The sequence below is a fragment of the Cryptomeria japonica genome, chromosome 2 (genome assembly GCF_030272615.1).
Source record: "Cryptomeria japonica chromosome 2, Sugi_1.0, whole genome shotgun sequence".
Classification (NCBI taxonomy): Eukaryota; Viridiplantae; Streptophyta; class Pinopsida; order Cupressales; family Cupressaceae; genus Cryptomeria; species Cryptomeria japonica.
In genome coordinates, this window is record NC_081406.1 from 372,421,941 (window position 1) to 372,494,029 (window position 72,089).

Consider the following 72,089-nt stretch of genomic DNA (forward strand, 5'->3'; position numbering starts at 1 on the left):
CATAGGAGCCTAAATATCTTTGCAAGATGCATAATCTGTTACAAGGAGAAGCAAGGAAGCAAATAACAAAAAAACAAAACACAAAAAATATGTTCAAAAGAGTGAGAGCTCAATATTCACAAAATGTGTAATGTGATAATAATTCAAGGAAAAGAAAATTAACCTCTAATAGGTCAAGAAACCCTAAAAGGGAAAACCTAGGCTTGCACATAATAATTAATAAAAAAATTAATTATTATGCACCTAATGTTAGCTTAAGTGTAAAAAGAGATAATAGGGAACTTAAAGAATTAAACAAATATTGTTTAATTAATCAAGTAAAGACCCAATTACTCTAACATTTTTCACATCTTCTCTGCTCATTAAAAACACATTTGAGAAGAATAATGATGTAGGTTTCCTTGTTTGTTACGGTAATGCACCCGTGGTTTAATTTCAAACCCTATTCCTCCTATTCAATACACATACACACATCCATTAGTCAATTTTCTTAGGAGAGCACACATGATAAAAATCAAAGAGGAAGTTGTAGATAAGAAATTAAATTCACTTACATCTATAGAAGTGTAGACACAGTTGCAGTGAGGTATGGAGGGAGGGAGGGAGAGAAGAAGAGTAAGAGGGATGGGGTATGGAGGAAGGGAGAAGGGGAGAGAGTGAGAGAGAGAGGGATGGGGTATGGAGGAAGGGAGAAGGGGAGAGAGGGAGGGAGAGAGAGAGGGATGGGGTATGGAGGAAGGGAGAAGAGGGGGGAGAGAGAGAGAGAGGTACCTTGTATGCATTTGAGAGGGCGAGATAATACACTTATATGTGTATATATACTTAATATATATATATATATACACACACACATATTATACACATATTATATATTACTATATTATATGTATATACACATATTATATATGCAATATCATATTATACAATAGCGTGTATGCACTGTTTATAGTAAAAAGAGCATGTACGCGCTTCTTACACCATAAGTACCTCGTACGTGCTTTTTATACCATAAGTACCCTGTACACTCTTTTGACTGTTTAGGCTTTGAAATAGGCCTGGATGACAAAGCTACGGTTTGGAAGTTTGATTTCCCTCCATTTCTCTCATTTTTGACGTGTTTTATTTTATCAACTTGGTTTATCGACTTTGTCATCATCAGGTTTACACTTAATCAAGTGGGTATTTCTAAAATTGCCACCATATTTTCACCCATCTTCTGAGCTTTCTAACCATATAATTTTTTCAAAATTTGAACAACAATAACATATTATTATTGAATTTCTTTTACCAGTGTCTCCATGGTTCTCACAGACATAGGTGCACCATTTTTTTAATAACTTTTGATATACTTATCCAAATTTAAAAAACTTTATATATTATTGTAGTGCACTTGATTCTTTACAATTTAAAGAAAAATAAAATTTATTTTCAATTTGTTTAATGCAACTTATGCTTCACGAACGAATAGGTACCTAATTTTTAGGATGTGCTCGATTGGAAAAATCATAAAAAAAATATACTCAACAAAAACTTACAAAAAATACACATCTTCTAGTTCTCACAATTAACTATCTTTCTGCCAAAGGATTTGTCAAAATACTAAATCTAACTATGACTTTTTTGATGCGCACGTTAGACACTATGTTATGTTTTTTTAGAAAAAATCAGGGTCTTTTTTTTTGTGTGTGAAGGATTTGACCCCCTTAATCTTATCCAATTTTGAAAAAGTTTAGTAGTTTAGAAACTAGATTCAGAGTACTACAATATTTGTTCTTTGATTATCTTCATATCTTGAGTGGATGACTTTCAAATTTTGCCTCCAAGTTCAGGTTCACCTGATTTCAGAAAAAAGTGTCCACTTATACCCCCCTTTTTTACCACCATCTTTGTGCACTTACCCATAGGGAAGAATAGGAAACTATTTCACAACAAATCAAGGAAAAAATGAGGAGAAGGGAGTGCGTGGGAAGAAAAATAATAGTCCAACACAATGATTTGCTTTGGAAGGAATAATATAAAGTGCAACAAGAGCATATTCGACATATGGGAAGCAATAATGCAGAGCAAAGGTTGGTGATAGAGGTGAAGGAATTTAATTTGTGTAATGTGGAACATAGTGTGTAGTTTTTCATGATTTAGGTTCCATGTTCCAATCTTGAAATTTGATGCTAAGATAAAGGATTTACATCAGACTTTGTATTCAATTTTACATATAAATTAATATCAAGAACCTCATTTTGTCCATGGAGTTAAGAAATTTAATTCAAATTATTTTCGTTGAGAGTTGTAATCTCATCCAGGCTGATAAGGGTCAGTGATTTGAACTGCATAAATTTGTAGTCCTAGTAGAGACTAGGTGTGAATCAACCAATTGGACTGATTCTTTTCTTTTATTTTCATCTGTCTTTATTTTCATATTTTAAGTATTTCTAGGTTAATGACCATTGTGAAAATAGATTGGTGAATTATGAAGATTTTCTCTTGATGCCTTAAACATGATTACTTAGTGAAGTTCAAACATCATTAATGTGGGATTGGTGAGAGGTTGAAAATTATGTATTATATTCTTGACAGTCACTCTATACTATGTCAAAACCATTTTTAAACCTCTATATAAATAATTGTACTATTTAATGGAACTTTATCCCAAGTAGACAATATATTCTGAAAGTAATTGAAGCATGACTATCATATGAGATGTTAGAGAAATATTGTAGAGAGGCACAACAATGCATTGTTGATTTGAAAATGGTTCATGACAAGTAGCACACGAATTCAGGTTTCCATAAGAATGACTAAAATATTTAGCAAAATATGATACTAAGACAAAAGGAAAAACTTCTAGATGCTTCCTAAATAATCATTCTTGCAAAACTAAAACTAAGTGTTCCAATATGAACACACATGAGCACACATGCAGTAAAGAGAGAAGTTATAAAAAATAAGAAATAAAATTTATGTAAATCAAATCAAATATAGAGTAATAATTTAAAAAGTGTATATGCCCATTCAAAAATGATTAGACATCTTAACCATTCAAGTTTTGTAACCGGGAGGTGTTTTCTCTTAATATATTACATCTTTAGAAATGACATAGTAAAATAACATAAAAATTCCAATAGTCTCCGCTATTCTCATGTACTTTATCCCATAATAGAACCAAGTCTAAAATTATGAAAGGTTTCACTTTTACTCTTTTGTCAAACCATCTTTTAATGGCCTCTTGGTGTTTACTAAAGTTATAGAAGGAAACATCCAATTTTTCCTCTTGTTGCAATAGAATTAACACATTTCCTTCTATCTTGTCATAAATTTATAAGTAGTCATTCAAGAACTGAAGAGTGGGTATCTTGAGGTTGAAATGTGATAAATTGATCTTGACCATAAACCAAATGACTTGGAAATATGTCTAAGACAACCCTCAATCTTGTCATATCTGACCAAAAAAAATTTAGTACATTATGTCAATCCCTTAGATTTATATCCAAAACTATTTTCCTAAATGGTTTAATCAATTTTATCTTTACAGGTCCACTATATCTCGACATCCCTTTTCAACATGGCATTTGACAATATCACTATTTCAACGAAGTTGGATATAAATTTTTTTATTAAAATTTAATTATTTTGAACAAGGATTTTGACAATTGCTTCCAGTGAGGGGGATCTTGAGAATGGCTTTAATTCTATGAGGTCAATAGATATTTATTTTTTTGAAATTATGTGATTGACAATCCCTTTCATGGTTCCAAATATGTATTTCTTTGGGGTGCAGATTGAAATTTATTAGAACCGAAGGCCACAATGGTCATTTTTGCAGGGTCGAGGGAGGGTTTTACAGAAAGGGTGCTTTCTTCCTTGGAGACCATCGTAGAGGGTTTGGGATGATTGATTTCCTCTCTCAAAGTTTTCTGAGAGAGGGATGAAGCGCCAAGATATCATCCGAAGAAGATGATCACCTTTGAGAAGATGGGAAACTCCAATAATGTTGTCAGGAAGGAAAGAGAATGTGAATAGAGTGATGAAAAAGATTTGGAGACCGAAAGAGAATAGGACTACATCGGTTGCCAATAACAAGGTTGCCGAGATAGAGGTCGGGCAAAGGGTCTCCCTGCATATCGAAGATGCGAATGGAAGTTGGAAATTAGTACTTTAAGAGAAAGGGGGAATTTTATAAAATGGGTTGGAGACTGGCTGACAGTACGTAAAGTTCAGAGGTGGCGTGAGGAAGTCTAGGGGAAATGATGCATCATCAAATCCCTCCCAAATGGATTCTTTCTAGTTATCTGCTGAGACACTAAATGCATAGAGGATATTTTGCATGGAGGCCCATATATGATGGGAGGAATGGGGGCTTATATTAGAAACTAGGAACCAAATTTTGAACCCTTCACAGATAAAATCAAAGAGGTGCCAGTTTGGATTAGGCTCCATAATCTCCCTCGGGAATACTAGGAGGAGGAAACACTGGAGCAGATAGGGAACAAACTCGAGCGATATTTAAAGTCAGATGAATCTGTTGATTCTATTGATTCTAGTGTGTACATGATAATTTGCATCTTATGGAGACCTATTCCTCCCTTGTGCAAGAGATTGAGCTGATCACTAATGAAGGTATGTGGATACGAAATATTCAAGTTGAAACTTTGGTAGATAGTTGTAAAAACTGCAAGAAGGATGGACATTTAACAGAAGAATGTTTGGAAAGAGATAAAGGGAAGCAAAAGGTTGGTGAAGAGGGCCTTATAAGAAATGAAAGCCGATTGAAAATTGGCAATGTAGAGTCTCGGGAGGCTATCATTTCCCCAAAGAATCCTAGATATTTGGTTAAGATTGAAGAGCTACCCCCTATTGTAACAAATAAAAAAGAACTCCACTACAACGCCAACCAAAGTGTATCACAGGAAATCTGCATTGAAGCGAAGTAGGGTCGAGATTGACAATGAAAGGGAGGATGGAACAATAATGACCACATCTCCAACGGAGGATGGGTACAAAATGATGTTGAAAGGTAGATCTCCTAGAAGGCTGAGTTTCAAAATTCCATAACATCTTGATTAGGAGGAAGAGGAACTGTTTGATGAGGATGATGAGGAAGATATCATTGAAAAGAGAACAATAGAGAAAACAGATTCAATGACAACTAAGCCCATAACTAGTGAAAATAAGAGGGGTAAAAAGTCCAAAAGAGAGTTTCTATTAATTACTGGGAGTGCAAAAGGACAAAGAAAAATGAGATCCGGGAAGGGTGCTCCCCTTTTTGGAGGGAAATGAGGATCCGTTCTTCGAATGTCATGGGTTGGAATGCCCCTGACAGGAGACGCCTAGTCAAAAGAGGGGTTGATCAGGCAAAACCAAAAAAAATTATGTTACAAGAAACCAAGTTAAAAGGAAATGATATCAAAGGATTTAAAATGTCCTAGCCCTCTTGGGAAGGATTTTTTGTTGAAGTAGAAGGTGCCTTGGGAGGTCTGGGTATTTTGTGGCAAGCACAATTGGCCAAAGGAGAAATGATATCTCAGAGTAGATTTTGGTTAGCTGCTAAGATCGAGACTGTTATACAGAGAAAAGTTTTTTTCTTGATAAATGTGTATGGCACATCCACTAACAGAGAGAAGGAAGAGGTATGGGCTCAAATTTCATCCTTTCTCAATTCTTTAAACAATGATTTGGTGATTCTTGGAGGGGATTTTAATGCGATTAGAAACCCTTTGGAGAAAGATGGTGGGGTGGGGGGTTTCAATTGAGTTCATTTGGATTTTTAGAACTTCATTACATAGAATAACCTTATTGACCCCAAGTTTAGGAATGGAAGTTTCACTTGGTCTAGCCAGAAAAGTGGAAACAATTGCATTTCCCAGAAGTTGGACTGGTTTTTGTTATCAGATAGTAGGAATAACATACAGGTTCTATGGGAGATAACTATCCTTCCCTTTACTATGTCGGATCACTTTCCTATATCTCTCTTGCAAAACGATTATATCCCAATAAGATGTCCCTTCAAATTTAAGAAGATGTGGTTTAGGGATGAAAACTTGCAGTCTTATTGAACCATGGGAAGGGAATCTAAAGTAGTCAAAGTGGTCTAAAAGTGAAAGAGGGATGCAATGAACAAGTGACAACATTGAAAAATGTATACCCTAAAACACTTAATATATTAAATAAAAGAAGAGAGGAAGATACTTGGGCAGAAATAAAGAATGAGTGTGTGACAAGAAATGAGACTAGAGATAGAAACTTGCACATAAGGGAGAAAGTTGAAACATGGTTAGAAGTAGCGAGGTAGTAGGGAAGAATAGGAAGGACAAGGAAACCTTTCCACAACATATCAAAGAAAAAACAGGAGAAGGGAGTGAGTGGGAAGAAAAAGAATAGTCCAACACAATGAATTGGAAGGAATAATAGTAGGGAATTGTAAAGTGCAACAAGAACATATTTGGAATATGGGCAATGATAATATAGAGAAAAGTTGGTGATAGAGGTGAAGGAATTTAATTTGTGTAATGTGGAACAGAGTGTATTTTTTCATGATTTTTATTCTATATATTCAAATCTTAAAATTGGATGCTAAGGCAAATAAGTTACATCAAAATTTGTATCCAATTTTAAATATGAATTAATATCAAGAACCTCATTTTGTGCATGATTTATGAACTGCAATTTTTAGTGATTTGAAATACATAAATTTGTAAACCTAGTAGCGATTAGGTGTGAAGCAACCAATTGGATTGATTCTTTGATTTTATTTTCTAGTTATTTTCATAAGTTATTTTTTTCCATATTTTAAGTATTTCTAGGTTGATGATCATAATAAAAATAAATTGGTGAACAATTAATATTTTCTCTTGATACCTTAAGCATTATCACTTAGTAAAGTACAAACATCATTAATGTGGGATTGGTGAGAGGTTAAAAATTATGTATTATATTCTTGATAGTCTCTCAAAACCATAAATAAAACTCTATGTAAATAATTGTACTATTTAATGGAATTTTATCCCAAGTAGTCAATCTATTCTTAAAGTAATTGAAGAATGGCTATCATAGGAGATGCTAGAGTTCAATATTATAGAGTGGGACAACAATGCATTTCTGATTTGAGAAAGGTTCATGAAAATTAGCACATGAACTTAGGTTTTCATAAGAATGACTAAAATATTTAACAGAATATGACATTAAGACAATTGAAAAAACTTCCAAATGCTTCCTAAATAATCATTCTTGCAAAATTGAAACCAAGCATTCTAATATAAACACACATGCAATAAAGAGAAAAAATTTTAAAAAGGAAAGAAATAAAAACATATGTAAGTCAAAATTATGTATAGAATAATAATTTAAAAAGTGTTAAGAGGATATATACCCATTCAAAAATCATTAGACATTTTCACCATTCAATTTTTTTAATTAGGAGGTGGATTATCTTAATATCTTACATATTTAGAAAGGACATAGCAAAATAACATAAAAATTCCAATGGTGACCTTTCCTCTTGTGTGCTTCATCCCATAATAGTACCAAGTCTAAAATTATGAAAGTTTTCACTTTCACTCTTTTGTCAAACCATCTTTTAATGGCCTCTTGGTGTTTACTAAAGTGATACAAGGAAACATCCATTTTTTCCTCTTGTTGCAATAGAACTAACAAGCTTCCCTCTATCTTTTCATAAATTTCTAAGTAGTCATTCAAGAACTAGAGTAGGTATCTTGAGGTTGAAATGTGATAAATTGATCTTGACCATAAACCAAATGACACATGGAGATGTGTCTAAGACAACCCTTAATCTTGTCATATCTAACCACAAAACAAAGTTATTACATTATGTCAATCCCTTAGATTTATATCTAAAACTATTTTCCTATATGGTTTAAATCAATTTTATCTTTACACGTCCACTCTATCTCGACATCCCTTTTCAACTTGCATTTCACAATATCACTATTTCAACAAAGCTGGATATATTTTTTTTAATTAAAATTTGATTATTTTGAACAAGGATTACAATAATTGCTTCTAGTGAGAGGGATCTTGAAAATGGCTTTAATTCTTTGAGGTCAATAGATATTTATTTCTTTGAAATAATGTGACTAATGAAAATCCCTTCCATAGTTCCAAATATGCATTCTTGGGATTCAATTAAATTCCATAGTATCTACATATTTGCAAAACCTTCCTTAAGACCTCAACATGCCATCACCTCAATTCTTTGAGAAACTAGTTATGGAATGCCCCTCTTGTTTGAAGCTTGAGATTTGTAGATCTTATCATGCTTTGACCATGTATCTAGGTATACATTGCAATTATGTTTTGCTTTAGCATGATCATTCTTTTTTTGCTTCGATGTTTTTATGGGATTTTATGGATCATGCTTCAATGTGTATTATGGGCTTTTATGGATCATGATGTGTATTGTCTACCTATGATTTCAAGATGGAGATCCATGAACATGTTAATCATAGATGTTATTGCATTGAGATACATGTGTACATATTCTATGGTTCCAGGTCCCTTGTGATGGTTTGATGTATTCTCTCTTGATGATAGTTTATGCTATGTATTTGAGACGTATACTTAAATATAATGATGTTTGATATATTGCTTAAATGTGCATTAAATGTGATTGTCGAATTGAAATGCATGATTGTCGAATTGAAATGCATGTTAATATGAAATTATAAGGTGATTATGATTTATGATCTTTGATATATTAAAATTGATGTTATATTTAAATGATGATGTGTTTTAAATCAGTTAAATAAAATGAAATAATGTATGGGATATTTGACCCTGTTAAAGGAAATTATATGTGCTTTGGCTATTATATATATAGACATGTACCTTTGATGTGCATTGAGTGGTTTCAGGTATAGGGTATTGACTTCACTTGGCCACACAAGTTTGATCATACCTCAACAGTGGTTATGAGGAGATGTCACTTTGGTCAAATATACTTAAATCTAACCCATTGTACTTAGTTCAAGTATTGTTTCCCATGTTATTTCCTGTGTTACCCCAGATATCAAGATTGATAATATTCTGGAAAACCTTAATCCCCTATATGATCGACCCATCAAGAGTGTCTAGAGGTTTATGTCAATTTGCATTTTTTTGTAACAAATTAAGATTGATATGAGTTTTGTGGTTTAATGGTTATTTAATGTTTTGAGAATTTTTATGTGGCTTATTTAGGTACTCATTTTGATCACATTGTATAATTGGGGTTAAATTTAAATATTTGGGAATTATGAGTTTTAATTATTTATTTTATTATTTTATTTCAATAAGTGAATGGGGTTTTATAAGGGGAAAGTGCACATTTGTCAATGTCATTTTTTTGGATATTTTAGAGAGTGTGGAACCCTCATTATTTAAGAATTATGGAATTTGATTATGAAATTTTAGTGAATCTCATCATTTGAGACCTTGATTGTAGGTGTTCATACTTGTGTTGTATTCAAAGTGTTTAGTGCATGTGTAAGTCATTCTCCCCTTGTTTTGAATGAGTGTGTGCTTTTTTCCCATGTGACTATCTCCTAACATGACGGGGTGGATCTAAGGGTAACAGAAGGTTGAGTGGTGTTGAATTGCCATTGGGGACTAGTATATAGGTTTGTACACAAGATGGAAAGAAATTCATTTCCTTAATGTTATTTCATTTGTATGAATGTTGCGAAATGTATAATTTATAACATTGGAGTCCTCATATGTTGTATCATTTATAATATTGGAACTTCCTATTAAATAAATTATATTCCACCCACATAAGTGGTGATAGAGCTATCATTACTTTGATCACATATTGAAGTTGATTTTGAATGTGCATCTCATTACTTAAAGTTTTTTATCATTCTCGGTATGTTGTTAAAATTAACATAGAGAATATTTGAATTAAAGATAAAACGAACTTAATATGTTAGCAAATGTCTAGTTATGGTATAATTATGATGTTAATAGATTTATCATGTATCCTTATATTTTATGTATGTGGGATGGTCATAGGGTGGTTTTTGTTTGTTGTTTTGGTATCTCCTTGTGAAGGGTGAGTAAAAGGGTTGTATTGTGAACATTTCCCTTCCTCCATAGTATCCTTGGATTTATTTTAGATTTTTTGTATATATATGTACACTTTGGGGATCTTCTCTTCTATTTACACATATTTTACAAAATTGTATGAAATCTCTCATTGATATCTTAGGTTGGTGATAAAGGTTTTTGGAGTATGTTTTGAGTAGATTTATTTGTGTTTGTTACAATGAATCATTTTTAGTAGGATTTGCCAATGTCATCATTATTCAATATTTAGTTAGGACTATAGTGATAAAAAATGACTCCAACATTAGATATAGGCTCTATCACCAAAATTGGACTCTCAAGGGACAAATTTGTGTCTTATCTATGTGTAAGTATCCCTTCTAGACACTATAGCCCTTTAGGGTTTTGTAGTACCCCTAATTATGATGTCATTTGTGCATTGTGGAGTAAGAACTTCTAATCATTTTTAAGAAAAAAATTTATATGAAATTTGTTCCCCTTTCTCTTCCAAGTCTTCCCATGTCATCAATTTTTTGACATATGTCATAATTTGGAAGATGTTCCCACTTCTGCATTAGGAAGCATGCCTTTTCACAATATCAACTAGTTATTATTCTAATTGTTTGAGGGCTTGTACTTCTTGTTTTAATATCCACTTATGTAGGTTCCCCTATATGTTTAGGTATCCCTAATTGGGAGATATTGCTATTTTTGTATTCAACAAACTAATGATAATTTGATTTAGTTGGGGGTATGGTATTACCTACATATCTCATATCTTGCTTAGGTTTTCCTTGGTCTATTGAGTGACATTGGGTGCATTTAGTAAGTGACATTGGGTGCATTTAGTGAGTGGATTCTAGATATATTATTCCCTCAACCAAATATTTTGTTGTGTTCATGAGAGAACATGGTCATGGGTAAGGACTAGATCATCATCATAGTGATGTTCCACTCTCTCATAAGAACATTGTTGTGACTTTGATGCACAATTTTTAAGTGTTCAACTTGTATTCACCATGCTTGGAGTAGTGTCAATGTCTTGTGTTATGTGTGACATGGAATATTTCCACAATGTCATTGTCTTCTCTTGTCGAGTCATTCTTGTGTTGTTCTCTATTTTTTTTTTGCACTTGGCTAATGTCTTAGGTATAAGGCTTGGAGTGTTATAGTAGGGATATGATAAAACAAGGCTAAAGTAAACCAAAATGAAATCTAATGTAGTTACACCTTAATCATCCTAAAAAATAGAGTTTAAATTATCTAGCGCAACTTACTACAACAAGGGGTCCAACCTTAAGCATGACAAGAAAGATAAGCTAGATTACAAAGACACCAAACATGCTAAAACTTATGCACTCACAACACTAAGTGAAAGTGACACAAGCCAATGAGATACAACATCCCTAAGCATTATATCCAATGCTTAAAAGTTAATTAAAAACACGTTGTCTAACACAACAAAAAATTTACTTTTCTATCATATAGATATTGTAAAGAACTCATAGGAAAAAATATGTTGAACATGAAGAATTATTGCAAAAATAAGAGATTGGAATGATTTTATCATCATTATAATACCACTTCAAGGGGGTAAAATTTATATAGAACATGCATCCTAGTTAAAAAAACATAAGATGCCTTTCATTTGAGGAGTCATTATAATGAATAGTTTTTCCAAAGGAAAATTTTACCATCACATGCATGTGGGATACATATTGTATTCTAACAACAAGCTAAATAACTTACTGTAATATAGGGAAAATTGGGAATTAGGGTTTGACTAAGTAGATCCACTAGATTTTCAGGATAATCGGTGAACAAATGAGAGGGAGGGGGTGAATCAATTGTTAACAAATTATAACTTTTAATCCACCGTATATAACCTTAGACAAATCAGAGTACCGGTAAAGCACAAACAGATGCTGGTAGAAATAGATACTGGTAAACTTAACAATTAGCCAGATAATCAATGCAAAGCAACCATACCACATAAAACCATGATTTGTACGTGGAAAACCTGGAAAGGGAAAAGCCACGATGGGAAGCTTACCCAAAGTCAGATGATACTTCTGCAAAAAGTATGTGTTACAATGAGGGGCCTGCACTTGCAGGAAGGCACACTGCCTAGAGCATACTGCTCATTACAAAAGAGTCTCACTGACTACAGAGAGGCTACAACCTTCTCAAGATAAATGGAAAACAATCCAATAGAGTGAACTGCTGGAAATAGCATCTACTATGCCTGATTACAGTCCCGGTTAAGCTCAATGTCGGAGGAATAAATCCTCTTTTGAAACCAATCTGATCACCAATGATCGATCAACTCCTTTGCCTGAATGATATTACAATATTCACACATTACATTCCTTGACCATGACCTTTCCAATAACCATGATACTTTACAAAGAGTTTCTACCTCTTATTTATACAAACCCTAAGGCCAAAACCAATTAGGTTGGCCACCTAAAGATATTACAATAATATCATTACATAATTCCTTATTACAATGATATTCCATGTTGTCTTAAGATCAAAACAATAATAACAAATCTATAAAACCTCTTGAATCATCCAGGTAACATGTAGAGTACACGCTAGCATGATACCAGTCCATAACCTAGATAGGTACTAGACCTATTCTGGGTCCACCATGCCAAAGCAATGTCTTCAAGAGATTGAAGCATGATAAATGAACATCTTCAGTATCCTGAAATCCTCGACGAAGCTGAACCAACACCAATTGTGCATCCTATCATGATTCCTCAATGAAAGCTCTGTCGGTAAAGCCATACCAGAGTGTATGATAACATCCAATTACCAAGCCAATACCAACTGACCAAAATATGCATATAACACATGAAACCCAATATACTTTACTGATCCAAACATGCCGGAAGTGTCCAATAGATAATATCTTCTGTCGGTAACACTAGATCTTATACCGGTAACCTCTCTATCGGTAACCATCTATATCAGTCAGTGTAACTTTGTCTGTCGGTAATAGCTACTATTAACATCAATGACAAAACATCAATGCCACACATATCCATAGTGCCAACAATCTCCCCCTTTGGCATTGATGGCAACACTAGATGTGAAAAACATCTAAGTACCAAGAAATGCTAAACAAGTCTCCCCCTGTGGAAGACAACCAACAATCAATAACTCTCCCCCAGTGAATGATATCTCTATAAGGCTCTATACAAATCTCTCTCCCCAATGTATACAACTTTCTTTTATTTCTATATTAATATCTCACCCCCTTTGACATCAATGCCAGAAACTTGACAAAAAATATCAAAGCAATGATACAAACCTCTGAATCTCAAAGTTGACTACTCCCCTTGAGTAGTAGCACCACTCATCAATGCTGGAAAGGATAATGTTCCTAATAATGCATACCGCACTGATGACAAACTTCATCAATCAAGTCTCTGCTGGAGGGGCAGAAATCCCTAACCTGTCTCTCAAGTATTCAAATGATTCCTTAGACAACGGTTTAGTGAATATGTCTGCAATATATTCTTCAGTGTTCACATAAACCAATTTGACTTCCTTTGCTTCTACCTCATCCTTCAGAAAGTTATACTTTATTGAAATATGCTTAGTCTTAGAGTGAAATACCAGATTCTTGGACATGTCAATAGATGCAAGGTAATCACAGTAGATAACTACCAGTTCACTACAACTTACCCTGATATCCTTCAACATTTGCTTCATCCACCAGACTTGAGTACAATTAGTTGTTGTTGCAACATACTCAACTTCTGCAGTAGATAAAGAAATGCATGATTGTTTTTTGCTTATCCATTAAACCAGTTTCTTTCCAAGAAAGAAAGCTCCACCAGAAGTGTTTTTCTTGTCATTAGTATCACATGCCCAATCTGAGTTAGTATATGCACATAAAGTGAAATCATCATTTCTGGAATACCATAAGCCATATTCTATTGTTACTTGCAAATACCGGAATATCCTCTTTACTGCACATTCATGATTTTCTTTAGGATTACTTTGATATCTTGAAATAATACTTACTGCATTCATAATATTAGGTATAGTCTGAGTTAGATATAACAAACCACCAATTATAGATTTATACCTTGTTGGATTTACTGGTGAAGAAGTATCCTTGATAGATAATTTCTCACTTGTAGCCATAGGAGTACTTACTGGTTTGGAATTCTCCATACTAAACTTTTTCAACAGTTCCCTCAGATACTTAGTTTGGCAGATAAAAATGCCCTTGTCAGTTTGAGTAATCTGCAAACCTAATAAAAATTTCATCTCACCAATCATGGATATTTCAAATTCATTCTTCATGTTGTTAGCGAATTCCATGCACAATTTATCTTCTCCTCTAAAAATAATACCATCAACAAAGACTTCAATAATCAGAGTATCATTATCAGTGATTTTATAATATAGATTACTATCAGCACTACCTTTAGTAAACCCAAGCTTCAAAAGATATTTATCCAACCTTGCATACCAAGCTCTAGGAGCCTGTTTCAAACCATATAAATATTTCTTCAATCTACAAACCATGTCTTTGTCACCTATCGGTGTAAATACATTAAGTTTCTCAATGTAAACTTCTTCCTCAAGCTCACCATTCAAAAATACACATTTGACATCCATTTGATAAACCTTATAGTTCTTATAAGCTGCATAGGCAAGAAATAGTCTAATAGCTTCAATTCTAGCTATAGGTGGAAATGTCTCACCATAATGAATTCCTTCCATTTGAGAATATCCTTTACAAACCAATCTAGCCTTGTTTCTTATAACTTGACCATCCTCATTCAATTTATTTCTAAAAACCCATTTAGTTCCAATAATATTCTTATTTTTAGGTCGAGAAACTAAAGACCAAGTTTCATTCTTCTCTATTTGATCTAATTCATCTTCCATAGCCTTTAACTAATGTTTATCCTTACAAGCTTCAATAACAGTTGGTGGTTCAACTTGAGAAATAAGACATACCTCTTCATTTGCTAGTTTTCTTCTTGTCATTACTTCTTGTTCCTATCTCCAATAATTTGATCTTCAAAATGATTTAATCTTACATACCTTGGAGTCTTTTGAACTTCAGGTTCACCACTCCAATCATTAGTCACAGTTGAATGTTCAGACTGTGCTGGTGTAACTGTTTCAGCTTCTTGTACCTGTTGAGGCATTGCTGGTTTAGTTATGATCATTTCCACTGCAGGTTCCCTATCATATGATATAGAATGATTTATGTACTGTTCATCCACTTTCACATTAGCACTTTCCACAATTTTCTGCAATCTTTTGTTATAACATCTATATGCTTTGCTCTAAATATGAAAGGTTTGATATTCTGATTGGATTCAGTTGGTTAATGTTGTCCATCCTCTTTATTAGTTGAATTTGTAATGTAATTATGAAATTAGGGAAAAACCATGAATGGTTGAATTAATTTGATAAATTCAATAAGCTACAAATGTCCCCCAGAACTACCAATTGAGATCTATGCAAAAGAAGATTTTTAGAACTTGTTCTTAGAAGTTAGACCTACTTTTTTAGGACTAGGTAGCACAGATACACCCCGGTCCTTTGAATTTTTTGTTTTCGAAGGCTGAACCTATTTATCATTGTCGACATTTCCGAATTTCTTGAGTACAACTCTTGTACCTATTTCCTACACACAAAAAAAGAGGGAAAGATGTTGCAAATAGGGGTTTGCCTTAGGTTAAACCCTAGTTTTGGAATTAACCATAAAATTGAATTGATAAATATAATGAAAGATTGTAACAAAATACTTTCCTTTTGAGGGAAAGGTTAAAATTATTGAAACAATAATGTATACCTTAATGAAGTTTTGTTTGATCTTCACAAAGTATTTAGGTTTTCATGTAGAGTCTCTTCAAAAAATATTGATCATGAATTCCAGCTTCAATATTTGAACTTGACTTTACTTCTGGTCCAATGCTTGATGAATGACTAATTTCTTGCTCACTTGAATTGAATTTCACTAGAGTGTAATTGAGATCACAAAACTTGTTAGGTTTCAAATGAGAGGGGTATACCTCCTTTTATGCTTGTCTGCCCAAAAATAAAATTGAATTTCTAGAATAGGCCAACATAGGATCTAAATTCCTACTCATTTGTGATATTCATTGTTAGATCCCATTTTAGGGCATGATTAAGAGGACCATTGCATATAGCCCCATTTTAGGGCATGTTTAAGAGGGCCAGGGCATACCATTCCCCAGTTGGACTCCAAAATGGAGGAGAACTGGGTAAATGATGAAAATGTAGATTTGGAATGATGTGTGAGAAGAATCACCACTACAATTAGGCATTAGAAGCCAGAACACCAAAGTGAGGCCTAGGTGAAGACAAAATTGTAAGCGAGTACAATTTAGGATGCTATACTTACAAATAATATGCATCCCTTTATCAATGATAATCGAGAGAAAATTATTTAATTGTATTTTCCCAACTAATACTAGAAATAAAATAAAGTATAATGTGACTAATTAATCACCCCCCTCCCCCTCCCCCCTCAAAACTATTTCTCCTCAAAGCTTGAGATGAGAAAATCTAGACAAAATGTTGGGAATCTTTAATGTGGCATCTTCAAGTTGCAAGCCCTTCCACTAGACTAATAACTATTCAATAGAACAATTGCAAAGGTTTTATAAATATTTTATTCAAAACAACCTTAAGTTCCAAAATTATTGAACCCTCTTCATCTAGCTCAGGTAGATCTATCAATGACCAAGTTGTAACCTTTTTCAAATGCTTGACATTAGAAACATGGAAAACTTGTTAGATCTAGGAAAAATGTGTAATTTACAAGATATATGCTACCTCACCTATGCATTATATTACTTAACAAGGACTATTAAATGTAGTATTTGACTCATGACCACACTATTCTTTGTAGTATCCTAAATTGCGCCTAGTGCATTTATGACACTTATGCATGGCGCCTAGTTCATTTATGAAAAATTTATGATCGAAATTACATGATTTTGACATCATGGGCTCGAATGAAAAAGCGCCCCGAAATTCCTAGAAAACCCCTTTAGGCCTATTTTTGGATGGATCATAGCCTAACGAGGGGATGACCTTGCGCTGCGCTAACATCTTGAAAAATTGGCAGAATCTTGAATCTGACAGAGAGTCAGACACTAGCCGACACGTGTCCTTTGGCTCGTGTTTCGCTGTAACGGCTCTCCGCACATCTTCCGAGTTTAAGAACCATTCCTAGCTTATTTTGAAGGGTTCCCACTTTGGGTTCTTAGCTCTTGGCTCTTATTATGCTCTTGACATCACATTGATCTCTTTATTCTTTTGGATACAGACTCTACCAACATCAAGCTACATTACCTTGTGGTGGCTCTTACCAACAAGCATGACGTGGCCTTTGTCATGCTTGTGGTTCTAACAAGAAGGGTCTATCTTCACACCTTGTCTTCTCTTTTATCTATTTCATTTACATGCAATGAATCCTTTGCATTATTGATTGTATGTATCATCTAGGTGCATTCGTTATTTCCAATATTTCCAATCTTCCAATATATTTACATTGCATGCAATAGGGGTTTGCTTCCATTAAGAGGAGTATAGTTTCTATTTGCATTATATATAATTTACCAAGTTTCCAAGTTTATTTATCTTTTTCCAATCTATCAATCCTGTTGTCAATGGCAGTGGAAACGCCTAAGAGAGGGTTTGACTAAGGCAAGCCCCTATACAACCCCAACAATTTTTCTCATTCTAGTGTGTGCAGGTGACATACAGGTTTTGTGCACAGGAAAATGTGTACAGAGTTGGATTTTGAGACTTCTTTGTCCATGGGTCATACAAACGACAACGTGTCACTCTACCATCTACACCCCGTGCTGGAGTCCAAAACCCAAGAGCTCCTCGGATGGAAGGTATAATCTGCATTTGATATTTCATCATTCTATAAATTCACTTTCTGTATTTTATCATCTCTATACTATAATTATATCATTTATTTCTATACCATAGTTAGTTTAGTCATTTGTTATCCCTTGGCTCATCTTAGAGCTAGTTTGAAGAGGTAGCGGTGGACTGATTTGCCTTCTAATATTCATCATCTTGGAGGGGGCAAATCTCCTCCCCTACATTTTGGTGAGCCCGACGTGAATGCCTAATGTCAAATCTTTTTCTTTTAGAGTTTGATACCTTTGATAAGGCATTCTCGAAGGATGATTTTGATATCTTGGATGAAGTCTTGGATGACTTCCTTGAAGCACCTCCTCCTAAAAGAGACCTATAAAGGGTGTATCATCCTCCACAACATTTTCATGCAAGAATGAAGAGTTCGTGAATGTTATTGTTGTCTCTGCGGCCCCAAAAAGGCCTAAGAGACCATACATCCATGTGATAGTAGCAAGTCTTTCTCCTAAGAAAGTCAAGGCCATTAATGGAAAACCTTTCGAAGGAGGAGTTTCTGATTTATATACTAGATTTATGCAATCCAAACAATCATCTTATAATACTATTGCTCATACATATAACACTAAAAATAAATAAATAAATCCTAAACTACCTTGAACTTCTTTACCTCCTTCCCAATCTGTTCTTCCTAAGGCACCTTCACTGGCGGATAAGCGACCAAGTGATTATGATCTTATTGAGTAGCTTAAGGTTACTCCAACTAAGATCTCACTTTGGGATTTTCTTCAAACAACACTGATGTATCAAGGTATGCTACAGAAAGCTTTACAAAATATTTTCTACCTTCCTCTGCGATACCGAATAATGTGAATGCGTTGATGGATCATATTCGTGCAGATTCATCGAATATTAAGGTCTTCTATCCACATTAATTCCCACCTCCCAAAGTGAGTACTTTAGCGGATCCGTTGATGATCATTGTTCATGTGAATGGCATTGGTATTAGATGAACGCTTGTTGATACAGGTTCGACATTGAATGTTTGTGGTTTAGACTTGTTACCAAAGATCAAGGTGGACCCAAATTCTTTGGCAGCCTCGTTGTACATTCAAGGTTTTGATAACAATGGTAAGACTATTGTGGGGACTATCATACTATCCTTGAAGGTTGGACTAGTCACTATTCCTACCCTTATGCATGTTATGCCAGACCCTTTATCATACAATCTTCTTTTGGGAAAACCATGGCTACATGCTTTGGGAGTTGTTTCATCTACACTTCATGGATATGTGAAGTTTGTGGCTAATAATCAGGTTGTCACGGTTAACGCTGATCCTAAGGTTATGCGGTTATGTCAAATAGTCATTGTCAATCATGATTCCGTTACACCTTCATTTTGAAATTATGTACCCACTTTGTCTTTTTTGGTTGTAACTTCTACTTCTATCTCATCCCCTAAAAAGGAAGAGTGCAAGAAGGAAGAAGTCGGTAAGGAGGTCGTTAAAAAGGAGAAATCATCTGAGAAGCAGGATTCTTTGAAAGAAAAATATCCAAATGTAAATACTCCTAAGGTGGAAAAGCTGGAGTCTACACCTATGAAACATTCCCCAACTGAATCACCTTCTCTACCAAAAGTGAATGCATGTTTGAGTGATGATTGGGGTTCTTTGGATTTTACCAACTCTCATGTTGGTGAGTACAAATTAGACCCTACCCATTTAAGATTTCCCAAGATCTCATTCACCTTGACTACGAAAGATGATTATGCATCTATAAAGCTAGGCGATTCTTATCATGTCGATCACCTCTTCTATACAAAACCACCATCATTCAAGGAATTACAAAACATCTATGGTCCTAGACACAAGCTTGTGTCTTAGCTTAGATATGATGGAAAGGGTTATAGACCTAATGAGCAAGGTATTTGAATTCCTTTAGAGGTTGAACCTCATCACCACAACACTAGACTAGGACACCATCATATGAGTCAAAAGGAAAAACCTTGGTTGACTATTAACATGATTTCTGCTAATCCCCTTCCTTTAAAGCTTGTTCATCCAAAACTCATTGATGCTGGTGTATCACCTAACAAAATTCCCTTAGATATTTTTCCTTCGGAATAATCCTTGAAGGAATTTTTGGGTGCATATGATGGGCTACCCTCTTATCATCATTAACGTCTATTCCCATTTTCCTTGAATACCTAGATATACTTTGGAGAATCCATTTTGCAAGGGGCGCCTCTATCTCACAATTAAAAATAAATGTCTATCTCTCATCCAGAAGATCATAGTGGACTCCTTAGTGGAGAAACTATTGACATCACCATGAGAGATAAGACTCCCAACAAGATCATAAAAATGGCGAAATGCTTATCCCCTTAAGAAATCAAATAATATCCCGACTTGTTACATCAATTTATTGACATCTTTTCTTGGTCTTACAAAGAGATGCCTAGCATCGATGAGTCCATTGTGGTACACAACATTGTTCTTAGTCTTGATGCTAATATGGTGAAGAAAAAGATTCGAAAGATGAATCCTAAGGTGGCTTTATTAGTCAAGACAAAGATAGAGAAGCTCCTAAAAGATGGCTTTATCCACCCCATTTAATATTCACCTTGGATCTCAAACATTGTCCCGATAAGAAAACTTGATGGTCGAATCTATATTTGTATTGATTTTTAGGATGTGAACATAGCCTCCCTCAAGGATGACTTTCCTCTCATGAATATTAATATAGCATCATAAAATTTCACCCCTTACAATTTTGATAGCGTTTTAGGCCCCTTACCTTTGCGATATCATCTCCCACGGTTGATTGGGATCCATCTATGCCTCCACCATGGAACTGGGCCTCATTTCCACACTTTACAACTTGTTTAGACCCTGTTTCAAGCCTTGAAAATAGGCAAGACCATGGTGTGGTGCCCCTATCCCCTTAGGACAAGGGTGTGGCACCCTTGTCCTCCCTCTTTGTGTGGCCCCAAAATGGGTCCATCTGACCCTTGGACCTAGATTATCTTTTGAGAATTAAATTCCCCCCTATGTCGGCCTTTGGTGAAGGGATAATTAACCCTCCAAGGAAAGTATAAAAGGGGATCTATTCCTCTCATTTGCATAAGAAAAAATTGGGTAAACAAGTGAAAGGTCTCAATCATCGTCATCAAGCATTCAAGTGTTCAAGTCTTCAAGCATCCATCAAATCTTCTTCTTCACGTGTCTTCTTCATTCATCCATTGGAGAAACATTACAACATTCATTTGCAAGAATGTGTGTGTGTTAGGGTTTTATCATGTTACATGCCATTTCATGCAACACTTGTGATTACATTCAAGAAGAAAAGCAACCATCATCAACAAATTGCAAATCTACAAGGTATACATTTCCATTATTTACATTTAAGAATTTGCAATTAATTTCTTTCAAGCTTGATTCCTCAACTGGGGTTTGACTAAGGCAAAACCTATCCACAACCCTTCTTCTCTTCTTTTCTATGTGCAGGTTGCAGGTGCGTGACTGTAATTGCAGATTTAAGATTTATTTGCAGAGACGGAAAAACCCTTTTCTACTCGTGGATTTTTTGGAGGATCGTGCATAACTTACACATGGTCCCGACAAATTTTCTCCAAATTTCTAGGGCAGGTCCGTATTAGTCTTAATACCTCAGATATGAAGTTACAATGTGAGCCTGAATCGGTAGCTCCTTATTTCACCCATTTTGTCTACATTTTCTGCATAGTCAACAAGTCAACACTTCTACTTACAAAAGAGGGTAAATTGTATTGAACCCTTGCAATGCACTTAGTATTCAGATCCTTATTGACTCTATGGCTTGGATCTAGTGAATTCAACCCCTCTTTTGAATGTAAATTATCTCCTAGGTGAAAATCATCATAGTGATTTCCTTTCTCTCTCCTAGGTGGGGAATCACTAGGGTTCAATTTTCCACTTTACATTTTGGTGAACCCGACATCCTACATCTTAATTTTGATTTCTTATTTATTAGATCAGTATAATTGCAATTTGAGATTTAAAATTTTATTTCCAAGTTTGATCTTTTTGCAAATTTTAGAGGTTAATTGCATAAAAATCCTAATTTTTCATTTTGAGGAAATTAAGCTTGTGAAGTATAGAATTTTAGTTGCTTGTTTCAGATCTGATTTCTATTTCAAATTTACAATTCAAATCTGTCTTTTTATTCTGAAATTTAAGTGGTTAAACAATAAAACCATAATTTTTAAGGGATCTCCTATTTCGACCTTTGACTGTTAATTTGACCTATCTAGACATCTCCAAATCAACTGTTTTTTGGATTCTGCAATAAAATCATTATTTTTATCATTCCTGAAAATTTCAAAAAAAGTTGGTCGGATCGTGCATAACTTACACACAGCCCCTAGCTTTTTTCCCAAAATTCGGGAGTCAGAATTGACTATAATTTACTACTTAAATCTAGAGATTTGGCTGATTTTATCAATTTTTAAACCTCCTAAGGTTGAAAATAAATTCAAAATTGTATGTTTGATTTTCTTGCAATTTATAAAAAATCTAGATTTGAAATTGAATTTGTTTAAAATTTGGATCTTAATTCAATTTTTCAGATTTATCATTGTTTTCAGACTTGTCTTCTTACTAAAAATATTCAAAATTTCAATTCCCTCCTTTTGCCAAAATTTCAAAATCAATTGGTTAGAACCTAAAACCCTAATTTTTAAATTAAATTGAATTTTGTGTAATTTTCAATCAAATTCATTGATTTTTAGTCCTCTAAACATTTTTCAAGTTGGCCCTATCCATTAGGTCTGATATTTTTCAAAATTTTCCTTCAATTCATCATTTTTCACAAAATCCTAATTAGGTCCTATTTCAACATTCTGAACTTAATTTCACCTATCTAAAGATCATAAAATCACTCGAATTTTTGGAATTAGTAATAAAATCATCGTATCTATCATCCCTAAAAATTTTGAAAAAAGTTGGGAGGACCGTGCATAACTTACGCACTATCCCTGGCTTTTTTCCCAAAATTTTGGGAGACTGTTATGACTGTGTTTTACTGCTCAATTCCAAAAAATTGGCTGATTTTGTCAAATTTTGATCCCTCTAAAATAAAAAACAATCCCCACTTTCAACATTTCAATTTTCAATGTATAGTTTAAAATTAAGTGGTTAATTAAGAACATCCCTAATTTTAAATTTCAAATTTTCAATTCAACAACTTTCAATTTTTTAAAAATTAAGAGGTTTTTCAATATGCCCTAATTTTAATTTTCAATCTCTTTTGGATAATTATCATCATTCCTGGAAATTGCACTATTCCTTCTTTAAATCAATTGGTTCATTTTGGATTAGATTCCAAAATTCAAAATTCCAATTTTCCCTCCCAGCTTTCATTTAAATTACATTGTGGATTGCATAATTTTTCAATTGTGTTTTTCAAATTTCGTTCATTGCATTCACTTATTTCCTTGCAATTTGAAAAAATGTCAAATTTCTTTCTACAAGATGAAGTTATTAAGTTGAAAGGATTTAAGATATATGAAAATCCCCTTTTTGAGCCCTTAAATGATCCCTCTCCCAAAAATTCTCCCCTAAAAGAGGACATATTGATTCAAGAAGGTACTTTTAACACTCTTCCTAATGATCTCCCTATTTGGGATGAACCATTAGAGGAAGATGTAGATTATTCTCTTCATATGATCCTCCCTCATGAGGGTACCTTGTTGAAAGAGGATGATTTTAGAAACACTTCACCTTCTATTCCTTCCAATAACCTCCCCCCCAAAGATGAAACATTAATTATATATGTTAGTCCTTTTCCTAATAAGTCTCTTGAACATAAAGTTACCTTAGAACAAGAGGATGGTATTATTTCTCATCATAATTATCTCTCTCCCAAAAATCAAGAGCCTAACAAAAATCAAATCAATTCCATTCATGTTCGTAGGAAACCAAAAATTCTTCTTGATTATCATAATGTGCCTTACACATATACTAATGAGGTAGTTGATGAGAACATAATTGAAGCATCATATGATTTCTTAGTTCCTACAATCCTCTCTTCAATTCACTCAAATACACCATCTCCTACCAAACAAGTTCCTAAAGGATAACTCTTAGAGGATGATTGGGGGTCCTTAAATTTCACTCCTACCTTTTCTAGAATGTCTAAGATGCCTGAATTTAATATTCCAATTTTTTCTCTTAACACAAATCTTGAAATTTATGGGGCCTCTTTAAACTTCAATCCAATTCCCCCTAAGAGTGAACCCTCTTTTGAACATAAACATGGATGCAATGGATAAATTCTTGAATGTGAGCAACAAAGTCATGAGAATTTACACTTTCCTTTCTCATCATCTTCTTCTCCATTGTCTTGTAAATCCACACCTTCTCATTCTAATTTTGAGTTACAACAAGAAAATTTGTTGACCAATCTTCTAAATTCCAAGTTAATATCTCCTCTTTGTCCTAAACGAAGAAGAAAACATAAAAAACATTCTCAAACTTCTTCTTTTTGTAAATATCATCAAACCCATGGCCATTCTACTAATGAGTGTCAAGCTTTTAAAACACAAATACAACATTACATTGATTCAGGCATGTTAAAAATAACATCCGACAATGAATGGCATATTCATCATGATCATTTAAAATAACATTCAAGTTACTATTATGTTGCTCCTCACTATGTGACATAGTTAGCCTACCTATTGGGGGGCTCCTTGTCATTCATGGTGGTAAAATTTCAGGTGCAATCATACTTAGTGAGCAACGTAATAGTCTATTTATACTTGCCTCTATGCTTGGGGGGAAATAATATTCCTTTTTCTCTTTCTATGGTTTCACTATTTTCTTTATGGAGTACATTATTCATAAACTTGATGTCCTTTCTTGCATGGACTTGTCCTTCATGCGAGCATATGTCTTTTCCATGAGTGGGATCTTTTCCTTGCTCAAAACAATACGTATATTATGAACAATCTCCTTAGATAAATTTTGTGAACCTTCTTCTTCTTTCTCTCTTTTGTCAAATTACCTCTTCTATTGTGTTATTCATAACTTGATATCCTTTCTTGAATGGAGTTATCCTTCATGCTAGCGCATGTCTGTTCCTTGATTAGGATGTATTCCTTTCTTGAAATGGTACATCTCTTATGAGTAATATCTCTCTAGAAGTTGTGAAACTCTTCTCATTTTCCTACACTTGGGGGGCAATTATCTCTCTCCCTCTCTCTTTCTCTAAGGATCCACTCTTTCCTATTTTGTGGATGGTGTGAGTTTTATTACTTGATGGCATTCCTTGTGTGAAGTTGTTGTTGTTTTCCCAAGGGTTTTCTCGTATACAAGAGGTGTAATTCCTTGACTACAATCTCTTTCACACTTGGTAATGTACATCTATAATAAATTCACCCATCCCCATTGGAATATAATTGAGACATCCTTCATCAAGAATCCATTTCATCTAGCAATAGGAGGAAGGATTGGATTCTTGTTCTCTTCTGTGCTTCGTTCTAGAAGATGTTATTTTTGTCTAAGAAAAATCCTCTTGGAGGTAGATTTCTTTTGAGAAAAGATATCTTCTCCTCCAAGGTTCTCCTTTACACTTATAGAAAGATATCTCATTTCAACTATCTTATCCTTTCTTGAAGAGTATTCCCTCTCTTGCTTGGATTTATGACATTGTTGCATGATAGATATCTTCTTGGTGTCGAAGGTAGGTATCCTTGTTCTACTTTCCTTAAGATATCAACATTAAACTATGTTGACATCTTAAGGGGGGGAGCACCCACATTGCTCCTTTTGTATTACATTTCTCTCACACATTGTATCTCTTATATAGTGGCTCATTCTCAGAACCAGAGGGAAGCCTCTTAGAGTGGGATGTTGCCACTTTTTTCTTATATAGTGGATCATTCTCAGAACTAGAGGGAAACCTCTTAGGGCAAGATGTCACCACTTTTCTCTTTTACAGTGGGTCATTCTGGGAACTAGAGGGAAGCCTCTTAGAGAAAGATATTACCACTTTTCTCTTATATAGTGGGTCATTCTCAGAACTAGAGGGCAACCTCTTAGAGCGAGATGTTGCCACTTTTCTCTTATGCAGGGTGATTATTCTCGGAACCACAACATAGTCTCTTAGAGCGAGATGTCAAGCCTTTCTTGATATTTTTACTATACATCTTATACATGTTGTACCATACTCGAGTATAGACTCCTATGCGGTACTTTGATCCTCACTTGCACACACGCGCATGAGGTTGAGTGGAACTAACAGTGTTCTCACTCTCCTCCCTTACATGGATCACCTAGACAAAGTCTAGGGGCTAGTTTTCCATGTCAATTTTTCTCCATTGATCACCTTGTTCTAGGTGCAAGATGTCCATGGTTCCTTTTGTTCGCCTTTCTTCTCATGGATCACCAAAGTGTGTATTCATGCTCTCTCTCTTCTTGCTCTCATGAACTCACAGTTTTACTATTGATGGTTTATGGATGATGTCAACTTTGCTCTTTTATGTGATTATATTTGTTCATGAGATGACATTTTATGTTTCAAGAATGATATTAGTTGATTGAGACATTTTTCATATTGATTTCTCTTCGGCTAGTTGACTTGAGGTCTTCAGATATTAGCTTTTGTTGCATGCCTTTTTATGTGCACTTGCATATGTTTAAGTGAGTTAAGATCCTAAGATTGGGGGCTTGGTTCCTCGAGATTAGTGACATCTTATACTCCTTTTTATCTTGTTGTGCATCTGTCATCTTCATCTCTCTTTCTTCTACTTTACTGACAGTATTGGCATAAGCCATACTCCCGCTAAAGTGAGGGCTAAATGTAGCATCATAAAATTGCACCCATTGCAATTTTGACTGTGTTTTAGCTCCCTTACGTTGGCGATATCATTTGCCATGCTTGATCGGGATCCATCTATGCCTCCACCATGGAACTGGACCTCATTTCCACACTTTACAACTTGCTTAGATCCTGTTTCAAGCCCCCAAAATGGGCAAGACTATGGTGTGGCACCCCTGTCCACTTAGGACAGGAGCATGGCACCCTTGTCCTCCCTCTTTGTGTGGCCCCAAAATGGTTCCATTTGACCCTTGGACCTAAATTATCTTTTGGGAATTAAATTCCCCCTCTATGTTGGCCTTTGGTGAAGGGATAATTAACCCTCCAAGGAAAGTATAAAGGGGGATCTAGTCCTCTCATTTGCATAAGAGAAAATTGGGTAAACAAGCGGAAGGTCTCCATCATCATCATAAAGCGTTTAAGTGTTCAAGTCTTCAAGCATCTATCAAATCTTCTTCTTCATATGTCTTCTTCATTGATCCATTGGAGAAACATTACAACATTCATTTGCAAGCATGTGTGTGTGTTAGGGTTTTGTCATGTTACATTCCATTTCATGCAACACTTGTGATTACATTCAAGAAGCAAAGCAACCATCATCAACAAATTGTAGATCTACAAGGTATACATTTCCATTATTTATATTTAACCATTTGCAATTACTTTCTTTCAAGGTTGATTCCTCAACTGGGGTTTGATTAAGGAAAATCCTATCCACAACCCTTCTTCTCTTATTTTTTGTGTGCAAGTTGCAGGTGCGCGACTGTAATTGCAAATTTAAGATTCATTTGCATAGATGGAAAAACCATTTTTGACTCGTGGATTTTTTGGAGGACCATGCATAACTTATGCACGGTCCCGATGAATTTTCTCCAAATTGGCAGGGTAGGTCTGTATTAGTCTAAATACCTCAAATCCAAAGTTACAACGTGATACCAAATAGATAGCTCCTTATTTCACCCATTTTGTCTTCATTTTTTGCATAGTCAACAAGTCAACTCTTCTACTTACAAAATATGGTAAATTGAATTGCACCCTTGCAATTCTCTTAGTATTCAGATCCTTATTTACTCTAGGGTTTGGATCTAGTGAATTCAACCCCTGTTTTGAATGTAAAGTATCTCTCAAGTGAAAATCATCCTATTGATTTCCTTTCTCTCTCCTTGGTGGGGAATCACTAGGGTTCAATTTTCCACTTTACATATGATATGATTGCGGATTCAACCACAAGTTATGCTTTTCTCTCATTGATGGATGACTTCTCGAGTTATAACCATATCTATACTAACCCAGAAGATCAATATAAAACTACTTTCACAACCCCTTGGGGGACCTTTTTCTATGTCATCATGGGTGAACTCACAAAGCTGGTTCCCACTTTTTGGTACATCCTGATTTTTGCTGAAATCATACATTTTTTGGAAAATATTATTATTTAAGCTTTAAGAGGTCCCATTTGAAGTAATTAATTGAAGAGAGTTAGATCAAAGGCTCTTAGATCAAAATTTCTTGGATAGAACCTCTCTACTTCTAAATCATACTTGCAATGGAGTCTCCTTTGCATCTATCAAATGCTGATAAAAAACCAATTTTACATTAGCTTTTGAGAGGTCAAAGGAATTCATTTAGAAGTTTTGTTTTCTTAAGGATTTAGTCCTTATTATAAGCTTTCCAAATAGTATAGTTTTTAATGTATTTAAGTTTATTAATATATTTTTATTTTATTTTTTATGAATGTAGGTTTTTCACCGAACATGAACTTCTTTGTTCAATGCATTGGGAAAAATACCAAACTAATTCAAAATAATTCTGAAAAATATCTACGCCCTAGGTATTGATGTCTTCTTTCTAACCAAAAAAATAAAACTTAATTTCGATATATATAGAGCAAGTTATGTGTTTAAACATACACCTATATCTAAATTATAATTAGTCGGACTTCAAAACTTAATAAAATAAAAAATATTCAACATATCACTATCAAACCAACTGCATGCCCTGGGTATTGATGTCACAAACCAAAATTTAAAAGAGATAAGTTTTTATCATTTATAGAAAAAAATTTATATGTTTCGGGATGCACATCACTCTTAACAAATGTTGTTTCCTGTAAAAAATTACTTTTGAGGGAGATGGAAAAATCAATAAAATTTTATTCAAAAAAATTTGAAAAAAATATATTTAGAATCTACAAAAAGGATGTTACAAATCACTACCTTACATCATCTTCAAATTCTTAATGATTTAAAAGTTATAGGTGTCGGAAAGTGAAGGTTTTTTGCAAAATGTTCATCTAAGTGTCAAAGTTGGTCAAAAAGTGGGAACCAGTATTGTGAGTTCACCCTCATGTTGTTTAGGTTGAAGAACGTGGGAGTGACCTATCAATGAACCATGACCTTGATATTCCACGATTTCATCCATAATGTCTTAGAAAACTATGTTGATGATATCTTGGTAAAGTCCTTAGCACATGGAACTGATATTGAAAATCTTTGTCGGGTCTTTGAAAGACTTCGGTTGTATAAGATGAGCCTGAATCCTCTCAAGTGTGTCTTCGGTGTTGACGTCGGGAAGCTCCTAAGATTCATCATCTATCGCCGAAGAGTTGAAATAGATATGGATAAGATTGATTCTATTGTGAACATGCCTCCACCTAAAAATATCTCTCATTTTCATAGCCTTTAGGGGAATATCCAGGTCATTTGTCAGTTTGTGGGGCAATTGGCTGATTGTACCCTCCCCTTTATGCAACTACTGAAGAAAGATACCCATTTCAAATGGAATGAAGAATGTAAAAAGGCATTTAATTCCTTCAAGGATTACCTAGCTAATCCTCCTATTCTAATGCCAGCTATGTCTGATAGACCTTTCTTCTTGTATATTTCTACCTTAGCACACACTTTAGTAACATTGTTAGCTCAACGCGATGATGATAGTCAGGAAAGTGCATTCTATTACATCATTCGTACTTTGATAGAGTAAGAAACTTGATATTTTTCTATGGAAAAATAGTGCTTAGCCCTTGTCTTTGCAACTCAGAAGCTAAGACATTACATCCTCCATGCAGAAACATGGGTAATTTCTAAAAATGATATCCTCAAGCACCTCTTTGGAAAGTCTGATCTCTCAGGAAGGCTGGACAAGTGGGTAATGTTGCTCTTTGAGTTTGACCTGCAGGTAATAACTTAGAAGTAAATCAAAGGGCAGGTCATTGCTGAATAGTTGGCTGATGCTCCCTCAAACAAATATTTTCCCACCCTAGATATCTTCCTTGACAAGGATGTTCTAATCATTGACCAAGACTCCATGTGGGACATGTATTTTGATGGTTCGAGGTGTCAAATTGGCTCAAGTGTAGGTGTCGTTTTTGTCTCACCCGAAGGAAAGCCAGTTCCTCTCTCTTTCCATTTGGAATTTCACTTTACCAATAACATTGTCGAGTAGGAGGACTTGATTACAGAACTTTGTGCCACAATTGCCATGGGTGTGAAGATTTAAACCAAGTGACGGGTGCCTATAATGTTAAGCAGTTGAAGTTATCTCAATATAAGGATTTGATATTGACCATACTAAAGTAATTCGCTACTTACACGATTGATAGCATCTCATAGATGGAAAATCGTCATGCAGATGCAATGGCAAGCATTACTTCCCTTGTGGGCCCATACTTTGGTCAAGACGAATATCGCTTTGTGGTACAAGTCCTCCACTCTCCGGATGTATATGATAAAACTCAATTCAATAACTTTATGTGTTCCCATGTGAATTTGGGAGAATGGTTCACACACATCTTTAATTATCTAAAGACCCTAATTTTTCCCGATGATATAAATACAAGTTCACGGATGCAGATTCAAAATTTGGCCACTCGATATATTCTCTTATCTAACGTACTTTATTGGAGAACATATAACAGTCTTCTTTTCTATTTTCTAACAAAGGCCAAGATCCCCCTTGCCCTTCAGGAAGCCCATTTAGGCTCTAGAGGTGGGAATTTCAAAGGAAAATCTCTAATACACAAACTGATCCACATGGGGTACTATTGGCAAATGATGGAACAAGATTCCTTTGTCTTTATCAAAAAGTGCCCCCAATGTCAACAACATAGCAACCTGATTCAAGCCCCCCCATAGGATCTTCATAGTCAGGTCTCTTTGTGGCCTTTTCAGACTTGGGGATTGGACATCACTAGAAATATATCTTCCCCTTTGTCTAAGTGTCACATCTTTATTATCATTGCTATAGATTACTTCATGAAGTGGGTCAAGGCAGTGCCGCTGTGATCGACTACCGTTGATATGATTTGTGGCTCCATCATGGATAATATCGTTTCTCAATTTGGCTTGCCCGCTACCCTTATTTCTGATAATGGTACACCTTTTAAGAACAAGGAGGTTAAGCAATTTCTTGAAAAATTTCACATTCAACATCGCTTCTCTACACCTTACTATCCACAATCTAATGGTCAAATGGAAGCATCTAACAAGATTATTAAACAGATCTTACATAAGATCGTTACTAAACATGGTAAATATTGGTATGTATAGTTAGTATACGTGTTATGGGCCTATCACACGAGTGTTCATACAACTACAGGAATGAGACCCTATAACCTTATGTATGGTGTTGACGCTATTATGCCCCTTGAATTGGTGATCCCTTCTTTGTGGGTCTCCTTAAAAGGGGTTATTGATGATGATTCCTATCACACTATTCCTTTGAATCAACTTGAGTTGTTAGATGAGTGTCACTTAAAGACACTTTAAAATCTTGAAGCTTATGAAAAATCTCTATCTAAACAGTATAACCAAAGTGTTCTACCCTAGATGTTTAAGATAGGTGACCTAGTTCTTTATGAGAACCAGAGAAACATCAGTGCACTACCTAATCAAAGAGATAAATTTAGCTCGAATTGGTTAGGTCCGTACATTTTCACCTCCACTTATGGTTTTTTGTGCCTATGGTTTATCCTCCATGGATGGCACTCCTCTCAAAGAACCTATCAATGTCACAGACCTATGTAGATACTATGCATAGAAAATGAGCAATATGTGTCTTACATTTGATACCTAGATGCCTATGGGGGTTCATGTCCTGACAAATATCCTTCATCGACAAAATATTCATCTATGTGTTATGGAGTGACTATGCATTATTACATCCATGTGTGTGTGTGTGTGTGTGTGTGTGTGTGCATGTACATGTGTTATATCTCTACATAGATCATCATAATATTTAATCATGCATATGAACATATGTAAATTAAATCATGATAAGCATCTAAATCTAAATCATCCATCACATGAGCATATAAAATAACAACAAAATCCATCCATGAGGACACAAGATAGAATAAAAATGTCGAATCTCATATATATATTGTAGTGTCATAAAATTACGACCCTTGCAATTTCAACCACATTTGGGGTCCTCAGCTTGGTGACAACATCTCCTTCCTTAACTGCATTGGTATTATGGATGAGTTGATTATGTGTTGCATTGATGTTTTGTCATTGATGTCAATAGTAGTTGTTATGGTTGGTTACCGACAGACAGGTTTTGGTTACCAGTAGAAGATCTAGTGTTACCGACATAAGAGACTATCTATTGGACACTTTAGACATGTTTGATTTTATGTGTTACATGTTCCTGGAGCATGTTTTGGTTATTTTCTATTGACTTGGTAATTGGATGCTATCATACACTCTTGTAAACCCTTACCGAAATTGGTTTAAGGTTTAAATGGCAGAGCTTTCACTGAGAAATCTTGACAGGATGCATAAGTGGTGTTGGTGCAGCTTCTAGATGGATTTCAGGATGCTGAAGATGTTCTTTGATCGTGCTTAAACTTCTTGAAGACATTTCTTTGGCATGGTTGACCCAGAATAGGTTTGGTGCCTATCTAGGTTATGGACTGGTATCATGTTAACGTGTACTCTACACATTACTAGGATGTTTCAGGATGTTCTATGGATTGGTTATTGTTGTTTTGGTCTTAAGTCGAGATGGCATATCATTGTAATATTGATTTATGTAATGATTCTATTGTAATATCTTTTAGGTGGCCAACCTAATTGGTTTAGGCCTTAGGGTTGGTATAAAATGATGTAAGATCTCATTGTAGATCATGGTATGGTAATGGGGATTATGTGTCGTGGTCTTGGAATGCAATATCATATGTGAAGGAGATTTGGTCGATCATAGGTGATCGAATTGGGATTAAGGAAGAAGTCAAAGGCGTTTGGTATTGAGATTAACCAGGACTCTAATCAAGCATGGTAGATGCTATCTCTGGTAGCTCACTCTATTGGATTATTGTTCATTTATCTTGAGGTGGTTATAACCTCTCTGTAGTTAGTGAGACTCTTTTGTAATGAACAGTACGCTCTGGGCAGTGTACCTTCCTGCATGTGCAAGCCCCTCATTGTATCACATACTTTCTGCAGAAGTATCATCTGACTATGGGTAGGCTTCCCATCGTGGTTTTTCCCTTTCTGGGTTTTCCACGTACAAATCATGGTGTTATGTGGTATATGGTTGCATTGTGTTGATTATCTATTTTAATATTAAGTTTTATTGCTTACCGGTATCTGTTTTTGCTTTACCGGTACTTAATCTGGTTAAAGGTTATTAAGTGGATTAAATGATATAATCTGTTAACAACTGATTCACCCCCCTCTCAGTTGTTCACCGGTTATCCTAACAATTGGTATCAGAGCTTTGGTCCTCTTTTGTAGAAGCTTAACTGCTTGAGGTAGATCCTATGGCAGCAAACACTTCAAATCCACTGGCAACTATTTTCAGAAGAGAAATCCCTAAGCATGATGGAACAAATTATGGGATATGGAAAATTTGAATGGAGACTCATCTTAGATGTCTTAGCAAGAATATTTTTGAGATCACTGAGAAAGGATAAACACCTTATGATTCGACATCTAAAAATCCTGCTCCTGCAGACTTGGATAAGAATATTGAAAATGATTGCAGAGATAGAGAAGCCCTCTTGTGTGCACTTACTGATCAAAAAATCATGGGATTGACTGATAAATCATCAGCTAAGGTTATATGGGACAAATATCAAACTCTAAATGAAGGTGATCCTACTATCAAAATTGCTAAACTTGATGGTTACCAGGTAAGGTATGAAAACTTAAAGATGGAAGATAATGAAATAGTTTCCAAAGTCTTGAGAGCCCGTCCACCAGCTTACAAGATGAAGGCAACTACAATTAATGAGTTGAGAACAATGGCTAACTCTTCAGTTAATAGAGACATTCTGATTGGGAAATTATCTGCTTTTGAACTTGAAGAATTTGGATCTTCTGGAGCTATAAAGTCTGAACCTAGTTTTCATGCATTATCATCATCATCATCTACCAGAAAAAGTGATTGGAAAGTCCTATATGCAAAATAATTGGAAGACATGAGGAAAGAAGATGAAGAATTTGAGCAACTTGAAGCCTTATTTGCTAGAAGAGTACCTAAAGGATCGACAGGAAGTAAGTATGAAGGAAAAGAACCATTTAAATGTTTTGCATGTAATAAGATTGGTCATTTTGCATCTAGATGTCCTGAAAGGAATGCAAGATTTGAGGAAAGATTTAAGAAATTCTTTAAACCTAACCAGAACAGATATAGTTTCAATAAAAGTAAACAATGCTGCATAGCAGATGAGGAAGGAGTAAGTAATGACTCTGGAGATGAACTGACAAAAGACTTTGCTAGTGGATCTGGCAATGGAAAGGAATGGGTGTTCTATGCTTTAAAGGAAGATGATCCGAAACCGGCTATCATGAATGAAGAAGAGGCCCTGGCAGAAAAGGTTGAAGATAAAGATGAATGGGTAATTGATAGCGGATGCTCACATCATATGACTGGAGATAAAAGAAAATTTATGTCCCTGCAAGAATAAAATGGCGGTCAAGTTAGATTTGGAGATGACAAAGCATGTATGATCAAAGGTAGAGGTATTATTTCTCTGGATGGTAAGCATAATACTGTTAATGTCTATTATGTAGAAGGTTTAAAGCATAATCTTTTGAGTGTTGGTCAATTGGTGGACAAGGGTTTCCAACTTCAATTTAAAGATAGAAAATTTAAAATCATTAACAAGACTGGTTTGGAGATCGTAACTGGTATTCAGACTGGAGGTAATATCTTTCACTTGAACACTGGTAATAAGACATGTTTGATTTCTCATATTGATGAGATTTGGTTATGGCATAAGAGGTTGTGTCATGTTAATTTTTATTGTATTGTTAAGATCAGTTCAACTAAGGTAGTTAGAAATATACCTAAGATTATGAAGCCTCATAATCCGGTATGTAAGGAATGCCAATTGGGAAAGAAAGTTAGAAGTTGTTTTAAGAGAATACATGATAAATCTAATGATGTACTTGATTTGATTCACACTGACTTATGTGGTCCAACAAGGACTAGAAGCTTTCAAGGTGATAGGCATTTCATGTTGATTATTGATGACTATTCTAGAATGATGTGGGTGACTTTTCTAAGGTAGAAGTTTGAAGCCTTTAAGAAATTCAAGATCTTTAAAGCAAAGGATGAAACAAAAACTGGATTGAATATCAAATGTCTAAGATCAAATCAAGGTGGTGATTTTAATTCTCATGAATTTAACAGTTATTGTGAGACAAATGGAATTAGGAGACAATTATCTGCACCTCGGACTCCTCACCAGAATGGAGTAGTGGAAAGAAAGAATAGAACCATTTTGGATTAAACAAGATCTATGATGATGGAAGCCAAATTGCCTCACATCTACTAGAGAGAAACAGTGAGTACAACCATCTACACATTCAACAGAGTTCACATCAAAGGCTGAAACCGGTAAGACCCCTTATGAATTATGGTTTGGACATACACCTACTATTAAATATTTCAGAATTTTTAGAAGTAAATGTTATATCAAAAGAGATGATTCAATTGGAAAGTTTGATCCTAGATGTGATGAAGGGATATTTCTTGGTTATTCAATTCAAAGAAAAGCATATAGATGTTATAACAAAAGATTGTAAAAAATTATGGAGAGTGCTAATGTGAAAGTGGATGAGAAATACATAAATCAATCTATATCATATGATCAGGAACCGGCAGTGGAAGTGATCATAACTGAATCGACAATGCCTCAACCGGTACAGGAAACCGAGATAGTTACACTAGCACAATCAAAAAATTCAACTATGACTGATGATCAGAGCAGTGAAATTGAAATTCAAAAGACACCAAGGTATGTAAGATTAAATCATTCTGAAGATCAAATCATTGGAGATAGGAACAAGGGAGTTATGACAAGAAGAAGACTGGAAAATGAAGAGGTATGTCTTATTTCTCAAATTGAATCGACATCTGTTATTGTAGCTTGTAAAGATGAACATTGGTTAAAGGCTATGGAAGATGAATTAGATCAGATAGAGAAGAATGAGACTTGGACTTTATTTCCCCGGCCTAAAAATAAGAATGTTATAGGAACTAAATGGGTTTTTCAGAATAAACTGAATGAGGATGGTCAAGTTATAAGAAACAAGGATAGATTGGTTTGTAAAGGATGTTCTCAAATGGAAGGAATTGATTATGGTGAGACATTTTCACCTGTAGCTAGAATTGAAGCTGTTAGACTATTTCTTTCCTATGCAGCTTATAAGAACTTTAAGGTTTATCAAATGGATGTTAAATGTGCATTTTTGAATGGTGAACTTGAGGAATAAGTATACATTGAGCAACCTGATGGATTTTCACTGACAAATGATAAAGATATGGTTTGCAGATTGAAGAAAGCTTTATATGGATTGAAACAAGCTCCTAGAGCTTGGTATGCAAGGTTGGATAAATATCTTTTGAAGCTTGGTTTTACTAAAGGCAGTGTTGATAGTAATTTATATTATAAGATCATTGATGATGATATTCTGATTATTGAAGTATTTGTTGATGATATCATTTTTGGAGAAGATAAATTGTGCATGGAATTCTTTAATAATATGAAGAATGATTTGAAATCTCCATGATTGATGAGATGGAATTTTTATTAGGTTTGCAGATTACTCAAACTGACAAAGGCATTTTTATCTGTCAAACTAAGTATCCGAGGGAATTGTTGAAGAAGTTTGGTACAGATAATTCCAAACTGGTAAGTAATCCTATGGTGACAAGTGAGAAATTAAATATCAGGGATACTTCTACACCGGTAAATCCGACAAGGTATAAGTCTATGACTGGTGGTCTGTTATATTTAACTCAGACTAGACCAGATATTATGAATGTAGTAAGTATTGTTTCAAGATATCAAATTAATCCTAAAGAAAATCACTTTGTGCAGTAAAGAGGATATTCCGGTATTTGCAAGGAACAATAGAATATGGCTTATGGTATTCTAAAATTGATGATTTCACTTTATGTGCATATATTGACTCAGATTGGGCAGGAGATACTGATGATAGGAAGAGAACTTTTGGTGGAGCTTTATTTCTTGGAAACAAACTGGTTTCATGGATCAACAAAAAATAGTCATGCATTTCTTTATCTACTACAGAAGCTGAGTATGTTGCAGTACCAACTAATTGCACTCAATTCTTGTGGATGAAGTAAATTTTGAAGGATATCAAGGTAAATATTGGGGGATTTTTGTTCCTCGATATTAGTGATGTCAAATTCTTGTGCTCTTGCATATGTTGGCATGAGTTAAGACCCTAATATTGGGGGATTTTTGTTCCTCGATATTAGTGATATCTTATACTTCTTATGGTTTTCCTCTGCATCTCCCATCTTCATCTCTCTTTTCTTCTACTTTACCAGGAGTAGTCGCGTAAGCCATACTCCCGCTAAAGTGGGGGCTAAATGTAGTGTCATAAAATTGCGACCCCTACAATTTTAACCACATTTGGGGTCCTCACCTTGGAGACAACATCTCCTTCCTTAACTGGGAACTACTTCTGCATTTCTAACCCTTCTCCCTTCCTCCTTTATGTCATGTGGTTGCTTAGTATCCTGTCTGGGCCCAAAAATAGGGCAGGATAGGGGCGTGGTGCCCTTGTACCCCCTAGGACAAGGGCATGGTTCCCCTATCCCCCCAAGACAGTGGTGTGGCACCCCTGTCCCCATCTCCTGGGGTGGTCCTATTTGTGGGTTGCCCGGTCTCCTATGCACTTCTTGTCTTCGGGGTTTGTTATTCTACTTTGTCGGCCTTCGGTGGTTGAAACTTAATCCTTGAGGCATGTATAAAAGGGAATTCAATACCCTCATTCAAGGGAGGATATAAGATAGATGGATGGATAACGCATAGATATAGAAAGAGCATAAGGAGAAGATACAAGATTTCAAGGTCATCATCAAGCATTCAAGCATTTGAGTTTTCTTCATTCATCCATGGGAGCAACATTACGACATTCATTTGCAAGAATGTGTGTGTGTTAGAGTTTTGTCATGTTACATGCCATTTCATACAACATCTATGATTACATTCAAGAAGCAAAGCAATCATCATCAACAAGTTGAAAATATACAAGATATACATCTTTAATGTTTACATTCAAGCATTTGCAATTAATTTCTTTCTAGGTTGATTCCTCAACCGAGGTTTGACTGAGGTAAACCCCTATCCAAAACTGTCGTTTCTTCTCTTTTCTATGTGTAGGTTACAGGTGCACAGTTGTAATTGCAGGTTTGGGCTTCATCTATAGAGATAAAAGAACCCTTTTCATTTCACGAATTTTGTGGTAGATCGTGTACATTCTTGCCATGGTCCTGATGACTTTTCTCCAAATTTGCAAGACAAATCTGTGCCAGTTTAATTAGTTAAGATCTGAAGTTACAACATGATCCCGAACTAGTAGCACCTCATTTCACTCATTTCCTCTCTTTTCCACATAGTCAACAAGTCAACTTTCTCATTTACAAAAGAGGGTAAATCACTTAGTATTTAGATTCTTGCCTCTCTTGGATTTGGATCTAGTGGATTCAACCCCTCTTTTGAATGTAAAGTTCCTCCCAAGTGATAATCATCCTCGTGGCTTCCTTTCTCTCTCCTAGGTGGGGAGTCACTAGGATCCAATTTTCCACTTTACACACACACACACACACACACACACACACACACACACATATATATATAGATATGTGTGTGTGTGTGTGTGTGTGTGTGTGTGTGTGTGTGTGTGTGTATAATGTATCATGTGAATATACATGTATCACATCACTACAAAAATATGTGATGTTGTCATATGTGTCTCTGATACACATCAATACATCTATGTATATATACCCAAAAAAAAGTTGTACATTAAGTGAATAAAAAAATCTCATGAATGCTCTGGTGGGTGAGTCCCTAAGATCACTGGCATTGAAGGATCCTTTTCCTGGCATGGACGATGTCTAACTGTGGTCGACTATGATCTCACAACAATAGTGCTTCGCGGTTGCAAGCCCCTCAGCTCTCCTCATAACTCAGCGACAGTCTCATGCTGTGTCATCATCTCTTCTCGTGCCACCATCTCTCACCGGTGCAATTGCTCAAGGTCTACCATCAACTGGCACACTCGGGGGTGGTCTAAGTGACCTGCGATACCATGCTAAGTGGCATCCACCTATCACTGGAGGTCATCATCCTGGCTTTGTAGAGCATCATGTTCCCTCTTGACACTCTCGACTCACGTCACTGCCAAGTCTCTCTCTCTGAGGATAGTACAGACCTCCTGCAAGGCCTGATCCAACTATCGCATCACAGTGGTTAGTTGAGCTAATCCCTTCACCAACTCCACTTGACCCTCCTCATATGTTGTCCATAGTTGTGCCACAGGCTCGAACAACTGCACATGTCTCCTTGTTGACTGGATGGGCCTATGATGGTATCATGAAAGAACAAGGATTCGGTCAACTACTGAGAGGGGGGTGAAACACTAGATAGAAAAACTAATATTAACTTCACCAATCTAAAAATCAATCTCTCAAAGTAAACTTAGAACTATAAATGCAATATCTCTGTCAAGATAAACTTGTCAAGCTAAACCAGTTGAGTGTTACAACAGATAACAGTAAACGACTTGAAACTCACAAACATCCAAATACTTTTAATGACATAAGTAAAACCTTCATTTCATATTGTTGTCGATTATCATGACTTATCAAAGTGGATTAAGTAGTTAATAAAATCAACCATAGAAAACATAACCACAAAAACATTCACCACTTAACACAATATTTTTGATGTGGAAACCCAAATGGGAAAAATCACGGTGAGATGAGACTCACAAGATAACTATTTGAACTCTTCTGAAGTTCACCCTATTAGGAGCCAAGCCTGTTAAAGCTTTAGGAAAATTCTTGTTAAGAACATATTCTGTTAGGGACCACCTGGTTAAGGGATTGACTATAATGCCTTGTTAGAAGCAATACCCTATGAGGAGTAACATTTGTAAAGGATTTGAAATCCAAGCTAATGGATCACCTTGTTAGAGGATTTGAATAACACCAAGCTTGTTAGAGCTTACTTGGTTAGGGGATTTCAATGTGCTATAATTGTTAGAAAACAACAGGGGTTTGCTGATATGTTTGAATAACACTTCACTTGCTTTTTCAGATCCTTTTCATTCTCCTATCTGCCTTTACTCAAACTGCAGATACATCATCTAGTTTGGCAACCACACACTCAACTAAAACTTTGCCAACTCTGGAAATAAACAACTCATCAACCTTATAAACAAATCAACTAAGTTGGTAACACAACAAAAACCTAATTCTCTCATAGAGATTACAAACAAGTCAGTTCAAGTATGACCGTTGGATTACATAGCAATCTCTACACATCTTTCAAGAAATCCTCGACCGCTTCATCAAACTTAGTAACTCATCACGCGCTTAGCATTACATGTAATATACTGCTCATTCCCTAGACAAAAACATTAACTCAACGCGCCAAAATCACTTTGAAACTCTCTTCATACAATATCCATACGTGTCATAATCATTACCGCTCATCATCAATCATAAACCAATATAACCAATTCACCAAACTCAATCGGTTAGGGTTTATCAAATCAACAGGTAGGGTTTACCGGTTCAACTCTCTAATACTTAGCAATATTGGTTCACTCCACAAATTTACCTACTAGTTACAGTTTCTTTCACTAGCTCTACCTACCAGTTACAAAACATCATTATAACAATATCATTACTAGTTAATTGACATCAATGACAACATACCATTTCATTAATGAAATCTTCATGCAAATGCCAACAATACCCCCCTTTGGCATTGATGGCAATACAAATATCAATACCATTGATTGTTGTGATTGTGAATAGGAATCCTAGTTTACATTTTACCATGTACTCTCCTTACCTTGAGCTTGTCACTGGTTCTTCTCCCCCTTTGACAACAATGCCAAAGTGAAAGTAAAAAATGCAATGTAAAACTTTTCTGTTCAGCATCAACAACCTACAACTTGATGCTCCCCCTGTGGAATAACTCCACTCCTTCATCAATCGTATTGTCAATTCTGCAAGTAGCTCTGGGATTGATGTACTCTACATCCTACTCAATTCACCTCATGAAGGGGTACAACCCCTACCTGACCTCTAAGATACTCAAAAGTAGTCTTAGGAAGAGGTTTAGTAAAGATATTTGCAAGCTGCTCCTTGGTAGAAACATGCTCCAAGATCACATCTTTACTCTGCACTTTTTCCCTCAAGAAATGATACAAGTCAATTCAATATGCTTGGTTCATGCATACAAGAGAGGGTTCTTTGAAATATTTATGGCACTCATATTTTCACATAAGATATTTATAGGTTCTGTAAACTTCATCTTGAAACCTTCCAAAATGTGCCTCATCCAGATAGCCTAGGTACAATTCATATAAGCAACAACGTACTCAGCTTCAGTAGTAGACTATGAAATACAACTCTTCTTTTTGCTACTCCATGAAACAAGTCTTCCTCCAAGAAAGAATGCTCCACCGATTGTGCTTTTTCTATCATCAACATTACCTGCCCAATCTGCATCTGTGTATACCTTCAAGTCAAAGTTTCCTTCATATGGATACCATAATCCATAGTCAACAATACCTTTCAAATATTTGAATATCCTCTTGGTTGCTATCAAATGTGTTTCCAATGGATTCTTCTGAAATCTAGCAACTAGACCAACTGCATGAGCTATATCCGGTTTGCTGTGAACAACATAGTGCAATTTCCCAATCATTGACTTGTACTCTTTCTCATCAACCAATATCTTATCTCCTTCAGATTTGAGATATATGTTGCTATCTTCACCGGTTCTCTGAAATCCTATCTTCATCAAGTGTGAATTAATCCTTTCATACCATGCTCTCGGTGCTTGCTTTAATCCATATAGTGATGTATGCAACTTACATACCATTTCTTTCTCATCAGTTAGAGCATAACCATTTGGCTGCTCAATGTATACTTCTTCTAGTATTCCATTCAAAAATGTTGACTTTACATCCATCTGATATACTTTGAATCCCTTATGTGCTGCAAATGCAAGTAAGGTTCTGACACCTTCCAATCTGGCCACTGGTGCAAAAGTCTCACCATAATCTCCTCCTTCTTCTTGTGCATAACCTTTGCATACCAATCTAGCTTTGTTGTGAACTACAACACCATCTTCATTCAACTTGCTCCTGAAAACCCACGTAGTACCTATTTTATTTTTATTCACCGGTCAGGGTATTAGGGTCCATGTGTTATTCTTCTCAATTTGTTCAAGCTCCTCCTCCATACCTTTGACCAATGATCATCTCTAAATGCTTCCTTAGCAGTTCTAGGCTCAATAGTGGAATCATGCAAGAATTATCCCTGATTCTTCTTCTGGTTAATACTCCAGCATCCTTATCTCCAATAACCTATTCAGGATTGTGATTGAGTCTCATAGACCTCAAAATAACATGATCATTATCTTCAGATTTTTCTTCATTATTAACATTATCTTCTTCTGAATCTACTTGTTCTGGTTGAACTGGTACATCAGTATTTGCTTTACAGGTTCTGGTTCGAAAAATAAAATGCAAGAATCTTCATCCTTTTTCTCCACACTGGTTTCCTCTAAGACATCAAGATGGTCATCCACTCAACATCAACACTCTTAATGATTCTCTATGTCCAGTTGTCATAACATTTGTAGGCGTTACTCTTGGTGGAATAACCAAGAAATATACCTTCATCACTTTTAGCCTCAAACTTGCTAACATAGTCACCTCTCTTAATAAAACATTTGCTGCCAAATATCATGAAATAACTAACATTAGGTGATCTACCATACCAATATTCATAAGGAGTCTTATCATTACCTCTTTTTACCAAAATCCAGTTCATAGTGTACACAGATGTGCTGACAACTTCTCTCTAGAAAGTTTTCGCTACACCTCCTTGTATCAACATCGTCCTAATAGCTTCAACAACCGACCGATTGTTTCTCTTTGCAATACCATTATGTTGTGGTGTCCTTGGTACATAAAATTGTCATTTGATACCATTTTCTTCACAATATCTAGTGAATTCCTCAGAAGTGAATTCTCTACCTTGATCAGTCCTCAGACACTTTATCTTCTTACCACTCTCCTTTTTAGCTAAGGCTCTGAATGCCTTAAACTTACTAAATTCCTCTGATTTTTTAATACTACCATCATAACCATTTAATGCAGACAAAGATTTTTAAATACTACAATCATAACCATTTAATTCAAAAGAAGTAAGCTTACCAATGATGGATTCAAGGGTTACCTTAGTTTTGTCAATAGATTTTAACTCCTAAATAGTTGCAACTTGGATAGCATAGACTGGTAGCAGGGTTCTCAATACCTTACTAACCAATGTGGCATCTTCCACTTTACCACCTACACTCTTGATCTCACCAACTATCTCTTTTATCCTCTGACCATAATGTTGGATATTCTCACCTTCAGTCATCCACATGTCATCAAACTTTCCTCTTAGACTCTCTTCCTTGTCAATCTTCACATGTTTATCACCACTATAAATCTCTTCAAGTTTCTTCCATACCTCATATGCAGTCTCCAGACCATGAACATCAACATATTCAGCATCAGACAAAGAACTTATAATAGCCTCTAGTGCTTGATTATTTTCTTGTTGCTCTTTCTTCTGATCATCAATCATAATCCCACTAGGTGCAACATATTGAGTACCAACATGTTCCCAGTATTGATTTCCAATACTCTTGATATAAATTTTCATTCTATCACTCCATATTCTATAGTTCTCTCTATTAAACTTCAGACCTTCCTTCTTCATCATGTTCTACAAGATCTTTACCTCAAGTTGTTAGGCTTAGACCTTAGAGGACCTGATATTATCTGATACCAATTGATGTTATGATGAAAGAACAAGGATCCGGTCAAAAACTAAGAGGGGGGGGGGTGAATTAGTAGATAGAAAAACTGATATTAACTTCACCAATCTCAAAAACAATCTCTCAAAGTAAACTTAGAACTATAAAGGCAATATCTCTGTCAAGATAAATTTGTCAAGATAAACTTGTCAAGCTAAACCAGTTGACTATTACTACAGATAATAGTAAACAACTTGAAACTCACAAAAATCCAGATACTTTTACTAACATAAGTAAAACCTTTATTTCATATTGCTGCTGATTATCATGACTTATCAAAGTGGATTAAGTAGTTAAGAAAATCAACCATAGAAAACATAACCACAAAAACATTCACCACTTGACACAATATTTTTGACGTGGAAACCCAAATGGGAAAAACCACGGTGAGATGAGACTCACAAGATAACTATTTAAACTCTTCTAAAATTCACCCTATTAGGAGCCAAGCTTGTTTAAGCTTTACAACAAGTCCTGTTAAGAACAGATCCTGTTAGGGACCACCCGGTTAAGGGATTGACTATAATGCCTTGTTAGAAGCAATACCCTGTGAGGAGTAACCTTTGTAAAGGATTTGAAATCTGAGCTAATGGACTACCTTGTTAGAGGATTTGAATAACACCAATCTTATTAGAGCTTACCTGGTTAGGGGATTTCAATATGTTGTAATTGTTAGAAAACAATAGGGGTTTGTTGATCTGTTTGAATAGCACTTCACTTGCTTGCTTAGATCCTTTTCATTCTCCTATCTTCCTTTACTCAAATTGCAGATACATCATCTGGTTCGGCAACCACACACTCAACTGAAACATTACCAACTCTGAAACTAAACAACTCATCGACCTTATAAACAAATCAACTAGGTTGGTAACACAACAAAAACCTAATTCTCTCATAGAGATTACAAAAAAGTCGGATCAAGTATGACCATTGGATTACATAAAAATCTCTACACATCATTCAATAAAGCCTCGACCGCTCCTTGATCACCACTTCATCGAACTTAGTAACTCATCATGCGCTTTGCATTACATGTAATATACTTGCTCATTCCCTAGACAAAAACATTAACTCAACGAGCCAAAATCACTTTGAAACTCTCTTCATACAATATGCATATGTGTCATAATTATTACCGCTCATCATCAGATCATAAACCAATATAACCAATTCACCAAACTCAATTGGTTAGGGTTTATCAAATCAATAGGTAGGGTTTACCAGTTCACTCCACAAATTTACCTACTAGTTAAAGTTTCCTTCACTAGCTCTACCTACCGGTTACAAAGAAACATTATAACAATATCATTACCGGTTAATAGACATCAATGACAACATAACATTTCATTAATGCAATATTAATGTAAATGCCAATACCCTATAGGTGTCCAACATAGAATTCTGCGTCTACACATCGGGGATGACCTCTATGAGTACTTGGTGGATGAATCTCAACCACTTAGCCATGCCCTCTGCAAATACAAAAAAATTCACATCAGTATCCATCATATCCAAAATCTCTCTACAACTATACATATGCAAGAAAGACTGAAGTATATCAACTGAAATCGGAAGTACATACCAGGATCGCCCCTTTTCTAGTCTGGATCCCACAAAGGCACCCTACTGGAAGATCCCTCCATGGTTGCAACTGTTGTTGCTGATCACACCCATGGCGCAGATGGAAGTGCAACCAGTGACAATGGAAGATTCCTAGTAGCTGACATAGGTCTGTCTAGAATTGGGCTCCTCATCCATCGTCTTTGCCCTAGTCTCCCACCCTCATCTCTTGAGGAGGTCTACTCATCGCTATCACCTTCTAGGGCTCTAACATCTCCTTGTATTGCACCTAGTGGGAAAATTGGTGTTGGGCACACCTTGCTTCACTAACCTGCAAAACCTGGAGTGACTCAGACATCATTTATATGAATCTACAATGTGATGTTGTCATCGTCACTCCTCTCCAGAGTATCCTATACATCTCCCAGGGTGGGATGGGGCAGGTGTTATAGTCACAACACACTCCTAGTTGATCGTGTGTAGGTAGGTGTGATAGGTGGGATCATTTTCACCTATCCAAATTATCACATGCATCACCAGTAGTAATACAACATCACCACATGGTCTTGGCAGTTGAGTAGGAAGCGGTCTCTCTGCATCTATGGGAGCTGTGTGTGGTTTGTAGTCCAGACCCCATATCTCAGTACAGATGTTAGACAACATCTTCTATCCTGAGCTTGTCAAAGGTGATCCTCCTGTATGTATGGTATCTCATCTTCCATCCTCTGCACCGTAATGGATATGCATGAGCATGTGGCATGTCCAAGGGCATGGGCATAGGAAATCCAATTGGCCACGTGCAAGTGATGTGCTCAAAAGCCCAGACTTGTAGAAGTGTGCACATAGTCAATCTCTGATACTAATGGTACACATATCATGACAACTCATAATATAGATGGGTCATCATGCTGCGACCCCACATGTATACTTTCCATCTCTCCTCCATCTCTCGAATCAAGGGGATAAACCCTACAGTCAAATCTGAGCCTCATCTATCTGTTAGGACCCATTGTGTGATGGTTGCAATCATGATGCGCCATACCAAGGGAATCAACACTCATCCCTAGCCCACCGCTTGTAGGTATACATGTCCTATGGTGTCTATCCTCCTCCCCAGGGCCCACTCCTGTTGTCTAACTAGCTCTACTATGGATAGGATAGCTGGTGACACTCACTCCCCCTGGATGGGAAGTCATAGGATGCGGTAGACATCGATCAATGTGATAGTCATCTCTCATGTGGGCAGCTGGAAGGACATGGTGTCCGCATCTTACCTCTCCATCAATGCCCGTAGCATTGAGACGTGAAACTGAAACTCAAGCAAGGTGAATGTCCACCACAAACCTACTATGTGCAGAAGTCATCTGTTGGTCATCAAAAATTCCTCTGCCCAAATGCTCAACATCTACAACAAGTGCCCAGATGTCTGCTCCCGCATCTTGAGCAATGTCCGCACACAAAGATTTTTTCATTAGTTTCAATTCATCTTTCCTAGTTGAGGCCCGTGCACCCAGAAGATGACATCACATCTTCTGGACAACAACACCCATTCAAGATGATAGTGTGTCATCCAGATGAATGCACCTGTCAGAGACAATGGTGCGTTGCCCATACTACAACGTGTTTCGGCTAAAATGATCCAAAAATGCATTAAAAGACCAAACTAAGCACGTTTTGAGTCATACCTGGTCGGGCTCATCGCCTTGCTCGACCGCAATCCACAACTTCTCGATCCTGCTAGCTCGATGCTCTCATCTACATGGCATTTTTGCTTGGATTTTATTCAAATCTTTGCTCAAATGCTCGCAATGAATAGTGAAAATGACCCTTCTTGGGGCCCACTTTTGAGTATATAGCCCAATTCCTACCTGAAATGGTTTTTTGCTCATTTCTGGACGATTTTGGCTCGTTTTCCTTCCTATTTTTCCCCACCTTGTTGTGGGAAAAACATGAGGGGGCATATACTCGCCTTCATCTGATTTTTCTCTTCTATCCGTACTAACGCTCCTTAAGCATTCTTCTCGCCGAAGTAGCTTCCTCCATTTTTTCATGTAGACAAATTTTCTAGTTTGTAGTAGGGAATTTGTCACATCAAATACTGGTTTTTCTCGTGGATATTTGGGGGCATCGCTTGTGATCACCGACTCGACCTATGTGGTTTTGATAGTATCCTTTTTGGCTGAGCATTTATTGCATTCACTGCATTTATTACACTGCATGGGCTTAATGAACATTTTTTTCCAAACTACTTTAGTGTGACTTATCCATACAACCGATCAGTCCACTAAAGTGGGGGCAAAATTTAGTGTCTGAAATTACACCCAGTGCATTTATGACACTTACACATGGCACCTAGTGCATTTATGACGAACTCGTAATCAAAATTACATTATTTTGGCATCATGGGCTCGAATGATAAAGCACCCTGAAATGCCTAGAAAACCCCTTTAGGCCTATTTTTTGATGGACAGCAGCGTGATGCGGGGACGTCCTCGTGCCACCCTAACGTCTCAAGAAACTAGTGGAATCTCAAATCTGACAAAGATTTAGACACTGGCCGACGCGTGTCTTTTGGCTCGCGTTTTTTCATAATGGCTCTTCGCACCTCTTCCAAGTTTAAGAACCCTTCCTAGCTCATTTTGAAGGGTTCCCACTTTGGGTTCTTATCTCTTGGCTCTTATTATGCTCTTGATATCACATTTCTCTCTTCATACTTTTGGATACACACTCTACCAACATCAAGCTAGATTACCTTGTGGTGGCTCTTACCAACAAGCATCACACATGCTTCGTCACGCTCGTGGTTCCAACGAGAAGGGTTTGGATTCACGCCTTCTCTTTTATTTTATCTATTTAATTTAAATGCAATGAGTCCTTTGCATTATTGATTGTATCTATCATCTAGGTGCATTCGTTATTTCCAATATTTTTAAAATTCCAATATATTTACATTGCATGCAATAGGGGTTTGCTTCCATTAAGCGAAGTATAGTTTCTATTTGCATTATTTCCAATTTACCAAGTTTCCAAGTTTATTTACCTTTTTCCAATCTATCTATCCAGTTGTTCATGGTGGTGGAAACACCTAAGTGAGGGTCTGACTGAGGCAGGCCCCTATACAACCCCAACATTTTTTCCCTTTCTAGTGTGTGCAAGTGACGTACAATTTTTCCGTGTAGGAAACTGTGTACAAAGTCATATTTTGAGACTTCTCTATCCGTGAGCCGTAAAGACGACAACACGTCGCACTACCATCTGCACCCTACGCTCGACTCCAAAACTCGAGAGCTCCTTGGTTGGAAGGTATAATCTACATTTGATATTTCATCATTCTATAAATTCACTTTCTATATTTTATCATCTCCGTACTGTAATTCTATCATTTATTTTTATAACGTAGTTAGTTTAGTCATTTGTTATTCCCTAGCTCATCTTAGTGCTAGTTCAAAGAGGTAGCAATGGACTTATTTGCCTTCTAATATTCATCATCTTGGAGGGGGCGAATCTCCTCCCCAACAATCTCCTAACACAATATGCCTCTAGGACTGTAGATATAAGAAAACCAATCAATAATGTCAAAAGTGTGATTTTCCCTATGATGATCCATCTATTATTTCATGTAAGTTTGAGCCATTATTAGATTGAACTTAAGTAGTCTAGATATATATTCACACCTAGCCAAAATGTTGTTGATTATTTAACTCTGTAATAACCTAAAATGTAAGTATATACAAAGGGTGGGAGAGGACCATAACATGCCTTATAAGGGGTCATTTTGGAAGCATTATGAAAAGTGTTATTGTAGCACCACTCAATCAAAGGTAGACACTTGGCCCAACTTCCTTATTTCTTAGACAGGATAACATAAATAAGTCTTAAGGAACTTCCTTACAATTACCATTTGAATAGTTGTTTGAGGATGATACTCAAACTCATGCTTGAGGTTATGCCTTACAAATAAAAGGATTCTTGATATAAATTTTTGGTAAGTGGTAGAACATGATCACTGACAATAAAGGAAGGCATTCCTTGGAGTTTGAAGACTATATTCAAGAAGTTTTGAGCAGCCATAATATTTGTATAATAGTGAGGTAATGCACTAATGCATATATTCAGTCAAGTGATCCACTAGTGCCAAGATGTCATGTTTATGAGTGGGAGTACAATCCAAATAATAAATCCAGAGAAATATATTATGGGATTGATTAGTGATAGGAAGTGATTGCAATAATTATCAGGATTTTTGAGTTTTCCCTTTATTCCTTTGGTACACATGTTACATTCAGCTTCAAATACCTTAACATCATATTTAGGGTCATCCTATAAGAAATACCACTTCTTGAACTCATAAGTATTTGAGAAGATTGAGGATCCTATAATAGGAGAAGAGTGCAATTCTTTTAGTCATAGAGGCTTGAGTACTCAACTAGGGAATAAACAAATTTGGCTGTAATTGATAAGAACTTGATATTTTCAATATAAACTTGGCACCAACTATGAATTCTATTCTAATCAATGAATGATATCTAAAATTAAATTTTAGTATCCCATTCACTCCAAACCTCATCTATTAAATCTAGAATTAGTACAAAAAGAGAAAAGATAAGCCATATTTTTTAAAATGATATGACATTTTCTACCCAATTTTCCTTGTCCTTCTTATAGGCATTCTCATAGTCATATCAATTGATCTTTTCCAACCATTTTCGTTGTTTGAGGAAGGAAACCCATTGCTTTAAAACTTATTTCAATATGTGATGATCTATTTTTATTAGGAACTTATATCTCAATAGGTAAGGACACGATTGTTGGACAACATGGATGATAACCAAAATTTGTTTTTTCATGCATCATTAGTTAGATTACACCTAGTAGGTTTATTACAAATAAATTTTAGGGGTTAAAATTATTTTAATCAACATTGCACATATGTTGATGCTAAAGACATCAAAATCTAAATTGAAAGGTTTGTGAAATCTAGTAGAGCCAAATTTATAGTGGAACGCATGGCAAGTTTGAGCACATTAAGAGCCACCTTTATTATCCAAATTGTTTGAAGGATTTTTGTTTCAACAAAGTGGTTAAAGGGTCCAACAATTTTATCATAATTATGAAACTAGGTAAGAGCCATTTTTTTCAATTTTTAAGGAGTCAATATAGTGGTTTGAGGGAATGACTATGCTAGGAAGCACCTATCTTGTATGCTTATCAACCCTTACCTTATGTTTGAAGTATAATAGTTTTTTATTGTTGTTGAAGTGGTCTCAACTAAGTGCCTTGATATTCTTGAAATAGTCAAGAAGTGTAAAATTTGGGCTTGATTATTTTTTCTAATTCTAAGAGCTAAAGATTGATTTCCTACATATTTTGAACTCTATTTGCGTTTTTACAAGTTATAAACTAAAATTAGAGTTTGAACCCAAAAAATGTATTTTTTTCAAACTTTATCAACCATTTTGTAGGTATATACATTTTTGTATCAAAGTTTAACTATAAAATGAATGATAGTTAAACTTAATTAACTTATTTGCATGCAAGATGCAAATCTATTGTGGGATCTCAAACCTTGAAATAATCATAGCTTGAACTTCCTTACCTAATTTGCAATCAATGTAAGAGTGTCAAAACCCCAAACTCAAGGGTTAGTGCAGATCATGGGGGCCCAAAAAGTGGCGATGTGAAAAAATAAACCTTTTCCACTCGCCTAAAAACACAAAAATCCATGTTGACTTTTTGCTTGGCCTGGGTGTCAGTACACCTTGGCATGGTAAACACCTAAGCAAATCGGATATCCAAGAATATCGGATATCCGATTTTTATAGGTAATTTTAAATTAAAAAATAAATTATATATTATATAATATGTAATATATAATATTATATTACATTATATATTATATAATATATAATATTATATTATATTATATATTATATAATACATATTATATGATATGATATGATATTATATTATATATTATATAATACATAATATATAATATAGTATCATATTATATAAATATAATAATTTATAATATTATATATTACATATTGATGCAAGCTAAAAAGGATACGAGAAACACAAGATTCAAATGTTAGTGTTGTTAGTAGCAATAAAAAATGAAAGAGGAATGAAACTACCATCCTAAGCATGCATATCAAGAGAGATAGAAAACGGATTATGGAAAGCACACAAAAATGAAGGAAAGACACAAAAACCTCCAAGATGCCCTCCAATATGCTCATAGTTGCTCCTCCCTTGTTCCTCTCCTCTCCAAGTTCCACATGAGTGTAGCCCTCAACTTTTTGCACTATTATGGATGTCTTATGGAGATTCAAGATTATGAAAATGACTAATTATGTAAATGCAAGCAAGCTAAATATGAGAAAGCACCTAATTATCCTATGTTAATTTTATCCAAAATAACAAAGTAAAAATGCTTCTAAAATGTTCTCTCAAATTTGGTATAAGATTGATGCATACAAGATTTCTGGATCTAGATGAAGAAGGAATGGGCTCTATTTATAGGAAAAACAGGGCAATGGATGGTTGATATTGAGTAATCTCAACAAGGGTTAGGATTGATGGGTTTATGATCCATGTGAGGGGTTTTCAACCCAATCCTAGGATGGAAAATGTCAACATGAGATGGCTTGAGAGGAGAGGGAAGAAGCATTAAATGCTTGAGATGACTTGAAGGTTACCTTAGGAGGTAAGGTTTAGCCTTGAGTTAGTGAATAAAGCTTTTATCCAATGAATAATGCCTTTATTCAATAGACAAACTCTTGTGCAAGAGTTAGTGGGGATAACCATGGTCAAAGTAATAAATGATTGAAGAGACACATGAGTTAGATGAGGGTTAAGTTAGAGGGAAAGCCTCTAACCATGTGGGTAAGTTGAGTTTAACCATTAATGGTTATGTAAGAGCCATAAATGGTTTGGAAGACTTTAGGGGTTAACTTGTTGAAGACATAAAGCTTTTAATGCTTTTCAAAGACTTTCAAGCTTTGAGAAGTGACTTCAAGTTGCATAGAAATGTGACAATAATTAGGGAGGCTGATTAGGCTAATTAGGAATGGTTTAGAAGAATGTAGAATGGGTTAGAAGAGTCTAGTGGGTTTGGTGGGTGAGAGAAAATAGGATTTTAATTAAAATAAAATTCATTATTTCAATCAAATAGGTGCAACTTGTATTTGTAGGAGAATGCAAGTGGGGGGGTATTTTAGGGATTTAAATAAATATTTTATTATTTATTTAAAGGAGGAAAGGGGGTTAAATTAAATAAATATGTTTTATTCATTTAATTGATTGTTAGAGTATGGTTTAATGAATTAATTTAAATAAATTGAATAATTAATTTAAATAAATTGAATAATTTATTTAGTAAATAGAAGAAGAGGTTGAGGATGAAATTAATTAAATATTAATTTAATTAACTGATTATTGATGGTTAAATAATCAAATAAATAGTAAATATTCATTTAATTAAGTGGACATATTTATGTGACTACATTTGCCCCTCTTTGAGACGGTGTGGTTTATCACGTCATTTCAAAGAAAGAAAAATAGGTGTGAGGAAATATGCCCCATAAATGTTAATTTAATGGGTGGTATGCCCCATCGAGAGATAGGCCCAAAAAATTCAAAAAATCGGTCGATCTCTCAAAAAAGAGAAAGAAGTTGGGGGGAGGTAGAAGAAATTAGAAATAATGGTGAAAGAATGGGAGAAGACGGAGTGAAATGGAGAAAGGGCAAGCCAGTGAGTACCCTGGGGTCATGCAAGAGATACGGTGCAAATGTAGTGTTTGTGCTTTTGATTGATACTGTACAATTGATCAAAATTGGTTGGACAATCTGGTACAATCAGTTGAATTGCCCCGGTTAAGTCAAAGTGTGACAGTTGATGTCAGTTGTTCTCTAGGACAGGATAAAGTATGAGTAAGTGAATCAAAGTGACCTATTATGACTTAGACAATTGATGTAATTGCCTGATGAAGTCAAGGTATCTGAATCAAAGTACTCGTTGAGATTTAGACAATTGATGTAATTGTCTATTTTGATTGTGTTTGATTGGTTGATCAATTGATAGTGTTTGCGTTGTAGTTTGTTTGTGGTTAATCATAGCAGCCCCGTTGAGACTAGGCCATTGTGATAAATGCCTGTGGTAGTCTAGGTGTGCCATAATCGATTACCTATTGTGATCCAAAGATACTTGATTGAAAAAGTATCTATTGATAGTCTAGGTGTGCGTGAGTCGATGTACCTATGTAGACAGAGTAATTGGCTTGATTGGGTTGATGGGAAGCGATGAAGGGATTATGATGATGACCTAGATGGGGAGGGTGAGGGGGGATTAAGTGTAAGATAGAAGATATGGAGGACCTAGGACCCATTCCTGTGTGAGAGGAGAAAAATAGAGTATCCAGTGTCATGACTGTGTATGAATGATATGCAACAATATGGATGTATGGATGGATGAAATGCAACGGAATACAATATATACATATGAGATGAAATGACGATCCATAGATTATTCATAGTGATTTATTTTCATCATCGAGCATGGTAGTATCATTCTTGGCCGAGGTAGTAGGAACCAAGTTTGAGCATTTCACCTGTAAGCAAGCATCATATACAAGGAAAAGTTACCCTCCATTATGTTTCATGCGCAAATGGTTGAGGTATACACTGTTGTCAGTAAGCCATAGTGATCTATGACTGTATTTTGCATAGGATCGCATAGCTTAGTGAACTTCCAACGTAGACACCATTAGTACATGTCGGGTAGAACTTCATTGGAACAATCCGTAGACAACACACAAAGAAAAAGATATCAGGAACCATCCTGGCTACTCTAATTACTTGTGGATATCCTAGAGTAGCGTAGGAACCTGATATGAATAAATAAATAACAAATCAACCAAGGACTTATTAGCGAAACAAAATTTTCTTGTCAAAGAAAATGTTACCATGTCTTTGTTTGTGAAGAAGGATGCATCCTTGCGAAGACAGTTGTGTGTAGATGGTTTGATTGGTTGGTTGATTTGATAAGTGATCATCGTTTGAGTAGCTCAAAAATGTTTTTTTTTTTTCATGTCTATTGCGATGTGTATGTAAAAAGAGTAATATGCTTTTGCAATTTTTTTTTTTTATTTTGATGTTTTATCATGTTTTTCGATTTTGTGAGTGTTTTTTTAATGTTTTTGGTATTTTCTGAGTTTTTACGAATGTTTTTGGTATTTTCTAGCCAATTTTGAATGAATAACTAAATGAATCACAAGTAAAGTAGAATCCACTTCCATCAGTAGGTTAAGATCATTGCCCCCAATGTAAACATCGCAATGAAAGTGGGATGCAAGATACATGAAGTACTAACCTTGATTGCATATCAATAACAAGCCATGGTTTGAATGATAGATGAATGGATGCAATTGATGTGATCATAATGAGTTTGAAAGACAATGGAGCCATAGCTTTTGTGAGTAGCGCCTATTTTCTAGGTTTTCACCATCGTACTTACCCAAGGTGCCCCCGTACTAGTTTTCACCATTTGGATGAATGATTTTTCTTTACTATTTTCTTGATTTTTTTAATTTTCTTTACGACATTTTGGTGAATGTTTTTGGTATTTTCTGATATATTTAGAGGAGCTTGATGCTTTGCACAACTTATGTATGGAACCGTTTGAGGTGCATGTTGTTGATTGGATCTTCTATTGCTTCTCCTTCTGAAGTTGCCAACTGATATGACCTAGACCCAAATACAACAATGATAACATATGGACCCAACTAGTTGGATTCAAACTTGCCCTGGTGTTCTCTGTTTGGTTGGTTGTGAGGATTTTCCCTAGGAACAAGATCTCCTACCTCAAATGTGCGAGGTTTGACCCAATGATTGTAGCTTTTGTTCATGCGCTGCTAATAGGCTTTTAGGTGGTTGTATGCAGTTTGTCACCTTTTATCAAGCAGTTCCAAGTCCTGAAGACGTGAGACTCGATATGCTTCATCATCTATTAGATTGTGCAAGGAGACCCGTAGAGATGGTATTTAAACCTCAATAGGCAATATGGCTTCTGCTCTATAAACCAGTGAGTAGGGAGTTGTGCCTGTAGGGGTTCAAATGCTAGTTCGATACACCCATAGTGCTGGATTTAATCAAATGTGCCAATCACAGCCAGCATCATTGACTGTCTTTTTGAGTATCCTCAATATTTTTTTGTTGGATCCTTCAGCTTGACCATTGCCTTGTGGGTAATATGGAGTGGAAAAATGGTGTTGGATGTGAAACTTATCATAGAGCTCATGGACATCCTGATTTTTGAAAGGAATCTCGTTATCTATGATGATGGACATGGGTACACCATACCGGCAGATGATGTAATTAAGGATGAATGAGGCAATCTTCTTGCCGATGAATTGGGTAAGTGGAACGGCTTCGATCCACTTTGTAAAGTATTCGATGGCAGTAATGATAAATTTATGGCCGTTGGATGAAGATGGATGGATTTTACCCATAAGGTCAAGCCCCCATTGACAAAAGGGCCATGGTGTTGTGATTGGTTGCAATTCCTATGTTGGTGCATGTATCAGGTCTCCGTGAACTTGGCACTTCTTGCATTTTCTGACAGAATAGTAGGAGTCTTTTTCCATGGTGGGCCAATAGTATCCGGTGCATATGATTTTCTTTGCTAGCGAAGGACCACTTGATTGAGACCCACAAATTCCTTCATGTACCTCTTCCAAGGCCTTTGTTATCTCATCTTGTTCCAAACATCGAAGGAGAGTACCATCAAGACTTCGCCTGTATAGGGTTTCAACAATGATGGTGTATTGAGCAGTTTGGCGGATAAAGGTTTTTCGTTGGTTATTTGATTGGTTGGGGGGAAGTGTGTGGTCACGTAGGTACATGAAGAACTCACCATACCATGGGGATTCAGAACCGACAAGGTGACATATCATTTCAATTTTGGGGATATCATACGTGGGGATCCAAAGTTGTTCTACCAAGAACTTGTACCGTGTTGAATTTTGCAGAAGAGCTAGGAGAGATGCAATTGTAGCCATTGCATTGGCATCTCGATTATGATCTCTAGGTACTTGCTCAAATGTGATAGTTGTAAATGATTCTTTGTAACTATCCACCATCCTTTTATATGGCATGATCTTATCATCCTTAGTTTGGTATTCATCGGTGACTTATCAGATGACCAGCTAGGATTCTCCATATACCTATAGCTCTTTTAGATACCACTATATAGCCAACTTGAGCCCTGTGATCAAGGCCCCATATTCTGCTATATTATTGGTGCATGGGAAAGTGAGCATGTATGACTTTGAGATGATGTCACCTTGAGGTGTGATAAAAATAATACTTGCCCCCGAGCCATGTCTAGTATATGAGCCATCAAAATATAGCTTCCAAGGTTGTGTAGTTGTGATCATGAAGATCTCTTCATCTGGAAAATTGCAAACAAGAGGATGGTAACTTGTGAGGGGTGCATCAGCCAACTGATCTACAATAACCTATCCCTTGATAGCCTTGCGGTCCACATACTCTATATCAAAATCACTCAAGATCATAACCCATTTAGCCAAGCGGCTAGTCAATGTTGCCTTGCTGAGTAGGTACTTGAGTGGATCTATCTTGGCAATGAGTTGTACCTTGTGCGTTAACATGTAGTGCCTCAGTTTGGTGGCTGCCAAGATAACTGCTAGGCAAGCTTAGTCAATAGGTGTGTAATTGAGTTCATAGCCTACCAATGTGCAAGAGATATAGTAGACTACACATTCTTTTCCTTCTAAAGTGTGTTGTGCCAGCAGTACTCCTAATGTCGTATTTGTAGCTGAAATATATAGCAATAGAGGTCTACTTGTATCTGGTGGGATCAACAAGGGTGTATGCATTAAGTAGTCCTTAAGCATTTGGAATGCTTGCTGGCACTTTGTATCCCATTCAAAGAGGATATTTTTTGGTAATAGATGTGTGAAGGGATGCCACTTATCAACCAATTGTGCAATGAATCTCCAAATTGATTGTAGCTGCCCTTATAGTGTCCTTAACTGACTGATGTTCTTTGGAGGTGGCATGTCCATGATTGCTTTGAATTTTTCCAGATCTACTTCAATGCCTTTTCTTGAGACATTGTATCCTAAGAGCTTCCCAGAGGTTACTCCAAAGACACATTTCTTTGGATTGAGACGGACATGATATTGCTCTAATCTATCAAAGATTTGACCCAGTATTACTAGATGACCCTCTCTTGTTAATGATTTAGCTAGTAAATCATCGACATAATCTTCCATTATAGTGTGCATCATGTCATGAAAGATGGTAGTCATAGCTCTTTGATAGGTTTCCCCTGCATTCTTCAAATCAAATGGCATCACATTCCAATAGTAGGTTCCCCATGGGCATGTGAAAGCAGTTTTATGTTGATCCTCTAGAGCAATCTTGATTTGGTTGTACCCTGAAAAGCCATCCACAAGAGAAAGTATTGCATGACCCACTGTTAGATCAACAATCATGTCGATGTTTGGTAAGGGGAAGTCATCCTTGGGACATGCTTTGTTAATATCTATGAAGTCTATACAGATACAGATGTCCCCATTAGGTTTACCAATAGGTACAATATTGGAGATCCAATCTGCATAATGGATTGGTCTAATGAAACCAACATCCAAGAGCTTTTTGAGTTCTGCTTTGACAAGAACAACAATTTGTGGGTGCATCTTTCTGAGCTTTTGTTTACCGGTTTAGCTCCTTCTGCCACATTTAGGTCATGCATGACCAAATCAGGATCTAAGCCAGGTATGTCTACATAAGACCATGCGAAGTTGATTTGACGCTTCTAGAAGAATTCCACAAATTTTGGTTGTTCCTTTGAAGTTAATAGAGATGCCAAATGTATTTGGTGAGAAGTCTCAGAGGTCCCCACATTGAATTCATTTGTTTCCTCCATTAGGATCGTCGATCTCTCATGATTTGTACTAGAGGGGAGGATGTCAAACCTTCCATCCTCAGGCGCCTTAGAGAGGTTTTCACCTTTGGATACGCTCTTTATTTTTACTTTTTTGGGATCAAACAGTGCCATAGTGTGGTTTTCACTGGAAGATCCATGTTTTATTGTGATATTTTTGCAGCTCAAAGGTTTTGCATCTACCCCAAAGTATGTTGCATTGTTATTTCTATGGCAAACCCAACTTTGTGATCCCCTCTTGGTATGTTATCCCGTATTTCTAAAAAGTCGATGAGTGCCTCATAATTTTGGAAATGGTCAAGGCATAAGGGATTGGGTTGGTTCCAGTCAATGAGTTCAGGGTGGATGATAGGCATGACCTCATCGATTAAGTTAAGTTCAAAGGAGGCATCAGTGAGGGTTAATATAGATTTGTGAAGTTCATTGATGGTACTCTCCTTGTCAAATTGTGGTGTAGGATTTGACATAGGGCCTGTGGAAGTTGCTTCTTTCTCAGGAACCCAAAAGGTTTTAATCCATGCCTCTCCATAAACTGGGATATCTTGATGAGGTGGTGGAGGTGATGTGTCTTCCTCATCTGAAATATTTAGATTCACTGAATCCCATTCGCACTCATGCGAGTCTGTCTCTGAATCACTCTCTAACATTCGATTACTATACCAGGCTGGGATGTCTTTTGAATTGAAGAGTGTATTGGTCATGAGTTTATGCACTTTTGGAGGTGAGATTGTTGGTGTTGCTGATGGGGTTATCGGTGTTATTGATGATGTTGATAGGGTTATTGGTGTTGTTGATGCCGTTGGTGTTACTGATGCTACTGATGGGATTATTAGTTTTTTTGGTGTTGTTGATGGCTTTGATGCTACTAATGGGACTATTAGTTTTGTGGGTGCGGTTGGTGCAGTTGGTGTTATTGGTGCTACAGATATAATCAAGGATGGCCTCCTTTGAGTAACTGGTTCATACATGGGTTTGTTGGGTTTTCCTTTGAATATAAGCTTAGGAAGAGATTCCTTTTGAAAAACCTACTCCAGTTTTATCTTTGGGTTTCAACTCAAGTTGTAAGGGCTCGTGTCGTCCTTGTTTGCAATGCTCCAAAGCACTCTGGCCATCATAGCGCATTCTTTGCATGATAGTGAGGCCTTTGCCATATTTATCAGTGGGAAGCTTAGCCTTTGGGCTTTCTGTGTTGATAGGGTCTTTGTAGATCTATTCTGCTAGGTCCTCATCCATGGTTTCCTCTTCCTGACTTTTACCAAGGATGAATTGTGCCAAAGTGCATGTTTTCTTGGCTAGTGGTGTGAAAAGAAACTTTCGAGGTTTTCCATGAGTTCTAGGGGAGGTGAGTAATTTCCCAACACAAAAGAGTTGGCTAAGATTATATTCCCTAGGACCTTCCTCGGCCATTTTCATTTTCAACTTCTCCTGCTTTGGTATAGGGGTGATTGAGCTGGAAAGAGAGGATGGATTAACATATGATGTGGAAGGGATAACTTATTTGTTGTTAGGTACGGTGATCTTTGGCTGATGGTTAATATTATTACAATATGCAAATGGATTTGCATCTCCAAGGATTGTGATTTCTACATAGTTATGGGGAATCTTGATACATTGATGATAGGTGGATGGGACGGCTTGCATGACATGTATCCAAGGTCTTCCCAACAAGAGATTATATGGCAAAGGAAGGTCTAGAACTTGGCAGATGATATGCTTCACCACTGGCCCCACTCTGATAGGTAATACAAAAGCTCCTCTGGAAGAACGCTCTCCATCATCATAGGCCTTAATGTTTATCTTTTTGCTGGCATCCACTGTTTATACAACATAACCTAGTGTTGTGACCAACTGCAAGGTGCATATATTCAAGCCGACTCCATGGTCAATCAAGAATCTCTTGATTCTGTGTTTGTTTACAAATCCTTCAATGTGAAGGGATGCATTATGTGGTTGTTGGAAGAAAGCGTTGTCACTTTGAGAAAAAGTGAGGCATGGTGATGACTTGAGACTACCAACCATGGCTTGAAATTGATTTGTGCTGAGGTTGGCGGGGACTGACACTTCTTAGAGAGCTTGATCCAAGATTGTTTTATGTGAAGGAGATAAGTGAAAAATCTCTAATACGGAAATGAGTGTGGGTGTTTTATCCAGTTGCTCCACAAGATTATATTGCTTGGGGAGGGGTTTCGTTCTTTGTGGTGTTGCTCGAATGGTAATCTTTCTATGATGCGTAACAACGTTGCATGCAGGATTTGTATTTTTGATGGTGAGAGTTGCAACTTTTTCATCAGTGTCATAGAGGTGATTCATAGTATAATTATATGCAGCTTGTGTATAATTAGTTGTAGTATCTGTGTTTCACCCTGAGGTGGAAGGACCCCTTTGATCATGTGATGGAAGTGGATTCTTGAACATTAGATCATCATCATTGGATTTTTTAGGGTCATGTCCTTCGATTTCAATTTCTCCTCTATTAATAAGATCTTGAACAAGATCTTTTAGTCGATGGCAATTGCTCATTTTATGCCCTCTTCCCTGGTGAAATTCATAGTGTTCATTATCATGCCACCATGGAGGTTTGACCTGAGCTTCATAGTTAGATGTTTTTGGTAAGGTCACAAGATTGGAGGAGACAAATTGGTGTAATATTATTTTGATGGGTTCCGCTAGGGGTGTGTATGTGTGTTTTGGCTTGTAGTTTTGTTGCTATTGTTTTGGTTCCTCTTGTGGCGCATTGCAACCTTGATTTTGTGGATGAGTGATGGTGTTGTTTTTAGGAGGGGGGCTTTATCCTGCAAACCTAACCACAGGTTGTGAAATTTTTACTATTCATGTATCCACTATCCCATCATTGACAGCGTTCTTGTTCTTGTTCCAAAAATTTGGTTTATCACTATTATAACGTGGACGAGGGCCATCTTTGGGTTCATTTTAGATTTTGATAAGTCCCTTTTTTATTAGGGTTCTTTCATATTTTAGTCCTTGAGTGATCATTTCCTCAAAGGATTCTGTACCCTTCATGTCTAAATGGAATGCCATCTCATCTTTCAAGTTGGAATGAATATTTCCACTAGCTCTTGCTCAGGTAAATGAAGAGAACATCTGCTAGATAGTTTCCTCCACTGTTGTAGGAAAGCTAAGAACAACTCCCCTGGTTTTTGTTTGGTGTTGCATAAATCTGTCATGGTGACATCACATTCTATGTTATGTGCATAATGGGCAATGAACTTTTGGACTAGTTTCTCAAATGTTCTAATGCCACCTGTTAATCATGAAAACCATTGCGTGGTTGTGCCTCCCAAACTCTAAGGAAAGAGGCACATTAGATATGTGTCCTCATAGGCCACCTCTAAACAAGCTGAGTGAAATTCTCATACATGATCTCTAGGGTCTCCTTTGCCCCTATACTTTTCAAATTTGGGTGTTTCAAACCCTTGTGGAAAAGGTGGCATAAGCATGTTCCTATCAAAAAGATAGGGACAAATGTTGTTAAGTGAAAACCAAGTAGTCTTCACACCACTATTGAGTTGTTGAGCGAGATTTTCTACTTCTTGTCTCAACATGTCTATTTCTAAAGGAGGAGGAGGTGGAAGATTCCCTTGATGATTAAGGTCATAATAGAAGCAATCTCTACCTCTTCCATGATCGTTATGGCTATGTTGTTTAGATGTTTTTCATAACTGTGTGGTATCAAAGTTAGAGGGTAGTTTGGCACCTTCTTGAGCAAGTCTCAAAAAATGAGCATCTGCATTGTTTCTAAGGATTTCGTCAAAGATTTGATTGAACTTGGGATTATGTTGTGCTCTTTCTATATCTTCGGGAGTTGGAGTGCTAGGATCTTTGTCATTAGTGCCTCCTCCAATGGCCTCTTGATAATTGTTGAGGTTTTCATCCTCCTGTTCGATCTCTGGTTGTCAGTTTCTCATTGATCTTGTTTGATCCATGTTCTTGAAAGTTTGAGGTTGGTGAAAGTGATTATGAGGTGGTGATGAAATGTTTGATGGAAGACAAGTTTTGTGAAATTTTTGTTGGAAGATGGATCTCTAACACTGAAGGTTGGATGTTAATAAAGTTCTTTGTGAATTGCTCTTGTGTTTTCAACAATTTTGATGTGATGAGGTATAGCAAGATTTGAGATGTGTTCAAATCAAGCTACCTAGCAATGAGAGGATGCAATCATAAACTAGTTTTAACCTGCGTAGAAATGCCTCTTAGGATGATTTGAGCCTAGATGTATAGACACCCTAAAAGTGATTTGTTGGTTTGATTTAAGCAATATTTAAAAGAACTTAGGACAAGACCTTTTTGTGTTTTGAGAGTTGAATGGTTTTGTGATTTGTGGAAGGTGAAAGTGGATAGAATATGGACCTCAATAAAAACTTTGTGTCACAAAGGGGGTTTCTACTTCTTCCTCTCTCTCAGGGGTTGGTGGTTCCCCTTGAGCTTCATTGTATGTGATATAGATTTTTGGAAAGAAAGAAGGATTGATCTTTCCCCCGTTGTTTTTGTGATAATCCAAGGCTCTATACTGAGTGAAAGCTCTATTTTTCAAAGGGTCTTTGTCAAATTTGTTGGATTTGCCTTGAAGATACAAGTGCATATGGCACAAGAAGGCTCTGTGTGAGAGAAAATTGTCTATTGATATAGAAAAACTTCCTTCTTTTATTTAGAGCTTTTGAACCCAATTGTCTCTTTTTCAATGTTATATAAATATAATTATATATTATAAATTATATATTATATAATATAGAATATATAATATATTATTATATTATATTATATATTATATAATACATAATATATAATATAATATTATATATTATATTATATTATATAGTATGTATTATATAATATATAATATAGTATTATATTATATATTATATTATATAATATAATGTTATTTTAAAATAATTTAACTATAAAAATTCGATATCCGATCCGATTTTCTGAGACAATATAAGTGGACTGTGATAGCTCGTGAGTTATTTTTCACCCACGGGCTGTGCGATTTTTTAAAATTCAATATCCGGTTGGACCCGATATCCGGTTTTGTGACCCAAATTTGCAAAAAAATCCATTAAAAGGTAGGATTTTTATTGTTTTTCATCATTTTCATTCAAATTTTTGCATTTTTTTTAATGTATTTTTCTTTCTTTCAAATTATGTTTTTTTCATGAAAACTAGGTTTTTTTAAATCAAATACAAAATTGTTCAAATCTGTTAACTAAATTCAATTGTTTACATTCAATTAGGTTAAAAATGGGGGATAACAGTGAAAACATTGATCAACCACAACCACAAAAACCAAACCCTCCTTTGCCAACCCCCCCCTCAATTCATGATTTAATTGCACAAAATTTAAACCAATTGAGGGGGATTGTAGATGTCTATCATAGGATCCCTCGCCTAAACCCAATGTTTGATACCCTCACATCGATCATAAAGAGTAGAAACCATCACTGAGGAGAAAAATGCTGCTCTTTTATGGTGAGATTCTATGAGGGAACAATATGCAGATGGCTTGTCCTATAAGGAGATCAAGGATCTCAAGATATCCAAAGCCGCTATCGTCGCATTGTTTGTGAATCCCCACGCTAGTCAACCCATAGACCTCCAAAAAATAAAGCTTTCTATTAAATGGTGCACAAATGATGGTATTGTGAAAAAAATTTGGGATCGTTGGTGGATGGTTTTCGGTAAACCACCCAACAACAATCTTGATGTCCCCTTCTACTTCATCAAAAAATTGTATGCTTAGTTTGTTTTAGGAAATCATGTGAACTACTTTGACATCCAACCTTTCTAGGGTGTGGGTTTAGGTATGCCTTAAAATAGACCTAGGGCAGTCAGAGTAATCCAAGGCCCATATGTCCCCCCTACTCCTGTTGATTCCCCACCTCCAGTGCAGCATCCAAATATCATTTATGAGGTGACATCATAGACCATATCGGTTAATCACTCTTTGAGTAGCCTTTTGGTTTCTCAGGATGGGGCAGTAGCTCAACCTACTTTTGATGGTAGTGGTGCATCTGGTGGTGCTGACACATCCTCCTTGGATCCACACATTTGCATGCCCCATAGTTGTGTCATGTGTGGGCATGTATGCTTGGGTATAGTTCGACAACCTGTTGATCCTCGTGCGCACACTATAGATTATGAGGTGCATGAGATGCACGATGCACCAGATGTTATGACAGAGATTGGAGGATACCCTGGAGAGTCCTCACATGCTAGAGGTGAGGAGACACCTTCATCATACATTAAATATGTAGTGGTAAGATTTGTATTTTCACAGTTCATTCTATATTTTAAATGAATATTTATAATCTAGATAACATTAAGTACTAATTTTTATTTACATGGTCTATTTAATAGTTGATGACAGAGGAGTTGACACAGATCTTAGTTGATGACAAAGGAGTTGACACAGATCTAGGAGGGCACCTTGATGACCATTTCATTTGGCCTTGATAGCTTTACGATACATATATTATTGCACCTAGTCATTTGCATTTTATTGTACATACATGCTCATCATTTATATTGGTATTAATTAGATTATGTAGTAACTTGCTTGTATATCTTATTTTACTCTTGTAGGGCACAAGTAGCATGAGTGTGGGGCTATGTGATTCAGGATCTGGTAGTGCAGTTGGAGACAAGGGAAAGGTAATTGAATGCAAATATGATTGAATGAATAGTTTAAATAACTTATAATGATTATACACGTCTAGACATAGATTGATAGTTTCATATACTTGTTGTGTATACGTACAGAAAATTCTTGGCTTCACATCCTTGTTGACTACACCCACTATACCTGAAGATGAAGAAGAAGAAGAGATACCTCAAGTACATGTGTGTTTATTTTATTTTGTGTTTAGTAGACATAATTTGTTATTATCAGTGACTATTATATGCTAACTTGTATCAATGTCATGCTTGTGGACACATGTAGGTTGCGTATGAAAATATTAAAAACATACCTCCTTTACCGAAGACATACATAAAGAGTCCTCCAAAGCTGAAGAGAAAACATGGAGATGAGGTAAACAATAATAGTTCAATTAAAGTTCATTTTTATGTTAACTTTTCGAATGTGAGTTACATAATATAACTAATCTTAATCGTGGTTTGTTTTTCTTGTGTAGGATCCTTCAGAGCCGAGCATTATGGCAAAGATCGATTTTGATGATTCATCAATAGCTTAGGATACTACAGATAGTTTTGGGATTCTTACATGTCTATTTGGCATGTATATTTTGTATATGGACATACATTCACATATATAGACATACATTTTGTTTGAGTTGGTGTTTATGCCATATTTGTGTATGGACATACACTTGTAATCATTTGGCATTTTCATATATACATAAATTGATATTTGATCATATAAATTGTTGCTCATATGTGCATGGTGTTATCATGGGAAACTTTAATCTTCAATCCAATAATTAACAATGGTCAATAATGGTTATTTAATGAACAATAAAATTCATTTCATTTCATCGTAAGTGTTGTTTATATAATGAACAATACAATACAATTCATTTAATGAAAAATACAATAAAATTTATTTAATGATCAATACAATACAATTTATTTAATGAAAAATAAAATACAATTCATTATTACCCTATGCATGCTCCTATTCCTCCCCCCCCCCACTCGGTTGAATGCTAGGGGTCATACCCTACCGACGTCGTCCCTTGAGCACCCTAAGTGCTAAAAATTGTCATACCTCTCCAGGGCCCTAGCTTGAAATCCGTGGCACCTGTGAACCATTCGTTTGAACCTACGGGGCCATGAGAGGGGTCCCTACAAAATCCTATCTCATTTTTTCAAGCTTCCCTACAATTTTATTAGGGCGGCATTTTTTCAATTCGCGAAACAATCGTCAGTCTCATTCAATCGAATATTGTTGCGTGGCCAATTTCTTGTTCTGCTCGTCGTGATCATGAACTGTTGGTTCCGACATGTCTAGTTAGGAATTATTAACCTATGCATGCTCCTATTCCCCCCGCCCACTCGGTCAAACACTTGGGGTCATACCCTACCGACGTCGTCCCTTGAGCACCCTAATTGCTAAAAATTATCAAAATTTGACGGGCCCTAACTCAAAATCCGTGGCACCTGCAAATGATCTATTTGAACCTATAGGGCCATGAGAGGGGTCCCTACAAAATCCTATCTCGGTTTTTCAATTTTCCCTACAGTTTTATTAGGGCAGCATTTTTTCAGTTGGCAAAAAAATCATCAGTCTCATTCAATCAAATGTTGTCGCGTGGCCAATTTCGCCTTCTGCTCATCATGATAATGAACCATCAGTTCTGACATGTCTAGCTAGTAATTATTACCCTATGCATGCTCCTATTCCCCCCCCCACTTAGTCGAATGCTCGGGGTCATACCCTACCAGTGTCGTCCCTTGAGCACCCTAAGTGCTAAAAATTGTCGAACTTTGACGGGCCCTAACTAAGAATCTGTGGCACCTGCGAATGATCCATTTGAACCTATGGGGCCATGAGAGGGATCCCTACAAAATCCTATCTCGGTTTTTCAAGTTTCCCTATGGTTTTATTAGGGCAACATTTTTTCAGTTGGCAAAAAAATCATCAGTCTCATTCAATCGAATGTTGTCACGTGGCCAAATTCTCATTTTTCTCATCATGATAATGAACCATCGGTTTTGACATATCTAGTTAGGCATTATTACCCTATGCATGCTCTTATTCCCCCCCCCCCCACTCGGTTGAACGCTCGGGGTCATACCCTACTGACATCATTCTTTGAGCACCCTAAGTACTAAAAATTGTCAAACTTTGATGAGCCATAACTCAGAATCCGTGGCACTTGTGAACAATCCATTTAAACCTAAGGGGCCACGAGAGGGGTCCCTACAAAATCCTATCTCATTTTTTCAAGTTTCCCTACGGTTTTATTAGGGAAGCATTTTTTCAGTTGGCAAAAAAATCATCAGTCTCATTCAATCGAATGTTGTCACATGGCCAATTTATCATTCTGATCATCGTGATCACAAACCGTTAGTTCCAACATGTCCAATTAAGAATTATTATCCTATGCATGCTCATATTCCCCCCCCTACTCAGTCGAACGCTCGGGGTCATACCCTACCGACGTCGTCCCTTGAGCACCCTAAGTGCTAAAAATTGTCAAACTTTGATGGGCCCTAACTTGGAATCCGTGATACCTGTGACTAATCCATTTAAAAATATGAGGCCACAAGAGGGGTCCCTATAAAATCCTATCTCGGTTTTTCAAGTTTCCCTATGGTTTTATTAGGGCAGCATTTTTTCAGTTGGCAAAAACATTGTCAGTCTCATTCAATCGAATGTTGTTGCGTGGCCAATTTCTCGTTTTGCTCATCGTGATAATGAACCGTCGGTTCCAACATGTCTATTTACGCATTATTACCCTATGCATGCTCCTACCCCCATCCCCCCCACTCGGTCAAACGCTCGGGGTCATACCCTACCAGCGTCGTCCCTTGAGCACCCTAAGTGCTAAAAATTATCAAAATTTGACGAACCCTAACTCAGAATCCATGGCACCTGCAAACAATTTGTTTGGACCTACGAGACCACGAGAGGGGTCCCTACAAAATCCTATCTCATTTTTTCAAGTTTCCCTATGGTTTTATTAGGGCAACATTTTTTCAGTTGGCAAAAAATTCGTCAGTCTCATTCAATGAAAAAATATAGATAAACAAGCATTACACTGTAGACACATAATGATAATCAATATTTCCATATATAATATACACATAATTACCATTACACTTGCATGTGACATCCATGAATGAATATGCAAACATAATTTTTCTTCATTATCAATACAACTACACCAATGTACTCATGTACAGATACATTGTATATCATCAATATAACTAAACCAGTTTTCTCATGGACATCGTATATCATCATAAAAAAGTTACATAAATTAAATCCATATTAAAATACAACATTCCACTTCATCTGCATCAGACATCCTCATTTCCTAAGAGAAAAGCTTACGTACAACAATGCTTGCATATAAATGAAGACCAAAATAAGCAACCTTTTTATGCGGAATGAATGTGCTACAAGAAACAAATTATAACACTTAATACAAATTACTTTGTAAAATTATAAATAAGATCATTTGAAACATTTTTAAGACATACAAGATTGTATAATTATGAAACTTACTAGTTTCTCTACAAAATCTACAAGAATAACTTTGAAGAAAGACACATGTTGATTAAAGCCCTTCTCACTACATTTCTCTGCATGGTTAAAGACGATGGTAGATATTGTCATTTCTAAATGGCAATACATTCACTTGACATAGTGTGTGAAAGTTTACAAAATTTAATCACATTGACAAAGTGAGGGGCTTAGTGTTTATGCACAAAATTTAATCTCATTAATGCACAAAGGAATATGTACCATCACCAAGAGTAAACTAGTCAACGGCGAATGATCTAGCATGAACCTGTATTTTTAAGAATTGTTAGTATACACATAAAATGCATGCATGAACATAAAGTCTTTATGATAATCACTTCAACTGAAATGCATGATAATAAATGAAAAGGTGGGATTATATACCATAAAAATGCGTCCCTTCGAATTATATCAAGAGAACCCACTATGTTGACGCAAAAATCATAATGCGATAGTGTTGTATATCATCAAAAAGACCTGCATGAGCATAAAGGTTTTGTGATAATTATATCATCAAAAAAAGTCAAATATTGTTGTCTAATAACAAAAATTGTAAATCTCATCAAATGCATGATAATAATTCATGTTGCAAAAATACGTCCCTTCGAATAATATCGAGTGTACCCGCTATGTGTATGCAAAAACTGTGTTGCCAAAAAAAACGTTCATCATAGACCTACATTTTGAACACATCCTTAATATACACGTAACAAACTTGAACATTAAGGTTTTATGATCATTGTTTGAAATGAAATGCATGATAAAAAATATAAGGCACCATTAAATACCTACTACTCAAGTATGCCTAAAGGGTCATCTCTTTGCTTAAGAGTATCCAGTATTGCTTCATGATTAACAGTAGTCACTGTCCATAGGTCTTTGGTCTTCAATTTTGCTTGATGCTTCAACAACTTGACATTTGTAGCTATAATAAGGTGTGAATACATGAGAATGGTTCTGTGTCCCTCATAGTCTTCAAATGCAGGTATGTCATTCTTTCTAGTCATGTATGTTTGCAACCAAGTTCCCACAACAACAACTGAACCTATAGGATATGTGAACCCATCATCATCTGTCACTGGTTGTGTTAGCTTTTGTTTTCCATGTACACATCGTGCCAACCAATATTCTGATCTCTCTTCATTCCCTTGTGGTGCAACAACTGCAAAAACATGTCTTGGTTGTACAAGATCTGATAGACGGTCATACTCAAGTGAACTTTCCATGTCATCGTTTGACAAGGATATTGTTTGAGATAAAGGAGTTAGATATTAGGGACCCCATGTATAAACCCACTCACTTGACTCGCACTGATCCCAATCACACCGAACACAACTCTGACAAAAACAAGCTAACGCTCGTGTCCAAATGGTCCATGTACTTGCATTTGAGCCGAGAAATGAATGCATCTTTGAAGAATATTTAATTGTTTAACAATCCAATATGTATACCATTGTGCCCTCCTCAAGCAACCAAAATAATTTGGTCACTGTTGAATTGAGAGTACCTCCATGTGACAATGTTGAACTACGCCAATCACCAATAGATCGTGCATCAGAGAAATTTGCACCTGAAATCCTCAATTGCTCCTTAACTGGAGCTCTCTTCAAACATGCACCTGCTCCATCATGCTCCCGCTTCCCATGCCCTGCCTAAAAAAACACCAAATATAAGGTATATGCCTCTCTACATGCATTCTACTCAACCAATAAAACATACGGGCATTCTTGAATTGACCCGTATAGTTATCTGACCATATGCTACGTTGATCAATTGCAATAACTTTCTCATGCAAGAACTCAAAAAAAATCTCGAAAGAATGTTGCACATACTCGGAGGAGTGTGATCTATCATCACTCATATAAAAAATGATACTCCATGATTATCTTCATGTCCTCTTGTGTACTATTATGAGCATGTCTATATGTAATGAGAACAAAAATAGCAATCTGGATTGAATTGTAGTACTGAGAATGTACCTCATTATGTGGTTGCAATATATAGTTCTCTGCAAAATCAACCATCGATACAATAGTGCCAATCGGGAAAGCGTTCTTACACATTCTGAACTGTTGATCCAACCACTGAGACCTATGGGTGTGTCTTGCATACTTGTAGAAAATATTTTCCTTAAAATCTAAAATAAAATCAGCAACACTCACTTCTCTTGAGACTAATTCGCATCTAGAACCTTCAACTCCACTCTTCAAAGTATATTTCACTGTCTCATATCTTTTTTTCTCAACATAATTCTTTCCAAACTTGTGTTCGCTGCTTTCATGAAAATATGAAACAAACTTTGACAACTCACCAAATTGTGAGCACTTCTCATTCAAACAATCATTTCTATAGAAATAGCAGCCATCATCTCTAGGGCATAAAAATAGATCTTTCAAGTCTCTTGATGATCTCAGAAATAGCATTGCACCACACTCCTGCAACATCTCATTAGTATGCATCATAGAACGAATATGGCATAAAAGTTCATGGTACATTTAAAACTCCACATGGTACTTGCAACAACAAGTATTACGAATCTTAAGAGGTACACAATAAAACGACTTCAAATATTCAAAGGCCCTTTGTGATATTTGCAAAGTTGGATGTACTTCACAAATTTTTTTGTACAATATTGTTTGGCTTGATTCTAGGAAATATTTGGGATGCAGTGTGTAGTCTCGCTTGCATAAATTTGTGGTCCCAAACATTATTCCCATTGCCGCCTTTTTTTCTACTATTGCCACATTAATGGCAGTGGCAGAAATTGGATATCCGATATCTGATATCTGATTTCAATAGTCATATTTTATAGAGACAGAGAGAGATAAAGAGAGAGAGAGAGGGGGGGGGAGGGGGTAGGGGGAGAGAATGATTAGGGGAGAGGGGAGAGAGAGAGAGGGAGGGGGGAGGGGGGAGGGGTAGGGGAGAGAGAGAAAGATTAGGGGAGAGGGGAGAGAGATAGATTAGGGGAGAGGGGGGGAGGGGGAGGCGAGAGAGATTAGGGGTGAGGGAGAGAGAGATTAGGGGAAATGGGAAGAGAGAGAGAGAGAGAGAGAGAGAGAGAGAGATTATGGTGTCCTAAGGGGTCGTAGGACACAATATGATCCCTTAGGTCACCATAGGACCCATAACGACCCAATATGGTGTCATAAGGGGTC